Here is a 72,089-nt window from a genome sequence, read left to right on the forward strand (position 1 = left end):
TGAGTAGCTGTGTGCTGACCTGGCACTGGTTGAAACCTCTGCACTGAAAATTCTTGGCACTTTTCAGCCTGGGAATCTTCTGGTCTGTGGGCAGTGAAAACTCGTTTGGAAATGTGGTGAGCACTCACCCTCTGTGCTGTTCTTGCTGGGAGCTGCACTCCAGAGCTGTTCCTGTTGGGCCATCTTGGATCCTCTCCTCTCAGTATTGTATTTTAAATCCTCTCCAGATGAGTCTCAGTATAGCCAGGGTTTGAAAATCACTACTTATCCCAAGGGAGTGAGAATGAGGGTAACTGCAGAGCTGTGCTGGGCCACACAGGAGGCTTGGGATCAGGAAGATGCCTCACGCCTCACCATGCTGGCCACCGGCTACTTCAGCTGAACAACGAGCTGCCCACATGCTCCTTGTGAACTGATGTAAGTAATTTTTTGCAGGTTTTGCCTAATGAAAGACAGCTGTGCAGAAATGATCTTTTTCTAATCAGCTAACCTAATTGAGATCTTTGAGTCGACAAAAATGTGGCTGGTCCCACAACATGGTGTTTCCCTAAGAGTTCCATCTCTTCAGAGACTATGGTCATTCCTTCTCTTGTCCTCAGAGGAGCACATACCTCTCTCTCTTCTAGGGTCCCCAGAGAAGCAAATTACAAACAGCTTTGTTTATCAGCCCTTATTCCAGACAAGGATGTAAAGCTAGACTCCAGTTCAGAGTAAGAGAGACTAGTAGGTCTCATTTGGTACCCTTGGAAGGCAATGTATTAACAACATGACATGGAACAGAGTACAGACAAAGGAAGCTCAACTCTGCTGCCATCTCTTTCCAGTGAGCATCTACAAGCATTTGAAAGAAGGTTCGGCTGGTCACAGTGGCTCATACCTGTAATCTCAGCACTTTGGGAGGCCAAGGCAGGAAGATCATGAGGTTAGGAGACCCAGACCATCCTGGCCAACTTGGTGAAACCCCATCTCTACTAAAATACAAAACCTTAGCCAGGAGTAGCAGTGTGCCCTGTAATCCCAGCTACTGGGGAGGCTAATGCAGAGGAATCACTTGAACCCAGGAGGCAGAGATTGCAGTAAGCCAAGATGGTGCCACTGCACTCCAGCCAGGTGATAGAACAAGATTGCATCTCAAAAAAAAAAAAGAAGAAAGAAGGCTCTCTTTCCTCTCGGTAACCTGTCATGTGGCTAATTATCAGATTACCTCTTATATGGGAGATATCTATGACATTTTCTTCCCCCTTTCTGTCAACCCTACTAGCACATGAACATGGTAAGGCCAAATTGTTTTTCACATGATCTGAAGAAATGCCATGCTCCAAATTTGTCTCCTAATATTATTTGTATCCCATACAAAAAAGCCAAAGTCTTTCAAAAACAAAGGGAAATAAAACCAGCCAATGACGGACTGATTGCCTCTCCTAGAATTCTTCCCAAGCAAGGAACCAAACAAGTACTGAATTGAAACTAAACTAAAATTCAGAAACCATAAATTCCTTAGACCAATGATGTCTATGGTAACTCAAGTAACTACTCAGAAAGCCAGGTATCTCCCTGGCCAAGAAAATCTCCTTTAAATGTGTCTATGATTTCTGTAGATCCAGAGTTACCACCAGAGGCACCTTCAAATCTAAGATTTGCAGTTGAGGGGAAAGAGAAAGAGTTGGAAGACCGAGATGGCCTTTCCCACATTTAACCAAGGCACCTTTTATACATGAACCTTTGCTTTAAAAATACCATCATCTGCACACAGCTTGGGGAGAAAACCAGAAATCCAAGCAAATACCAAGGATATTCATTAAAATAACTAGCAGACAAATTATAGCCCCTTTGCAAATAAGACAAATGCCTGAGATTTTGTGGACCACCCATTTACGTCCACCAATTTATGCTGAAATGCATTTTTTGAGCAATGTCTCACTTTCCCCGTAGCATAAAACCTTTTGGCTCATTTTAAACTGTTTTATGAACTTCTGAAAGCTCCATTTATAAAGAACCTCTTTATATGTTATTGCTCTACTATATCTTATTATGACCACACTGTGGACTTGGTACTAGAGACTGTCAAAAAATATATATGCCTGTGTCTTCTCTTAAAATTTGCGAAGTTGAGCTGGGTGAGTTTGAGCGAACTTAACTGTGAAGACTATTGGCTTTAAAAAATAATACTGATTACAGCAGTAAATTGTCAAACTTGTGAGCCAATTAAAGTCAATAAAATGAAAAATGCAGTGAGATCCTTATGCTATCATTTAGCTTGGGACCAGCAAAACTTGTCCAAATATGATATGTGTTCTGAGAAAGCCATTTGCTTTGTGAATATATTTATCTTTCAATCTGTTCCACTTTTCTTCCATTCTCCCTGAAGTTAAAGAGAGGGGAGAAACACACGTAAGTGACACCTTTCACAGTTTGGATTGGATATGTGCTTTCCCTATGCCTTCTTCATAGACTGAGGGTCTAGATAGTCGGAGAGAATAGGTAAAGGAACAGAAAACCACTGCATGCCATGTGAGCAAACACTGAACGAAACTGGTGCCAGTGGCCTGTGGTGACCACTCCTGTGGCTCTGATCAGTTTCTAGGTGATGGCTTCAGCTCTGATCAGTTTCGAGGTGATGGCTTCAGCTCTGATCAGTTTCGAGGTGATGGCTTCAGCTCTGATCAGTTTCGAGGTGATGGCTTCAGCTCTGATCAGTTTCTAGGTGATGGCTTCAGCTCTGATCAGTTTCGAGATGATGGCTTCAGCTTTGATCAGTTTCGAGGTGATGGCTTCAGCTCTGATCAGTTTCGAGGTGATGGCTTCAGCTCTGATCAGTTTCGAGGTGATGGCTTCAGCTCTGATCAGTTTCTAGGTGATGGCTTCAGCTCTGATCAGTTTCTAGGTGATGGCTTCAGCTCTGATCAGTTTCTAGGTGATGGCTTCAGCTCTCTGCTCTTGTTGACGTTGGCTTATCCCTTCTGCTTATCCCCTTTCATCCCACTCCTTTCCTGTGCAAACGCTTTGGTTGTTAAAGGTCTATGTAGGTTTTGTAGGGATGTGTAGTGATAGAATGAACTAAACTAGTGAGCTTTGGGGATGATACATCAACAAAGTACAAAGCAAAGAGAACCAGCAGAGTCTATTTCAGCATCAGGAAGGGAACTATCGAGCCAAGCCATGTCCTGAAGAGCAATGCTCTTTCTCTTTGTTTCAATGAAATATCATTGAAGATACCTTCCAACAGTCAGTTTCCTGACACCTTAAACTTATTAATCCAAGGGCTTCTTAAGGCTCATCTTTACATTCAAACACTGTGATTTTATTTTTTCAATGACCGACTTCTTTCTGTTCTTTATTCGAATTGTTTTTCTTCTGTATTACCTGACCTGAACATATCAACCATTTAAAACGCTCTTGTGTAAACTAAGGTGTTAATCATGTGAGGGGTGGTGTCTTACTGTAAATTTAGGTAATCCTGGAGTTTCTAAATGATAATGCTTGACATTTGAACAGCGGGTTTCAGTTTGTAAAGACTGTCACACTGAATGTGTTATTTCCTTCTCACCACAACACTATGAAATAGACAAAAAGACCACCAGGGAAACTGAGTCTCAGGTATGTTTGTCCAAGATCCACCAGCTTCCTGGTGCCATTCCTGCTTTGCCAGTCTGCCAGCATCGGAAGGCAGGATTGTCTGACAATTCATTCGCTGCTGTTTATTGACACATTCCTGCAGGATCTTTATTGTGCTCTCCCTGAACCTAAAAAACTCCTCTTTTGGGTAATGAACAAAAATTTGCTAAGATAAAAAATCAAATTAAGATTGAATTTATTTTAAACACACACACACACACACAGACACACACACGTTGGAGTCAGTTATTTGTGAAATAACACCATTCACCAGTGTTGTATCTACAGCCTTATCAGAAAGTCATTGTCTCTAAAACAAAAGGCAAATCCATAGAAACAGAGGGACATGGTGGTTGCCAGAGGACGGGGAGCAGGCAGATTAGGGAGAAAGATACAAAACTTTTTAGAGGAGGAACTAATTCAAGAGCTCTACTGTGCAATGTGGGACTATAGTTACTAGCAATATATTATATGCTTGAAAATTGGTAAGAGTCGATTTTAAGTGTTCTCTCCCCAAAAAAATAAGTATGTGAGGCAATACATATCTTAACTAACTTGATTTAGCCAGTCCACAATGTATGCAGATATCAAAACATTAAATTGTATACCTTAAATTTATATAATGTTTTATTGGCAATTAAAAGTTGGTTGGTTTAAAAAAAAAAAGTCACTGTCCCTCTAAAAATTCACAGGGAGCTCACTGCATACTTTTTGCTAGCAGTATTTCTAACCATTCCCATTGTTACTAGTAGAATGCACAGAACCTCTGTTTGTTTTTGAGATGGCATCTCACTCTGTAGCCCCGGTTGGAGTGCAGTGGTGCAATTTCGGCTCACTGCAACCTCTGCCTCCCGGGTCCTGGTTCAAGCAATTCCCCTACCTCAGCCTCCGAAGTAGCTGGGATTACAGACACAAGCCACTATGCCCAGCTAATTTTTGTATTTTTTAGTAGAGACGGGGTTTCACTATATTGGCTAGTCTGGTCTTGAACTCCTGCCCTTGTGATCTGCCCGCCTTGGCCTCTCAAAGTGCTGGGATTACAGGCATGAGCCACTGCACCTGGCCACAGTATCTCTTTATAATAATTGTGTTCTAAGTTCACTGAAAAGCAAAGTTTCCTATAGAGAATTAAAATTTAGGAGAAACAAATTTGACCGTGCTCCCTGTTTGTCTTACCTGCTACCTTTCACCAAGTCTGTCCAGGGATGGGGAGGTGCAAGGTCAGCTCAGCAACCCGTGGTGTGGACAGATACATGTCATATCCCTGTCAGCACCCAAAGGGACCATGTCAGGATGAAACCGCAATCCTCACCACAGTCTGGGCTAGTGGGATGAACCTCTATATGGATAAATCAGAGCTCCAACTCTCCAAAAGGGCAGCTGCTGAAATACAGGATAGGAAGATATGAATTTGCAGGAGGAACAGAAAAAAAATCTGGCATTTCAAATCTAGGGTAAGTGCATAGTGAGAGGGGGTTCCCTGCAGGCCAGTATAGCCATAGCCTTCCTGAATGAAAGTCCTACAGCATCTTGAACAAGGAAAGGGAGAGTTTATTTCTAATGTGACATGACCAAACTACAGCTGAGGACTCGCTGCCCTTTGAGGTCCTCATTTTAGGAGCAATACGGAGATGACAGGAGGCTTTCAGAAGAAAGTAAGCAAGTTAGGCGCCATTCAGACCGTGCCAGGCACATCAAGAATTAAATAAATATCTGTTGGATGACTGAATGCATTACAAACAAACATGAGAAATTCTAGAAGGAATTGGACCTCCTTTCCTAGCAAGGCGAGACTTGGGGAAACTCACAAAAGACATAGTGTGCTCAGGTCCTTTGAGATACTGATGTCTAGACAGAAACAGCGTGTGGGGATTTTATTTGGGGAAGTCTCTTTTGCCCCCCCCCCATCTTGGAAAAGGGTCTTGTACAGGCCTCTTACTACCTTCCATATTTCCCTGACTCTGGACATGTTCACCTGATGTCCCATCACCTGGACCTCAACATAGCATTTCCCAAGCGCTGCCCCCACTATATTCTTATGGCAGACACAGTGAATTTATAACCTGGGTGGTCTGAGTTTGGAACACAAAAAGACCCAACTCTAAAATAAAATTGTTGGTAATTTACTTCTTTGTATCAACATTTCCTGCTTCTAGTATATGTGTAATGTGAACATAATAATAATAATTTTTTGCAAACTTTGTCCAAAAGGAATTTTCCAGAGATGTATAACTTTACACATCTCCACACAATGCCAAGGGCTGACAGCCACAGCTTGAAAAGCACAAAAATTAGGAAATTCAGTTCTTGATCTTCCCCCTTTCTCTAAACCCGGCGTCTCTGGTCTGAGACCCTTCAAGCCGTCTTTGCCTCCATCCTCCCTTTTCTTTCCAGCCCACTTCTGAATCCAGGCTTTGACTCTACTGCACCTCTTGTCTTGAGGCCATTTCTGCCCATTTTTTCTCATTAACCATATATCCTGTCTCTAAACCAAATATCCTCTAAATGCTTCCCAGCACTACACAACATTCTTCTCCACCCAATTACTCCACTTTAGTGAAGCAATGGAATTCTCTCTTTGAATTCAGCCTGTGACTCACTCTGATAATCATTTACCAAAGCCTGCACCTATCAAATTTATGTCAAGATAAACAATGATTTTCGATAATTATCATGTGAGTAATAAGATTTGGAGCCCAAAATTTCCTTTGAAAACTTTTTCTTGACTCTAAAATATTCAGATCCGTTGTTTTTGTGCGTGTGCAGCATGTGCTGGGTGCTAGCCACGATGAGTGATCCTACGATGAACAAGACCGAGCCCACAGTAGACTAAGTACCAAAAAACATGCATGTGAATAACCCCAAGATTTAAAATACGCTTTAGGAGAGGAGCAAACATCAGACCAAGAGGGCTCTGCGAGGGCCCTCCTTTCTGGCCTCGAGGATGAAGGTGATTCTGTGATGGATGTCACGGATCCAATATGCTTAGAGGGGGACCAACGTGGGAAGATACAGGTTAGGCAAGAGAGCCAGGGTAACCTGCAGCACTCAAGTGTCAAAGCCTGTTTGTCGAGTAGTGAGTTCTATAGTCCCGCTGTGCTCAACACAGAACACCAAGAACAATGGGAGCGACAAGGCTGGGAGGAAGGCTTGGGCAAATTCCCCAAGGGCCTCACAGTTGTCTTCAGACAGAAGGAAACCAGTGGCCAGCACTGTCTCATTCCCAGCCCAGGGGATCTGCCCAGACCGTGAGCAGGATGCGCCCCTCTCCTCCCGGCGCACCGTTAGATTGTCAACACTTTCTCGAAGTCACCTTGCACTGTGGAGTCTTTTCTGCCTGCGTCAACACAGATGCCACTGCAGCGAGCAACGGGCATGTGGCTAAGCAGCCTAGGCTCGAATCCCAGCCCCATCACCTCCTTCCTAGCTGCCTGCCTTGAGCAAGTTCATCTCGAAGCCTCAGTTTCCTTGAGGTGATGGGGTTGATAACCAAAGCTTCCATCTAGAGTCGTGAGTCTTAAAAGAGATTGTTGTGATCACTTAAAAGAAATGGAAGGTATTGTTTTCAGAGGTGATGCTAAAAAGGTTTTACAACCAGATTAGCATAGGCATTGATGGATCGAAATGAACACCAGCCATAGGCAGCCAAGCACATCCTGCTTGAAAGTCAGCCTCGGCTGTCACTGTTACCGTCATCTTCATCATTATTGTCAGCACCTACCCATGCAGTGCTGTCTTTCTTTATCTCTTGAAATTCCCAGTAAAGGGCTCTTGCAGTTTACAGTTACATTATACAGGGAATCGGGAAATTTAGAGGCACGTGCGGTCTGATCGCGTCTTCCATAGCTTGGATTTTCTAAAACCTTAGGATCATGTTTGGGAACATTGATCAATCAGTTTGGGTTGAAAGAGATTCTACTCCCTCAAATGCCCTCAGTTTTTCTATATTTGCCCATATCAAGATCACCAAATTTGCCAAAAAGGAAAAAAGTTCAAAAAGAGCATGAAAGTGACTGTAAAAGTGAAAAAAAAAAAAGATGTCTACTTCTGGACATCAGCTGTTAGAAACAAAAGAATCAATGCTCATAAATGTAGGCAAATAAGTGATTGTCACGACTTGGTCTGAAATGGCAAACTGCCAGCATATCCTGGATGGCAAGTGCCATGTGCTATTCTGCAATTTGTGGGAATGAGGATGACAAAACATGCTTAAAACATGCCTACAAGATGGTTGTATAAAAAACAGCAAATTAATGAATACAATGTTCAGGATGATGTGATTGACATAAAAATAATATACATGCATACATTCACATGCAAACACACATGCATACATGCTTATATGCATGCATCCCTGCATATACATGTGCATACACACATTCATGCACGCATACATTTATATAAGAAAAAAGGCCAGGCGCAGTGGCTCGCACCTGTAATCTCAACACTTTGGGAGGCTGAGGTGGGTGGATCATCTGAGATCAGGAGTTTGAGACCAGCCTGGCCAACGTGGTGAAAACCTGTCTCTACTAAAAATACAAAAATTAGTCAGCATGGTGGCACATGCCTGTAATCCCAGCTACTCAGGACAGTGAGGCAGGAGAATCACTTGAACCCAATAGGCAGAGGTTGCAGTGAGCTGAGATTGCGCCACTGCACTCCAGCCTGGGAGACAAAGAGAGACTGTGTCTCAATGCCTCATCAGGGGTAGACTTAGAAAGCGGGATGGGAACATTTAAAATTGGACTTTAGACTTTTCAGCAGTGTTTGGATTTTTACCAGGAGCACGTATTACGTCTGAAGTTCCAATGACTGACTTTTTAAACAAAGCCAGGAACCTATAATGCACAACAGGAGTGCTACTCATTCTTGACTAGTATGCCATTCAGCTGTATACCACCCTGAAGATATGGCCTCTTGAGATCAAAGAGTAGTGGCTGAATAATGTCTATATTTCAAGTATCGTGATGGGGTGGGGGTGAAGTGGGTGGAGCAGCTGGAGTCTCATCCTCATGCCTAGATGAAGAGGCCCCCAGAATTCCAGTCCTGAGATGACCCCCGTGTCCTTGATGGAGTTATCCAGCTGACTGGGGAGCCTGGAGGTACAGCTGCACATCTTAAAGAGAAGTCTCCTCTAAAAGTTGACAGAGAGCCAGTGATGAGGACTGTCACCCTGCCTGGTAACAGGAACTTACGTCATTGCAGTGGGTGAGCCATTCTATTTAGATTCACAACTGAGTCATGATTGGAAACAGTTGGCTGCATAATTATGAAGTTTGGGTTTCTGAATGATGAATTAGAGACAGTGGCTTCATTTTATGCAAGTCCTACTTAAGGCCCCATTGCCTGAAATAGAGCCCTTTTAAAATGAATCACACTGTACACTAGAGACTGGAAAAACAGATTATATTGAAAGTGAATCCAAAAAATTCATTCTTTTTCCTCAGCCTCAACTAGCCAAAATGTTAAAACTTGTATTCATATGAGGCTCTCATAGTACTCTTGGTCTAAACCCAAAACAGGCTACAAACCATGTTATAACTCCCTTTTTCATTAATTAAATTCTTTGCAAGTGTAAGGAAAGACTTCTGACATTTTACAGATTCACAAAACTAAACATGACTTTCAGAGGACATGGTATCCCCTCATTCCAATGTCCACGCAATCTTCAAGCACTTACAGCCCTGAAACAAAGTCAGGTAACCCTTCCTTCCTTCCTTCCTTCCTTCCTTCCTTCCTTCCTTCCTTCCCTCCTTCCTTCCTTCCTTCCTTCCTTCCTTCCTTCCTTCCTTCCTTTCTTCCTTCCCTCCTTCCTTCCTTCCTTCCTCCCTCCCTCCCTCTCTCCCTCCCTCCCTTCTTCCCTTCTTTCCTTCTTCCCTCCGTCCCTCCCTTCCTTCCCTTCCTCCCTCTTTCTTTCTTTTCCTTTTTCCTTCTTTATTCTTTCCGTCTTCTTTTCTTTTGCTTTCTTCCTTCCCCTCCTCCATTACTTCCTTCTTTCTTTTTCTTTCTTGTTCTCCCTCCCTTCCTTTCTCTCCCTCCCTTCCTCCCTTCTTTCTTTCCTTGCTTTTTTCCCTCTCTTTCTTTTTCTTTCTCTCTTCTTTTCTTTCCTTCTTTCTCTCTTTATTTCATATTTTCCTTCTTCCTTTCTTTTAAAAATTTTTTATTGTGGTAAAATACACATAAAAGTTACCATCCTAACCCATCTTAAGTGTGAAGTAGTGTCGAGTGTACTCACATTGCTGGGCAACCAATCCCAGCACCCTCCCATCTTAGATCTGAAACTCGATACCATTAAACACAGCTCCCTATTCCCCTCGCCCGTAGTCCCGGCAGCCACAACTTTCCTTTCTGTTTCTATGACTTTGACCACTCTAGAGACTTCATACAGGCAGAATCGTCTAGCCATTTTCTTTTTGTGACAGGCTCATTTCATCTAATATCACGTCCTCAAAGTTCATCCACATTGTAGCATGGATCAGAAATTTCTTTCTTTTTAAGGCTAAATAAAAAAAAGTTATTGTAGTATATTGCCTTCAAGGTATTATATATATTTTTACTAGTTTATTCCCTGAGCCCTAATAACGTTTTAAAAGAAAGCAAATATCATAACTAGCAATAACAAAATCAACTAAGGAAATGCCCACGATCACTGCTTTCTACCACGTGAGAATACCTGAAGTACGCAAATGATCACTGCTTTCTGCCACATGAGGACACATAGAAGTCATTGTCTGTGCAGAATGGGCCCTCCCCAGACCCTGAATCTCTTGGTGCCTTGATCTTGGACTCCAGGACTAAAAACGGACACCAAAACCTGGGTTTTGTTATCTTCTCTGGAATCATCAGGAATATCCCAAGTTTGAAGTCTGGTTTACGTTATTTACATCCAATAGTACCCAATATTAAATGCATTTAATAAAGAGATCTTCCAAACAGGTTTTGTACGGGCTACAAGGCCTTTTTATTTTGCGCTTGGGTGCAAACGGGCCGAATCCAACAAAGGACAGGCGAAGGGAGTAGGGGTGGGAATTGGCTTTATAGGTTGGGGCAATTATTTGGGGGTCAGGGGTGTTACAGAGTAAGATTATAATAGTGGGAGTAAGGGCAAGGAGTAAACATTGCCGTAAGTTCAGTTACCATGGCCGGTGGGGTAAGGCTTAAGAGTAGTTAAGATGGTAGGGTGGGGTGAAGAGTATCCACAGAGCAAGCACAGTTAAGATGGCAGGGTAGGGTGAGGAGTATTCACATTATCATAATAACAGTTAAGATTGTCCGGGGGAAGCTCCGCTGGGGGATCAGGGATAATAGCGGAACGCGGGAGGAGGGTGGGGGGCTGTCAGCCGAGGCAGGCGGGACTTCAGACGTCCTGGGTCCAGGCTTGCACACGGAGGCCTGACAGTTCATTTCCATCACTTTGGTTTGAGATACATCCATGGACGCCTGGAAGAGGAGAGAAGGGCCCTTTTAAGTTTAGCCATTTCCAACCATTTTTTAATGTGCTTTATTTTGATTTAGTAAATACATTAAATTTCTGCCATGTGTTAGAAACTTTTATGTTATTTCAGTGAATCATGGTTATGAGAGAGAGAGAGAGAGAGATTGATGCTCAGTGAGTCTCCCTCCCCAGTTAACGCCATCCGTAAATTGAGAATCTTTGCTAGGAAGTCTCTCAATAACGGTGAGAGAGTCAAATAAAATATAAGTTGACACTAAAGAAAAGCTGGAAATTTGTCAAAAGATGACTTTCATTAAGGCGATGCACTTATTTGAGTGATCTGTGGTGTGGCCTGGGCAATGAAAGTTTTTCAGGTCCCGCAGGGGGGTCCACTGCGCGCGGCGGGGGGTGGGGTGAGGGTGTGTGTGCCTTTTTTATGGCCTGTTGCAATGTAAAGCCAAGCTGGGGAGGAATGCAGTGGGTGGGTGAACTGTTCACGCCAAGGCAGCCAGCACTGGGCCCTGGATCTCATCCCTCTCGCTGCTCCTGGGCTGCGACTCCAGCCCCGTTCTCTTCTGACTTCATCAGTTTCTCTACTAGATCATTCCCTTCACTGTCATTCAAACAGGCTGCCATTTCTCTGAAAAAGAACACTTTTCTTAATCCACTCTGGTCCCTAACTTCTTTCTCATTTCTCTGCTTCTCTTGATGGGAAAATTCATTAACCGAATTATCTGCTCTTGTCTCCAAGTCCTCTCTCACTGCAAGAAGGCTTTCTTTCACCTCTCCAGAGAAGCTGCCCTTAGCCAATAGCGAATGGTCTTTCTCGGTCCTTGATGATTTGCCCTCTCAGCACTGCGTTATCTCTGTGCTTCCTGAAACGCTTCTGCCGCTTGGTGTCCTGGTGACCAATCCTCCTGGCTTTCCTCTCCTGGTAGGCTCCTCCTCCTTAGTTTGCTGTGCGCGCTCCTGACATCTCCACAGCTCTGGTCCAGCCCTACGGGCTCTCTGCTGTTCCTCAAGCATGAGACACAACCCTGGCTCCGGGGCTTTGCACCGCTTATCTCCTGTGCCTAGAGCTCTCTTCCTCTAGGCTTCCAGCCCCACTCCCCAAAGGTCCTCCCTCCGCTTCCCCTCCCACCCCGGGGCTCTCCATATTCTTCACCTGCATCGACAGTGCCTCAAGCACTTACCTCTGTTGATTCGCTTGCGCTCTAGAAACTGGGCTCCACATGGGTAAGCCGTTATTTTGTTCATTCTTTGCTGTCCTCAGTACCTGCAAAGTACCTGCACACAGTAGGTGCTTAATAGTTGTTGTTCATACACATCTTAGAAGAAAAATTCTGTCGAAAATTGATCAACAGAGTTTATTATGTATTTATTTTAATGATTAGTATGTAATGTTTGCTAAGATTAAATACTAATCTTAGTAATATAAACTTTCTCAAAAGATTTTCATTCCATTTTCAAGATACACATTTCTTTCTTTTTTTTAACTACAAAACTTTTGTGATCATTTAGACAGTCACATTAAGTAGCTTACTGGCCAGCACTCTTTACCCTGAGGTAGCAAGACTATGTATATACATACATATATATACATATATACATACATATATACATACATATATATACATATATACATACATATATACATACATATATACACACATACATATATACATGCATATATACATACAAATATATACATACATATATACATGCATATATACATACAAATATATACATACATATATACATACATATATACATACAAATATATACATACATATACATATATACATACATATACACATACAAATATATACATATATACATATATACATACACATATACATACAAATATATACATACATATATACATACATATACATACATATATACATACATATACATGTATATGGAGAGACAGAGCTCAGAAATATATTAAAATGCTGTATGTAAACTGCATTTTCATTTAATACTATATCTCAGGCATCTCCCTGTGTCTATAGACCTGATTTTGCATCATCATTTCAATGATTGCCATTGTCATTGCTATTAATGTAATCTAGCTACCTGTAGATAGACCTTAATAGTAATGACAATGGCAGTGTGAAAATTGACAGCGTACTTATTATATGTCAGGTGTTTAGTTAAACACTCAGCGTACACGGCTTCATTTAATTCCTACAACAACTCTAAGAGGTGTGGTTAATTATTCTGTTGCAGTTATGAGAAGGCTAAGGCTTAGAAAGTCATTGGGCTGAGTCAGACCCAGGCTCATCTGGTTTCTGGTGGGCACTCTGCTATATCACCCGCTGTTGCCCACTCATTTATTCCTGTCTCTATTTGCCTGGTGACGAATTTCTAGAAATAGAGTTTCTGGGTCAAAAGTTATACACAACTTGACTTTTGAAATATATGCAAATTTACCTTCAAAAATGTGTCATGATTCATTATTGCTTATTTCTCACAATCCTGCCATCCCTGGGTATCTCATTATTGCCTTAATATGCATTTTAATTACAGATGGTGTTAAATTTCTTCTTTTATAAATTGCTTGTTTGTGAGCTGGTTTTTCTATTGAGGTATGTCTTTTTCCTATAGCTATAGAAACTCCTATGTCTGGACTATTAATTCTTATACAATTTTTTCTGGTTTATTTTTCTTTATATGTATAGATTTTGTCATTGAATGAAAGATTTGCATTTTGGTGTAGTCAAATCTTTCCTTGTGCCCAATATCATAGATATAATCACCAAGAAGTTTATTCATTTTAATTTTATTTTTTAATTAAAATATTTAATTACCCTAAATTTCATATGTGTACATTGTGAGGTAAGAATTCGAATCTGTTTTTTTCTAAGTTATTAGCCAAAAACCCTATACATTTATAAGATATATCTTTTTCCCAATGATTTGAGATGCCACCTTTTTAATTTATATTATACTTGAGGTTTTTTCTAGAGTCACCACTTCAATGACCCAATTTTTTTTTTAATTAGAGATGGGGCATCTCACTATACTGCTTTGTTGCCCAGGCTGGCCTCAAACACCTGGGTGCAAGCAATCCTCTGTCCTCAGCCTCCCGAGCAGCTGTGACTACAGGTAAAAGCCACCATGCTTGGTTTCAGTGGCCAGTCTCGTCTTCTTGCACGAGCACTGTTTTAAGTGTGTAATAAAACAGTTTAGTATCTGGTAGTACTTGTTTCAAACTCTTTCCTGTTTCTTTAACAATCGTCGCTATTTTTCCATGTATGTATTTTTTTCTGATATACTTAGGAAAAGTTTATGAAAAGTATAACAGAAAAAAATATGTTTATGGACAAGTAGCCATGATTCTTTAAGATAAGTTTTAAAATCTTAAATTTTCAATTTAGAGTTTTTGCACCTATGGAAAATGTATCACTTTTTACTTCCTCAAGTCTTCGTTTATAGTCTTTAAAGTTTTTGTTCTCTTCACAGAAATTCTATACCACATTTGCTAATTTTATTTCTAAGCCTTTTATCACTGTGATTGTGAATGGGATCTTTTATTTTCATTATACTTTCTGCATATGTATTGTTGGTATCGTAAAATGTTGATTGCCAAGAGCAAGAGTCTGGGGAGGGTGTGAAGCCATGAGGGCTTGTGTGCACTTCTGCTTGGAACATGAATTCAGAGCTGTAGACTCTTGTCTAGAAAAGAGAAGATACAGGATTTTCCTCAGTCCCTGGTATGTGCTCTAGATCCCTGGGACCTGGAGAAACACTTGTGACAAAGAAATACAGACGTGAATGCTCATGACAGTGAACAATGAGATAAACAGAACTCTATTCATGCACTATAGTAATTCATAGTAAGGCAATGATGTGCTAGAGCCCCACGCACCTACTCAGGTGAGCCCCACGCACCTACTCAGGTGAATCCCACAAATTCAGCGCTGATGGAAACAGGTAACCCTCACAGTAGAATGCCGTTTCTATGAGACAGCAACCAAACAGCCAATGAAATTTAAGAAGACATACATTTTTAAAATTTATATTTATTATTTTTCTGAGATAGGGTCTCGCTCCCTCACCCAGGCTGGAATGCAGTGGCATGATCTTAGCTCACTGCAGACCTGAACTTCTAGGCTCAAGTGATCCTCTGGCCTCAGCCTCCCAGATATGTGCCATCACTTCTGGCTAATTTTGTATTTTTTTATTTTTATTTTTGTAGAGACAGGGTCTTGCTATGTTGCCAAGTGTATTAGTGTGTTACATGCTACTGATAAAGACATACCTGAGATTGGGTAATTTATAAAGAAAAAGAGGTTTAATGGATTTACAGTTTCACATGGCTGGGTAGGCCTCACAATAATGGAAGAAGGCAAAAGTCCCATCTCAGATGGGAACAGGCAAGAAGGAACGAGAGCTAAGCAAGAGGGGTTTCCCCTTATAAAACTATCAGCTCTCATAAGACTTGTTCACTAACACGAGAACAGTATGGGGGAAACTGCCCCCATGATTCAATTATCTCCCACCAGGTCCCTCTTCCAACATGTGGGAATTACGGAAGCTACAATTCAAAATGAGATTTGGGTAGAGATACAGCCCAACCATATCACCAAGGATGGTCTCAAACTTTTGGCCTCAAGCAATCCTACCACCTTAGCCTCCCAAAATGCTGGGATTACAGGTGCGAGCCACCATGCCCAGCCCGTATTTTAAAATGTATTGAAAAGTAGCATGGAAATGATCAACATCAAATTCACAATAAGGATTACCTCTAAGGGAAGAGTGTGATCCGGAGAGGAACATGCAGGGTTTCAACTGCACTGGCAATATTTAATTTCCTAAACTGGATAGTGGCTCCACAAGTGTTTATATGGTTTTCTTATTTTGTTCTGTATGTCTGAATATTTTATACTAATTTGCAAGTAAAACATTATTGCTTTTTGTATGCTTATATTGTAACCAGATGGCTTACTTAGTTTTTCTGTCATTTCTAAGAGTTTTTCCACTGGCTTTTGTTGGGTTTTCCTGATAGTAAACATATTATCTGGAAATATAAGCTGTCTTTGTCTTACCAGGGTATAGCACGCTGATTCTGATTTTTCCCTAATTTTATTCTAGCATTTCCATTACAACGTTAGATGATGCTAAGAAAAGTTCTCTATTCTCATGTTGCACCATTAAACATGACATTGGCTACTGTTTCAATGCAGTGATAAGACATACATGACTTAGAGATGTGGAATATGATGTGTGCATACATGTGACAGACACATAACATGAATGTATTGTGGTTTTTATCTCATATCTCACTACAAGGCATCTTTCTATCTATTTTAATAAGAATTGTTAGCCATGTATATGTGTTAAATATTATCATCTTTGATATATAAAGACAATTGTAATTTTTTATCATTTTATCTATTAAAATAGCATACTATAGTAATAGATTTTTTTCATGTTAAACCATCCTTACATTCCTGGAAACTGACCTTTGATTGTTACTTTTAAAAATACATACCTATTTATCTGCTAACACTGTATTAAAGACATTTGCTTTAATGTTTTAAGGTGGATTGGATTGGATTTCCCATTTGTGTTTGCCCTGTTGTCAAGAGGGTTAAGCTGACATCAGGTTAGAAGAGGAAATCTTACTTCTTTCTGCTCTGGAACAGTTTACAGGGCCTAGGGTTTATCAGTTCCCTGAAGAAATTAAAGAACTTTCTAAGGAGATCATGGATTTTAAGATGAGAGATATAGGGTCCTTTTTGACAGTTTTCTCCATTTCTACACCTCTATGATTTTCTTTTCATCTTTAATAATGAAATCCAAAGACAGCCTGTCTTACAACTACTGCAGTTACAATGTCTCCCAGCCTTACTTCTTTCTGCTGCTGCAGGCAGAACGATTCTTGTGTAGACTGAAGACATATTTGACTACTACCTATACAATCTATGTTTATTTGTGAGAGCTGTGTTTTTTCTTTTTTCAGACTTCCCTTTGCAAAGAAAACAAAGTCATTTCCTTCCATCTTTCCTCATATTATTATCCAAGTTAAAGAGCTGAATAGGAGATATTGCCAATGTTTTATCCACATTATGACAACCTCAGTATGGCTCACATTACATTTTCAGCCAGCTACAAAACATTAGAGTGACTAGCTGCCCTTCTTACTAAGAAAGGAAAACAAACAAAAAGATTTGGAGGAACAAAAATGAAGTAAAAATAGTGTTCTTTGCAGCAGGATTTTAAGAGGGCAATCATAATAAACCTTGTATTTCTTTCTTAATGTTGACAGGTTCCTGCCATGAGGTAGACAGTAGAGGTCAACTAAGATTATTGGTTGGAAAAGTGTTGGGCAAGAGTGAAAAATCCAATATCTGTCTTAGCGTCAGGGTCAAAGTCAACCTCTAGAAAATTCTAAACAATGACATTCTGTGCAATAGCAGGAAAATATTGTTGTAAATAACTTACAACTTTTTAAAGTAGCCTCATGTTGTTTTGCAATGGATTCAGCACAGCCTTCATTCACAGTCATTACAATGGCTGTTATTATTTTGTAAACGTTCCCAGACAATATTCATTAAAAATCCTTATCTGATAATTTTCATTATTCCAAGAAATGATAAGACCCAAGCCTTACGTAATTAGAGGTTCATTATTCTTTTTCAGTATGTATTGCTGCAATACTAACTGCAAACCTCTTTACGCCCATTTTAACATTGGATGTGCTCACGATTGCACTGGCTTCCCCTACCAACTTTGCTATGATCCGGTTTTGGGAGATTAGTTTTTATCTAACTAGTTCTGTGGACCGGCCCCATGACTTCAGCACACACCAAGGATGGCAGGAGGTTTGCCGCCCTCTTTGAAACTGGGATTATTCTCCTGTTCCACTTTAAGGGTCGCTTCTTCCACGAGTCGTTTCCCTGATGGGGAAAACAGGGCTTTGCAGGCCAATCACCTGGAGAAGCTTGGTTCTTCCATTTACTTCGACCACACTTGGCAAATCGAGGTCTGAACTTCATTCTTAAGTCCACGATTAGCAATTGAGGTTCAGAAAAGCAACGCCTATCAGATCAGATTAAATTAACTAACCATGAATGTCCTTGGTTTCATGGTTTGGTATACACATAATTTATAAATATGCTAGACCATAATCCTAAGCAATTTATCCTTAGTTTTGTCTGGATTTAAATAGCTTTATGAGAAAAAAAATTTATGCCAACTTTGGAGGGTCAAAATATTTTTATAGGGTCCATATGTCTCCAATTTGAGAACACATTTCATGTCTAGCTCACTCACTTGGGTACTCACAATGCCTTTCCTGCTCCAAAGCCCAGTGGAACTGTTTTCCCTCTGATAAACTTTGACCCCAGAATAATGGAGAAGAACACAGCACTCACACTCCAGGGTAGAAGGCCAAGGTTTTCAGCTCCAGGTGTCCTCGCTGACACTCTCCACACTTTTCTTTGATTTGATTCACTCCTTCTCACCGTGTGTGTGTCCATCTCATTATCGAAATGTTTGCCTCTGTAAGGACAGAGGCTCCACCCCTCTTGCCTATCCACACCCTCTGGGGAGAGCACACTGAGCTTTGTGCATACTAGGTGCCCAGTGAATGTCTTTTAACCAAGGACAAAGACCCCCTGCACTGTTACATCTGTTCACGTGTTTCACAGTATCTTGGGGGATGAAACTGAGTTCTCTGATGCAACTACAGCAGCTCTAGCAAGCACCCCTCTCATCTGTACATGAATACCTGCAAGCACAGAGAGCTCACTGTAAGGCAGGCAGCACACTTTTGGCTGGTTAGTTAATCTCTTCTGAGACTCTATTGGAGAAGTTGCCATTCTGTGCCATTTGGTCCAATTCTGCTTTCTAGTATGAATCAATCTGAACCTGTTCTGCACAGGAACTCAAAGAGACATATATATTAGGTGTTTTTAGTTTCCTTTGTTCTGTGAGGAAACTGAGACCCAGAGGACTTAGCAGATTTGCCTAAGGTCATTCTAGTGAGGATGGAAGCAGAAACGGTTTCAGATGTTTTACAGGTGAATTTCACCACCTGGATTGAAAGCTACTGGAAGACATGACCCATGTCTCAAATCCAATTGCACCTCCCTTACCTCTTGGCCTAGTGTATAGTAGAGGTCACAATAAATGCTGCTTCAATGGATGCATAAGTGCATAAACTAATGTAACTGGGATGCACAAATAAAGGCTAAATACCCAGATACTGTACCTTACACTTATCAGAGACTGCAGCAATTAGCATATGCTGCTTTGTGGATTAAAGCCACAGGTGATTCATGAGACTGTTTGGAAATGATATTGGACTCTGGAGAGAATCTTGCCAAAAATGGAACACCACAATATGCTTTGAAAGAGGCAGAAATTGGTATCTTGGCTCATGAGGCATACAACATGGGAACAGCTGAACCACCACTTGGTTCTATGCTGGCATTTTCCTAATTCTCTAAAATATGTAGTAAGAGGCCCCAAAGGAGAGGGTGAGATCTGCTTGCTTAGACTCAGAGCACAGACTCCCCTACCCCTCAGCTCCTAGGAGGTCAGATGAGCAATCACTAAAATGAAGGAAGACAACCTCTGTAACTTACTCTGGTAAAGAGAAGAGAGAGCCCAAAAGAGCAGATGCATCTCCATCTGGGCAAGGGGCAGCTCCGCCTTGTCCTGGGCAGGTGGCTACAATGGCATAGCAACAAGGTCAAAAGAAGGGCTGGTGCCAGCAGCAGCAGAGGCCAGGTGCCCAGACAGTGTTTGCACTTGGTCAAGATGATGACAATGGGTAGGCGAGGTGCCTGCAAGAGCACCCATGTCACCCCTAGTCAAAGCCAAGACTTGTCTATGGCCACGGGGGCTCTTAGTGTGATGATTCCCCAAAGCAGAACAGAAAGGGGCTCAAGGAAAGAGACATGGCAACATTTGCTGGGGGAGTGGAGGCTGATGCTCAACCTGTGGAAGACTGAGGAAAAGGAGAAATCTACAACAACCGCAGAAATGCTTTCTCTGCAGGAGGCACCTTGCAGAAGAGCTGGTATGGACCACAGGCAAAGCACATTGAGCCATGGTCCTGATGTAGGTAGCAGCTGGCCTGGCAGCCAAGAGAGGTTCCGAAACATCACAGAAATCCCTGAGGCTTCCCAGGTATCTTTGGAGAGCAGAATTTGTTGTCCTGCAACTGAGCAGGATGAGGGTTCAAGAGATTGTAATTTGGAAAATTGATGTGGCCTTGTGAGACTTTACCTGGAGGAAAATTTGTACCATCCACTAGACTGTCAGATGGAACATATCCAGTGTCTGCAGAACTGAGTGGACCTGCACTTCCCCAGGCTGCTAAGACCTGGGGGGTAAGACCTAGACCTAGAAGTTCCTGAACCAACTATGTGCCAGAGTAACTATGTGGATTCGGAATCATTGCGAGGTGACAGAAATTCAGGATCGTCAGAGAGAATTCGTGCTTCACGCACGTCACTGACCTTATTCAACACAACCTGCCTGTCTCTCGGGAGGGAGACTTTGAATCCCATGTGCAATGGTCAAATAAAGAGCGCGCGAGTTTCTCCTTTTCTAGTCCGCTAAATGGAACTACTTCAATTCCTAAGTGGCCCACTTCATCTGAAATAGTCTTAGAAACGTCTACAAGTCAATTTGAGTGAGTTTATCCCTCTAGTAGATGAAGAAATAGATGATCGTTTGATTTTTTCCTTCTCTCCCTTGATTTCCAGAGCAGTATCACACAGATAATGTTGCTAACTGATTAACGTACATTTAAAGTATGTTGAATCAAATGGCTGATGCACATCCCTAATAATCAGTTAATCAATTGCCTGGTTTTTCTTTTGCCTCGTTTAGCTTATCAACACCTCCCACTACTGACCAGCAGGTCTCATAGTGTGGTCCTGTGCAGCAAGAAGACACCAAACAAGCAGATGTCTCAAATAGAACAGTCAGCTTTCATTAGAATTGATAACTTTTTCTTAGCCTGATCTTCTTTTAAAGAGGTTTCTTTCATTTTTCTTTGTTTAAGAATAAAATGTGGCTGGGCGCAGTGGCTCACGCCTCTAATCCCAGCACTTTGGGAGGCCAAGGCGGGCGGATCCTGAGGTCAAGAGATTGAGACCATCCTGGCCAACATGGTGAAACCCCGTCTCTACTAAAAAATGCAAAAATTAGCTGGGTATGGTGGCATGTGCCTGTAGTCCCAGCTACTTGGGAGACTGAGGCAGGAGAATTGCTTGAACCTGGGAGGTGGAGATTGCAGTGAGCCGAGGTTGCACCACGGCACTCCAGCCTGGTGCCAGGTGACAGAGCGAGACTGTCTCCAAAAAAAAAAAAAGAATGTGCTATTGAACTAAAACAGGGCACTGTTAACAGTCACATCTGAGAATCTTGGACTCACAGAATCCAGAACTCATCATGCCCTGCTTCTCCTGTCCCTTTTATTCAATTAAATCTTACTCTTAACTTCCTCTCTGCAAAGACTCCTTTTATCTTGCTCATTTAAAAAAAAAAAAAAAAATCTCATTAGCACATTTTGGTCTTTTCCTAAGAACGTGACTGAGTGTTAGCCATAGTAAAAGGAATTCTGTAATCAGCCACGGTCTTTTAATAGCCTTCTGAGTTTGTAGAAGCAGTGAGATCATCAAAGCAATCCTTGACCCCAGGAAGAAGACCACACCCAACATGAGCAGAGTCAGAGAGCTGAGTCCAGTGGGTAAGTTTTCCTGAGTTATAAACAAATCAACGAGTCATCGTTAAAGAAGAAAAAATCTGAATGTTCTCCAGATTTCATTAGAAAAGAAATCATCACATACACTTTCATGGGCCTTCGTCTTGTTTTTCAATGTGCCACCAAAACGCACAGAGACAGCTGAGAAGTGTTATTTGCAAAGTCAACTTCGATGTGTAGCAGACGTGTGGGTTTGAGAAGGTGGAATCTCTGCAGCGGTCACCATTTTCAGGATCTCCTACGCTCTTCCATTTCCAGTCCATCACTTGTCACCCAAGGACTTCTACAATCTGTGGCTTCAGAGAAAACCCTCCATGTGTTGAGAATGTGTTTCAGTCTGGTTTTGAAGAGAAGGTTGGGCCTGAGAAAGGCCTTAGCTGTGGGCAGGACCCTGGCATGCTGCAGCCCAGTGTCTGAGCATCTCCAGTCCTTGCTTCCCGAGCCACCTCCACTTCTCTAGAACTCACTGATAGTGGCCACATCATGGGTGGAACATCTGATGGGTGGGGAGGAGTGACTTCGTTTTCTTTTTAAAGACTTTATGTGTGCAAAAAGTCTATGACAGTATACTTTAGTAAACCAAAGAGTGAGTGAGGCGGATCTCAGTCGGCTTAGAGGTTTATTTTGCCAGTGTTGATGTTGCCCCTGAGAAAAAGAAACACAGGTCATGGTAGGATCTGTGTCCTGTGCTTTTTCCAAAAAAAAAGGGTTTTGAGAATTTCAATTTTGAAAGGGAAAAGAGCAAGAAGGAGGGGAAGAAAAAAGAAAAAAAGAAGAAGGTAGAGTGGGCAATGAGGCAAATGGTTCCATTTTTGTGAGGCTCTGACTAACACTCCATGAATCTACATTCTGTATTTGGAAAGAAAGGGAGTAGAGTGAAAAGTCAATTATGCATGCTCAATAAATCTACATTTTACATAAGAGAAAGTAAACGTGAAATTACAGCTATCTGTTTGGGGACAAAAGGAAGGCAACTTTTGCATGACTCAGTTCCCAAGCTTACCCTTTCCTTTGGCATAGTGAGGTTGGGAGCCCAAGATTCTATTTTCCTTTCACACTTTCCTAGCATGTAAGTTTTATTTAACATAGGAAGTAAAGCCCAATTTTATTGTAAACAAATATTTTAAAGGACTCTGTTTATCTGTTGCTATATAAGAAATATTTGGTTGCTGCAAAATAAAATTTTTAAAAACAAAAAAATTTTATAACTGAAGTGAAGTGCTCCCCTTAATCACCTCTTCCCAATCTCAAGCCCCAGAGAAAACCATTGCCAACTGGATAATGGACTTTAAATGAACAGAGTGAAATTGTCTTAAATTGAGACTTTGAGTAATTTGGGGAATTTAAAAAAAGGCATTGAGCTGCAGTTGTTAATTTGCCACCATTCTTGTCTGTGTCTTGCTTTCATGTCTAATGCAAGAGGGTTGCTTAGTATCGTAGGATCAGTTCACATTTCAGGTGCATGGCTCGGCCATGGTTTTGCTGGATCCTACACACATTCTGGACTCATCCACCTTTGTACTTTGACTGATTCCTGTATACTACCCAGCCCAGACCACACCTGTACGCTGTGTAGACATATCTCCCTGGATGTGCCACAAGCATCTCAGACACATCTCAAAATCGAAACAGTCATCAGCTCCTGCTGCCATCTATGGTTCCTCGTACCTCTGTCTGTCCAAGTTCTGACCAGAAAACCAGACATCATCCTAGGCTTCACCCTCCCTGACACGGGCCCCACACCGTTCTTCACGCAGCCCTGTGGAGTTTCCTCTCCAAACCTCTTTCAAGTCCATGCTATCTTCCGCTGAATCAATTCATAGCCTCATCTATTCTCAACAGATTGCAGCTGGCTTGCCAACTCTGCGTCTCCACAAAGACCTCTCCAGTCAGCTGTCTTCCCCGCATGTCCAGTGTCATCCCCTCTTCTTTGCCAGGGATAACTGAACTAGATTCCCAGTTGGCTTCTCCGCTTCCAGTCTTTCTTTAAAAGACAGAAGGTTTAATTCTACTTATTGTTTTGGTCTCAGATAAATGCCATTTCCTTAAAAAGGCCTTGCCCTCATCACCCATTGAAATGAAGCACCCTGCCATACTTGTTTACAGAATCATGGGATTCCATTCATTCCGCAGATCATAAATATGTATTTACTTTGGTGTCTATTTATTTAAACTCAACTCTCCCACAAACTTGTAAACTGTTTTGGTCACAGCTATATCCCCAGCACCTAGCCTGTCTCCTGGCACAGAGTAGGCATTCAAAAAATATTTCTTAAATGAATATGTGAGCAAATGGTGTTTTTGAATAGTTCTCTCTCTTGCCCCTTGTTACTCTTACTTCACTCTCATGCTAGAGAGATCTAAGTCGTAAGTATGATCTTGTCAGTCTGCTGCTTAAAGGTTTTAGCAAGGGAATTGCAAGAATCCATTCAAACTCTCCTGCTCTCTGCTGCTTCCCAACTCTAGTACCTCCTGCATTAATCCCCAAGATACCGTGAGCAAAACCCCACATAAAATGGACAACTGGTAGGATCCAGAATAGACAGGAGAGGAAGTCATTTAATGACAAAGTGACTACAAGAATGGTAAAACCACATAGAGAAGGGAATGCAATTTAAAATAAAATAATAAAACCATGCCACGGGTTCTCTATCCATTTATCCTCTAAACAACTACTGCTTCTAGAGTGGAGCCTGGTCTTTGTGGCCCTGTGTCTCCTGCCCTTCTTCAAAGTCCCACTCACTGTGTTCTGCTCTAGGAAGCCTCCCTGGATTTTTTAAACATTGGACCTTGGTGCTGCTTCGACCTAGATCAAATGTGAGGGTTTTTAAAAAATTTATTTATTTAAGCAGCTGTCTCTCCCACTAGTTTGTATATTCCTTGAGGACAAGCACCAGGACAGTCATTTTCATATTCCAGCACTTTCCATTGCACCTATAGAATAGTAGGTGCTCAATTAAATGTGATTAAAAGGGTGATATTTGCAAGAATTGGCATTCTGAATAGCAAGGGTAACAGTGGTCAGGGCGGACCCATCATGGAGACGATGGCTGTGAACGCAGGTCACCCACAGGGTGTGCGACAGCTGGGTGCCATCCTGGGCCTGATGCATGAATGAATGAACAAGTGGGTGAAAACTGAGCACCCTCCCTTCCTGCGTGCATCTTCTCGACTTCTCCCAAGGACAAAGAGCAGCAGGTGAAGGAGCAAGGCTCCCTCTCTCCAGCATCCCTTACTGTGGCTGTTCCTGAAAGTTCCTGCCAGCCTGGCAGTCGGCACAGGGCCCGAAGCAGCCCTGTCTGCACGCCTGTTGAAGCTGTAATCACAGCATGTGGTGCCATTTGTCTTGAGTGGGTTTCCCTTGAAACGCATTCATGTCCCATGCAGAGTTAACACAGTTCAGCAGCACGGGTGATTTATTGTTTAGGGAATAATTATCAGAACTTCTTGTCAATGCCGCTCTATTTTGCTGAGGGGGAAAAAAAAAAAGATGTATTTTGAACAAAACAAGTCCAGGACACAGTACCTGTAGGGAATTAGCTGATGAATGAGAGAATGAAGGCACAGTGCCGGCCCTAGTGGGGGATGTAATCCTCACCAGATGAAGTCAAACCAGCCTGCCTCTAAACAAACATGACTCTCCACTGTGGGCACAGCATGCTTTGGGCTGGATCAGCAGTTTTAGATGCTTTCCTTCCCTGCACAGGCTTAGTGGAAACTGGAGCCTGAGTAGCATTTTACCTTTTTCTCTTTCTTCATTTTTCTCAGCGTGACTGACAGTTTTGCTGTAAATATTCCATTGACCCTGAAACAACATGAGTTTAAACTGCACGAGTACTTATATGTGACTATTTTTCAATAAAAGTTGTAGCAAGTGTGCCTGCCTCTCTTGCCCTCCCCTTCCACCTCCTCCACCTCTGGCCCCGGAGACTCTACGTGAAGATGATAAGGATCAAGACCCTTACGATGATCCACTTCCACTTAATACGTAGCAAATATTTTCTTAATAACATTTTCTCTTCTCTAGCTTATTCTCTTGTAAGAACGCAGTATATGATACATATAACGTGGAAAACATGTAATAGATGACTGTGTTATCAATGAAGCTTCCAATCAATAGGAGGCTATAGTAGTTAGTTAAGTTTTGGGGAAGTCAAAAGCTATACATGGCTTTTATATTGTAGGGATCAGTGCCCCAAACCCCAGCATCATTTATAAGTAAACTGTACCATCCTACCCCATCTCCAAAAGAGAGTCATTTCTAATCTCCAGGCCTGACTCTCTCCAACACCCCAGTCCCATAGTCTTTCAAAGGAATACCCATTATGAGAACTGCAGCTTCTCTGAGACGAAGGCCATCACCTTGCTGTATAGATAGTGCCCTCCTGAAATTTATTCTTTCTGTGTATGCTTTCACCCTTCTTACCGACACCCAGTCATTAAATGCCTTCCTCTCCCTCCTCTGTTGCATCCCACCAGTTGTCCGTTCCATATTGGGTCTGTCCCGCAGACCCTAGCCAACCGACGGATGAAAGGAGCACTCAGACACAGGTACGCAGTGTAAGAGCAGCTAGCGGACTGCCCGCTCTCCTGGCCAGAGAGGCAGCCCCGAGAAGCTGGAGCTGCTTACTTTCACTCAGTGCAGGCACAATGCTGAGAGCCTGGAGCAAACGCAGTCTGCGGATAATTAACATGTATTGTTCCCCCTTCCAGGGAGCCCTCAAGTGGGGGTGAGCAAAAATCAGTTCCTGGTCGACCTTAGTAAACAAGCCTGTTTAGGATAAATTCCCCTACACTCCCTTGTACCTACTCTTTGTCCTCTGCCTCAGGGTTAGAGAGCAGCTGCCGTCAGCTGATCTCCCCCAAGCTTGGCAGAGCCTTCTGACCTTTCAGAAGCCTCGCTCCTTTCCCTGCAGTTTCTCCTACCGCTCTGACCCATCTTCCACCTCTGCATCCCTTTGACTTTAGATCCGCTGCAGCTTCCACGGCTTCAGCCCTTACTTCTACCTGCTCGGATTTTATCAGTAGCCTTCTACCTGGTTTCCAATACCCAGTCTCCTCCACTGATCCCCACCTCCAAACTGACTCCATATTACTCTTCCTAAGACACAGCATTTGTCAAATCACATCTCTGCTCCAAACTGTCCATGTCTGGTCATCACCTATACCATGCACTTCCCAAACTTGCCTGGGGTATTTGTCTTGACTGACTGACTGGTTGAATTTTTCAAAGGAGAATCCTGGAGATCTGGTTCAATAAGCCTGGAATAGTGCCTGCGATGGTTAATATTGAGTGTCAACTTGATTGGATTGAAAGATGCAAAGCATTGTTCCTGGGTGTGTCTGTGAGGGTGCCGCCAAAGGAGATGAACATTTGAGTTAGTGGACTGGGAGAGGAAGACCCACCCTCAATCTGGGTGGGCACCATTTTTTTTTTTTGACACAAAGTCTCATTCTGTCACCCAGGATGAAGTGCAGTGGCACAATCTCAGCTCACCGCAACCTCCGCCTCCCAGGTTCAAGCCATTCTCCTGCCTCAGCCTCCAGAGTAGCTGGGATGACAGGTGCACACCACCAAACCTGGCTAATTTTTGTTTTTTGGTAGAGATGGGGTTTCACTGCATTGGCCAGGCTGGCCTCAAACTCCTGACCTCAAGTGATCCGCCCACCTCAGCCTCCCAAAGGACTGGCATTACAGGCATGAGCCACTGCACCTGGCCTGAGTGGGCACCATCAAAGCAGCTGCCAGTGTGGCCGGAACAAAGCAGGCAGAAGAAAGTAGAGTGAGCAGACTGGCTGAGTCTTCAGTCTTCATCTTTCTCTCATGCTGAGTGCTTCCTGCCCTTGAACATCAGACTCCAAGGGTGCCTAAGAAGTTTTAAAAATGTCTTGTTTTAGTATTTTTTGGCAAGTGATTCTTAAGATCAGCAAGTCTGGGTCACATCAATGAAACATCTTGGCGAGCCCCATGGAGATGCTCCCTGACTTGGCTGCAGCTCCCCTGCCTCCTTCTCCCCACAACGTGCAGCATGGTTTGACGAGGTCAGGACAGATGCCTTGCTCATGTGGGGCTAAACGTACACCTCTCCATGTCCCCCCTTCTGGGCAGCTCATCCCTTTCTTCCTATTGAAATCACACTCAGCCAGGCACGGTGGCTCACACTTGTAATCCCAACACTTGCGGAGGCCAAGGCGGGTGGATAACCTGAGGTCAGGAGTTCAAGACCAGCCTAGTCAACATCATGAAACCCCGTCTCTACTAAAAATACAAAAATTAGCTGGGTGTGGTGGCACGCACCTGTAACCCCAGCTATTCAGGAGGCTGAGGCAGGGGAACCATTCGAACCTGGGAGGTGGAGGTTGCAGTGAGCAGAGATAGCACCACTGCACTCCAGCCTGGGCAACAAGAGCGAAACTCTGTCTCAAAAAAAAAAAAAAAAGAAAAGAAAGGAAAAGAAAAGAAAAGAAAAGAAAAGAAAAGAAATCACACTCATCCTTTACAGACGGGAGCCCAGCCCACTGCTACACAAAGCCTTCCCCAGTCTGTCTGTGTCCTGACTCCCCTTTCCTCTTCCGTCTGCTTGTCCTCTTGGACTTCAGTCCATTCAGAGAGCTCTGATTTAGCATTTGCCGTTTTCCCATCTTGTTCTGGTTTTCCTTTCACTCAGCATCTCCCCAACTAGATTTTTGATTCTCTGCAAATAGGACCCAGGTCTCAGGCCTCCTTGTGCCCCCACAGGATGTAGCTCTTACACTGTGATAATTAGCTAAGGGGATCACTGCTCACATTCCCAACTAAAGCAACACTGTTTCTTCTCCTTGAAACTTTGCACCTGTTGATGAAAAGGTGCTACTGTTTCTGTTGAGTTGTGAGTCATCCATTCATTCAACAGTTATTTGAGAGAGGGTTATGTGTCAGGCCACTTGCTAGGTGCTGTAGATAACAGGAGTGAATTAAACCAGTCCCTGAAATCAATGTAATGTTCATTCCAGCCCAAAGAAATGAACAATATACCAATAGCTAGCAAGCAGCTCTGCACCGTGACAGATGGTGGTGACAAGTGATATATTTGCTATTTGTTATAGGTCACATCGGAGACACCAAGTCTAAAAACATGAATTTAAAAGGGAAATTCTATAATAAACTCAAGAGATTTCTAATAGCCCAAATAATACAGAGCCCAGGGAGCTGGATGGGGGTACAGTCCAGAGTTAACATCTGAGTATTTGAGCTTCCGCAATGCAATCCGATGCCTGAATTACAAGATGGGATTTGATCCACTTGGCAAGAGGAAAACAAGATGTATTAGAGACCGACAGCAGACAAACTGTAACTTGTGAGATCTGCTTAAAACTATGGGCATTTTGCATCTAATGTTATCTTCACGGCACTCCACGGACACACTCATGTAAGCTGGGCATTATTGCTCCTAGTTTACAGATCAGCAGCGTGGGATGCAGAAGACTGAGGCACACACCTGTGCTCACACAGAACATGAGAGCAGAGTGGACGCTGGGCTGCCAACCCCTGGTGTCCTGTCCCAAAGCCTTTTCCCACAAGACCATAGAAAGTAGCTGCTTGATAAAATGGGGTGCAGGGTCTCTAAAATGCTAAACATAACAAACGCAACTATCAGTCTTAGGTATCTGTGCTCAGCACTGTTAGAAGAGTTCACATGCATTACATTCCTTATGCTTCCCATTGTGTAATCCCAGAGCAGTGGATTCTACCTCACCCCCATTCCACAGATCAGCAAACTGAGGCACCAAGACGTTATGTGTAACTCAGCGTCCTTGTAAGTTGTAGGGCTGGACTTTGAAACTAACTGAGTTGGCTCCTGGTGTCAACATCCAGATCAGTCCTAGACATCTCAACTGGGCGTTCTATCCATCCTACGCTTCCCAGCACCAATTCTCAGGATGGGGCTGGGAACTGAGTGACCTGCATCAATGACCCTGACAACCTGAAACCAAACCCTTGGGCCAGTGTGACTCCCTGCCTTGGCCTGAGGGAGAGATCCTGAGGGCCTCCGGGTCACGGTTCCTGGACACTTATGAGGGCAATGTTTGGGAAGGTTGCTGCCACCCGGTAAGAGGAAAGAGGACGTTCTTTGGAGCTAAGCTCTTAGGGCTTAGGGATAATTTTTTCCATTTATTTTGCTTCTCTAGCTGAGGACTTATAAGGTATGTATTCTAATTGCATTCTTAATGTTGATGTGATGGGCAAGCTGAGACGATCCTCCCTGAACCCTGACAGTATTCTTCCATCATCCAATTCTGTTTTCTGAGGGAGCCCCAGGCTGAGCTGGGTGCTTGTTATCCAGAGTCTATTACCAGACACCCCTGCCTGACAGCATGCTGCTGTTCCTGTAATGCAAACACAAAGACAGCAAGAAACGCAGCATTCTTCTTGGCTAAAATAATAAATAAATAAAAAGCTAGCATGTGGGAAATGTGGAGAATCGAGTTAAGAAGGGAGAGTACCATATATGTTATATAGAATACGAACAGGCTGGCCACCTGGAAACACAGATACGGCCACCGGAGAGGATGCATTCTGCCTCTGCCCTGTCAGGGAGACACGGCTTCAGAGACTTGTCTCACTACTCGTTTTGTGCTAGGAGGTGAAGTCTGTAAAAATATATTCTGTTCTGTATCATTTTGTGATCATCATGTCTGGGCTATTTCCAGGTGCCAGGTGGAAACTGAGAGACAGAGACAGAGAGAGAGCATTGTAATTCTCACACACAGGGATTTCCCAGGCATTTCTACGGTTTATGGAGAAGAAGAAACTGAAACGTAGAGATCAGTCATCTCGGGGGTGTCACCAGGTTAGGAGAGAATGAAGAGAAGGTGCAAATTAAAGTACTATGCGCATAGAATGGCTAGTTAGGCTAGTTGGGAGATGTTTTGGGGTGGGGTGGGGGAAGCCAGCATCAGTCAGCCATGCGTGGCTGCATCATTGTTGCATTAAATCATCCAGTACACAAAGCCAAGTGGAAAACACTAAGCTGGTTTATCATCATCATCATTATTATTAATGATAATTTTCCAAGTTATTCCTAAAGGAGTGTCTCTCCACCCCGATTTCCGTCCAGGATGAATCAGTACCTAAAATGTGTCCTATCCCACACCCAGCAGATACCAAAATTCTTTGAGTTTCCACTTCATGATACTATAGGTCATTGAGGGGAGGGAGATACACACACACACACACACACACACACACACACACGGAGAGAGAGAGAGAGAGAGAGCGAGAAATGATATCGCAATGTCCCCACTCTGTTGCTATCTATACGCCACAGATGAGTCTCCTAATCAGCATTGGCTTGAGACAGAGCCAAGCTTTTCCAGCCTGTCCATGTGTCCCACCTACACTGCTTAGACCATCATGCTGAGATCTGTAATGACCCCACTCTGGAAGATCCTCCCAGGTTTTGAACTGGCACAGGAACTTCTGTTTTCTAGGAAGGGTACTGCTGAGTCAGCTAGCACAGGCTCTGGGATTGGCTGACTTAACTGGAGCTCGTTATCTCCCTGTTCTGCTAGATCTGAGTCCCCAGACCTGACTAGTAACCAGGACCAGCCAAGCACAGGGTAAAATATGGGCTCCCAAGCTCTGCCTCCCAGACCTAGATCATCAGGTCCTCTGGGTGGGGCTCAGGTGTTGACATTTTAAATGAGCTCTCTGGGCGATTCCTCGTGCAGTCCAGACTGGCATGCATTGGCAAGGTGGGGGGCATTGTGCTAAGGGAATTCTCTTTGGGAAGGTTTTAATGACAGGTGCCAAGACAGGACTGCAGGCAGGAGTTGATGGAAGGACCCAACAGGGCTCCAATTAGTTATAGGACAATCATGGAGGAGATCTGGGGACACCAATGCTGGCAGCGGGGATTTGGGGCACCAAAATTATGAATAAAGGGCTCAAAAAACAGGCAACACCTACTCTGTGGTTCTGCCTAGGAACAGTCTGATGCTATGGATGGCCTTGCCGTGTTGACCAACATACGGAGAGGAACATATTTTTCCCAACAATCCCACCTTAATGGACGGCAGACATAAACCCATGTTCGTGTACAAGCAAGGCAGGCTGACTTGCCCTTTCCTGAACCCATCTCTAAGGCACCCTATCCCAGCCTTTCTGCCTTCATTTCTTGAGCAGTTAAAGTTGGATCAGAACCAAATCCATGCACAATGATGGAACATCTTAGTGAAAACATTAGCTTGGTGCACAATTGCTTGAGCGTCCTCCTCCCTGTCAGCCCTGATTTCACAATGTAGTTGTATGAACGGCTGGGTTCTTGGCCTCTGGGTCCCTGACAAACCAAATAATAGCCTAAGTAACAGCCCTGGTTCCCAGAGTTGCCAGAGGCAGCTCCAGCCAACCTCAATTCAGCTTTTCTGGCTCCATGACAAGGCTGTGGGTAGATCCCATGCACCCAGGTCCCAGAACACCTGCGCCTCATGCTGTCTTGAGACGGCAGCAGTAGCCTTTTGCCCAATGTCTTCTACCAACAGGCTCTTTGTCCAACATTTTATATGCGTGATTCTCATTGTGATCACAGACCTATTCTGAATACATACATACATACATATATATGTGTATATATATATACATGTATATATATATACGTGATATATATATGTATATATGTGTATATATATACATATATATATTTATATAACTTCATAGTTAAGAAAAGTGAATTTCAGAGAAACTCAGAGTGGCTTCTTCCAAATATACAGCCAGTAAGTGGGTTTTAGGTGTTTCAGTATTTTAGTAAACTGGGCTACTTTTAAGTACTAAGAAGTAAATGCATTTGTTGTAAAACAATTATTTTTATATTTTTGATTCATAAATGAATGCTGAATCATTTGGTTTTTTGCTCAAGATCAATGACTCAATTATTCAATTAAGAAAAACAGTAACAACAACAAAACGATAACCAAATTGCAAGTCTAAATGGGTCTCTGCCACAGTAAGCCAGGGTACGCAACTGTGTCGGGGGCTAATAAAGTTACCGTTCCAAGAACAAATCTTCTTCTGGTTTTTATAATTACAAAAAAATTGGATAAAAAATGATAGTATGAAGATTGGTAGAGTCACCCTGCACTGGATTCATCTTCTATACCTGATGAAAGCAAAGCAAATAAAGATCAAATAACATACTCTTCTAGAAACGACAACAAAATATGTAACTCCTGGACTAGTCAGCCGGAGCTACCATAACAAAATAACCAAAGATTGGATGACTTAAACAACAGAAATGTATCTTCACACAGGTCTAGAGACTGGAAGTCCAAGATCAAGGTGGCAGCAGGGTTGGTTTCCCCTGAGGCCTCTCTCTTTGGCTTGCAGATGACTGCCTTCTCCCTGTGTCCACCCAGCATGGCCTTTTCTTTGTGTGCACACCCCTGGAGTCTCTTCATCTTCTTACAAGACATGAGTCATATTGGGCAGATATCCCATCCTTATGACCCCATTTAACCTTAATTACCCTTTAGAGTCCCTGTCCCCAAATGCGGTGACATTGGAAGTTAGAGCTTCAACATACGAATTTTGGAGGAGGCAGAATTCAGCCCATAGCAGCTCCTCAGCAATCAGAGTGCAGTTTCTGAGAAAAGAGTATTCAATCACAGATCTTTAAAATGATCAAATAAGAAATATAATTATTTGAATTATTCTGGAGTAAGAAAGAACTATTTGGAATTAACTTAGAATTAGTCCACTGCTATGTCTTTGACTCACTGCATATAGATTAAGAAAGATATTTTTCAGTAGCTGGAAGAATTTGCCCTCAAAAAGCTCATAAATGAACTGTTGAGATAATTTTATACTTCTATATGGCATTTTAAAAGAAAGATGACATCATATTTTATAATGGCAAATCAAAATTCATGGTTACTTAAATTAGTTTCACTTTGGGTCAACAGTTACTTTTTGACTAATGTTTTATTTGTATTCATTTAATCTGCTGAGAATTTGTGGCAATGATCACATATTTTAATATATATAGTTTTACTAATTTACATTTTACTTGGCATTTCTGAATATGTTTGTAAATTGTTATATTTGCAATGTTACTGAGTGTGCAATGTCATTGGCTTGCTTTTCCTTTTTTGAGACGGAGTCTCATTTCGTCACCAGGCTGGAGTGCTGGAGTACAGTGGTGCGATCTCGGCTCGCTGCACCCTCTCTCTCCCAGGTTCAAAGGATTCTCCTGCCTCAGCCTCCCGAGGAGCTGGGACTACAGGCACATGCCACCACACTCAGCTAATTTTTGTATTTTTAGTAGAGATGGGGTTTCACCATGTTGGCCAGGATGGTCTCGATCTCTTGACCTCGTGATCTGCCCACCTCAGCCTCCCAAAGTGCTGGGATTACAGGCATGAGCCATCCTGCCCAGCTTGGCTTTCTAGCCAGTTGGAGACATGTTGGGATGTTGTCTTTCTGCTCCCTGCAGCGATCCCTGGGAGCTGCCTCTGACTCCAGTCCAATCCATCTTTCCCAGTCTGCCCTGTTCCTGCCATGAGATGAAATTTCTGTGCCCTAAACTCAACACACTGCTTTACCTGGCCTTCAGATGGGGCTTCATCTGTGTGTTCCTACAGCCTTGAACACTCAGCCCCTCCCCTGCTTGACTCCCCATCGTAGCTCTCATCCCTCTGTGGATATCAGGTCCATGAGAGCAGCCACAACATCTGTTCCATTCTGCCTCATTCACCACTGTATCCAGGCAACAGGGGCTCCATGAGCATTGGAGGAAGACTAGTGGCATTTTTCTGTGTAACTCCCAAGGCCAACTTCTGGGTGTCAACCTCTTCTCTGGCTCCAGGCCCTTGGCTGCTGTGCTTTTGTTTTTGAACTGTGTCTACCTGGTCTGTTCACTTCTCTGAATCATGCCCTTGAGCCTTGTCTCTCTTTCTGGAAGGCCCATCAACGTTTGTTCTCCCCAGGCTCTGGGGTTCAGGCTCCACTGGGCCTGACTTCAGTGAGGGTGGTGTTTCTGGGCCAGTTCTCAGCATCACTTCACGTCTCCTGGACAGACACCAGCCCCTTTCTCTTCTTGTTTCTGATTAGGTGCATAACTAAGTTCCTGTTCTGAACTGAATGGCCCACCCCACCTCTGTGTAAGAATGAATGAGTAAGAATGAATGATGAAAAGGAAGCCCCAGGAAGGCTCAACCCTTACTGACTCAGGTGATCAGCCCCCTCTTCTTTGGCTTTCTGGCCAAGAGCTTCTTATTGCATACTTGAGAACAATCTGTTCCATGCTCAGAGAATGGGTTTTCCTAATTTCATGAAAGAATGATGGGAGGGCAGCATGCGAGGTTTCTGGACCCTGACAGTGCTCTGTTTCTTGATCTGAGTGCTTAATACACAGGATGTTCAGTTTGGGAAAATTCGAGAGCTATGAGTACTTATGATATGGTTTGGTTGTGTCTTCACCCAAATCTTATCTTGAATTTTAACTCCCATAATCCCTACATGTCATGGGAGGAAGCTGGTGGGTGGTAATTAAATCATGAGGGTGGGTCTTTTCCATGCTGTTCTCGTGCTTGTGAGTCTCATAAGATCTGATGGTTTTAAAAACAGGAGTTTTCCTGCACAAGCTCTCTCTCTTTTACCTGCTGCCATCCATGTAAGATGTGACTTGCTCCACCTTGCCTTCTGCCATGATTGTGAGGCCTCCCCAGCCCTGTGAAACTGTCAGTCCAATAAACCTTTTACTTTTGTAAATTGCCCAGTCTCTGGTATGTCTTTATCAGCAGCATGAAAACAGACTAATACAATTTGTGATTTATATGATTTTAATATGTCACTCTCCAATACAAATCTTCTTCCCTACATAAAAACCCACACTAAGAAGGAACACTGAAGACAATTTCAAAAATGTCACCCCCTCCACCAAAAAATTACTGTAATAGCACCTTTCCCAGTCTTCACTTTTGTGTACTTCATTCCAGATTCTGTGGGTATGCATTTCTATTTCATGCAGATCTTTTTTGCATCCTGCTTTTCCCACTTAGCATTATGTAATAAGCAATTTCTCATTCAGTCAGTTTCTATAATTTTAATTTTAATGGTTTCATATTTTAACCACTATTAAATAAAATTTATGAGAACCTTTTGATATGGACTGAGCTTCTACGCTAGGGCCCAGCCTACCTAACCAAAATGGACTCACTTAACGCTAAAGTTCCACATCACCAAACCAAAACTAAGTCGTTTATCTGACCTTCCAAGAAATCAGGACAGAGATGGTGGCCAAATCCACAAACAGTCCAGTGCTAGGCAGCGTGATAAGGAAGCCTCCTCTACTTTACCCCTTACAAGTAAAGTAGCCTGGTGTTTCCCAATCCTCTTTTTAGATTATGCCATTTCCTTGTTCCTACTCAACCTACTTTATGAAAACCCACTGTTTGGCCATGCCCAATGGAGTGCCTCTCCATTTAGATGAGAAGCTGCCCAATTCATGAGTTGCTAACAAAAGCTGATTAAAATTTTAAAGTAAATGTATTGAAATTGTGGGTTTCTTTTTCTTTTCTTTTTTTTTTTTTTGAGATGGAGTCTTGCTCTGTTGCCAGGCTGGAGCACAGTGGCGCAGTCTCGGCTCACTGCAACCTCCGCCTCCCGGGTCCAAGCGATTCTTCCACCTCAGCCTCCTGAGTAGCTGGGACTACAGGTGCATGCCAAAAGCCCAGCTGATTTTTGTATTTTTAGTGGAGATGGTGTTTCACCATGTTGGTCAGGATGGTCTCCATCTCTTGACCTCGTGATCCACCCACCTCAGCCTCCCAAAGTGCTGGGATTACAGGCATGAGCCATCGTGCCCAGCCTGAAATTGTGTTTTTTAACTCCACTGTGTGGTATATGAAACATGAAAACCCTTTAGCAGTTCTCAGCCAGAAAGGACTGCTATCCCCTGAGACTGGCCCAAGAGGGTCTAAGAAGAAGGCTAGGCATTTGGGGAGGCTCCTTCCTCCTAGTCTAGCCCATGGGAACAAAATGAAAAACTACATAACTATTGAAGCATGGGGTTTTCTTGGTGAAAAACAGATTTTTGTATGAAGCAGTATCTAACATTTGATGCACTTGGATTTCAACCTCTCATCAGGCACTTAGTGGCAAATGATCCTGGTGAATAATTTTGCTGCTTTGAGACTCAGATTCCCATTCTTTGAAAGGAGAAGAATGCCCACCTCACAGGAGAACTAAATGTGCTCACACACAAAGTGTCTAGAATATAGTAGGTACTCAGAAACTCTTAGGTAAATGGTGGGAGAGGCAGATGATCATTAGACTCCTCTTCAAACACACTTAACACACAGGTTTTGTGTCAGATAGACCCAAATTCCAGTGCCCACACACCATACCTCTTACTAAGAGTTCCATCCAGCTCAATTACTAGCTAAGAGAACTCAGGCAAGCAATCTTAGCTCTCTCTGCCACATTTTGGGATAATAATACCTAATAATGGGGTTGTGAGAATTAATCTATGCGTCTAAAGTGCTGGGACATAGTAGCCACTTGATAATCAAACACATTATTGTTTATAATGTTTGTGTTATATACATTATAAATCTCACATGTCATGTTATAGTGTTTGCTTTAAATTATTCATGTTTATTTTTATTTGAAAATCTGTAATTTGGGAGATACACTTTGTCTAGTAGCAGTGTGAACTTTGTCTTCAAGTTCACACTGCTATTAGACTGTAACATCCCTTAGGGCTGGGAGGACCATGCCTAGCCTGTACTTTGCACAGTGTACACACTCAAGTATGTGTTGAATTCAGTTGCACTTACCTGGAAGTTATGATTGTCTTAACTTCCTGATTAACTGACTCTTTATCATTATAAAGTGTCTGATATGGTTTAGCTGTGTTCCCACCGAAACCTCACCTTGAATTGTAACAATTCCCATTTGTCAATGGCAGGACAAGGTGGAGGTAATTGAATCATGGGGCAGTTGACTCCATGCTGTTCTTGGGGTAGTGAATAAGTCTCATCAGATAGGATGGTTTTATAAATAGGAGTTCTCCTGCACAGGCTCCCTTGCCTGCCACCATGTAAGATGTGACTTTGCTCCTCATTTATCTTCCACCACGATTGTAAGCCCTCTCCAGCCATGTGGAACTGTGACTCAATTAAACCTCTTTCCTTTATAAATTACACAGTCTTAGGTATATCTTTATTAACAATGTAAGATCAGATTAACACAGTGTCCCTCTTTGTCTCTGGTAATATTTTTTGTTCCGATGTTCTTTGTGTAATATTAATTTGTGCAGACAAGATGTTGGAAACCAGATCTCAGCTTCCTTCTGGCTGTGTGACATTGAGAAAGTTGCCTAAACAATCTGTGTTTTCTCATAAGCAAAGTGAAGTGAGGATAATAATAAGATCTATATCACACATGTAACCATCATCATCACAGCAATGGATGTTTTTAGAAAAAGAACTAAATAGAATATCCCAAGTCCTAACACAGCACCTGACACATGGTACTCTCTCAGAAAATCTTTTTTGAGTTAAAGAGGGAAGAGAGAAGACTTGAGGAATAATAGGAAGTCCCGTTCCAGCACTGAGAGGGCATGAAATCAACTGTACACAGATCATGTGTTTTTTAGGAATTAGCAATTCAAGCATCCCTTTGCTGAAGCAGGCCTCTCGGGCTCTCTTTTCTGAGTGCCTGTCACCAGCTCTCTAAAGCTCTTAAGGTGGAGAGGGCTCTTTGAGTCTGATGTTTTGAGTCATCAAGGTGTTTCATTCGAAGCTGCCATCCACTTGTCAAAAGAAAAAAAAAAGGAGGAAGGAAGCAGTTGCCCTACTCCAACCAGAAATCGTTTCCTGTAGACAACAGAGGAGCCAGTTCACATGTCAACCCCTTCCCTCTCTCTGATTCCTCCAACGCAAACTGCTGCAAGGTGCTTCTTCCTAAAGCCTAGCCCCAAACAAGATACCTTCTAGCTTAAAAACGGTACTTTTTTTTTTTTTTATTGTGTGGCAAATTTTATAAGAAAAGTTTAGACTTTGTGTTCAAAACCCTCCCAAATCTGGCTCGTATCCATCTCTCTGGCCTTACCGCAAATCTCCAATGTGACCTCTGCACGCTGGCCAACTCCATTTCTTCCTGATCCTGGATCACTTTCTGGTGAGTTCTCACCTCTATGTCTTTGATTATACTTTTTTCTCTACTTCACCCATCTACCTTTGTTAAAAGTCTACGCATTCTTCAATTACTATCTATGCTGTGGAGATCTCACCCACCCTCCCTAAGGGCTGTGTTTCTCATTCGTTTTAATCCAATTAACTTTTTTCTTGGTGGGGTTGGGGGGACAGAGTTTTGTTCCTGTTCTCCAGGCTGGAGTGCAATGGCACAATATCAGCTCACTGCAACCTCTGCCTCCTGGGTTTAAGTGATTCTCCTGCCTCAGCCTCCCAAAGTAGCTAGGATTATAGGCATGCACCACCACACCCGGCTAATTTTTGTGTTTTTAGTAGAGATGGGGTTTCACCATATTGGTCAGACTGGTCTCAAACTCCTGACCTCAGGTGATCCACCCACCTCAGCCTCCCAAAGTGCTGAATTACAGGTGTGAGCCACTGCATTTGGCCTAATTAACTCTTAATTATTCCTTTCATTTGATACCTAACTGTAGTGGTTATTTTTGATTAATGTTTGTCTTCAAGTTCACACCGCTACTAGAATATAACATCCCTTAGGGCCAGGAGGGCCATACCTAGCCTGTACTTTGAACAGTGTACACGCTCAAGTATTTGCTGAATTCAGTTGTACTTACCTGGAACCAAAAGCCAGTCGAAGGATTCTTTAAGTGGTTCCCTCAGTTTTAGAATCCAATTCAAATATTCATTCAGCAATCATTTTCTGCACATTTATTAAGGGGCAAGAACAAATGTTTTCTACTACCCTTGACAAGATTTCTTTTTTTCTTTTTTTCTTTTTTGGCAGGATCTCACTCTGGCACTCAGGCTGGATTGCAGTGGTGCAATCTTGGCTCACTGCAACTTCTGCCTCCCAGGTTCAAGCAATTCTCCTGTTTCAGCCTCCTGAGTAGCTGGGATTATAAGCACAAGCCATCATGCCGGGCTAATTTTTTTATTTTTAGTACAGACGGGGTTTCACTATATTGGTCAGGCTGGTCTCAAACTTCTGACCTCAGGTGGTCCTCCCACCTCAGCCTCAAGGTGCTGGGATTAACTGCGATGGACTTCTTGACAAGATTTCAAGGTGACATTAGCAAAACAAATGTAGAGACCTGACTGAGAAGTCAATCAGACGAATACAGGATGTGGGGAGCCCACAGGGAACCATCCATGCGAGAAGGTCTAAGGGAACTAGGAATGCATATTCCATCTTGCTACCAGGACAGCTCATACCACCTTGGTACAAGCTCACAGAAACAGGGACCGGATCCAAAGCTACCATCACATTGTTAATGCATTAAATCATTGTCTATTCCTGCGTGAGTGCCCCAATGGGCCTGCCTCATTTATCTCTACTAATGTCAGCAATGTTAACAGTGATTACACCTCTCACTGGCAGAACTCAGCATTCAGGAAATCTCAGAGTTACATCTTCTAGGAACTTTAATAAGGATCCTCAGCAAAGCGAGACTTACATGGGTTACTTTCTACTAAGGCCTGGATCTGAAAGTTGGACCTTTCTACTTGACAAAAGCCACAAACCGGAATCAACCCCACTGTGAAGATTTTCTAACTTAGCTAGGGATAGGAATGCACATGTATGAAATTAGCAGGTTGTAACTGGCAATAATTTACCAAAATTACAACTGATTATGAAGCTACCTTATACTGGAAAAGCTAAAGAAGCACTTGCCTTCGTGAAAGATCTACTGTTTTACTATTTGTTTAGTAGATTCCATCATCCAAAAGAAGGAGGTATGTGAGGAGTGGGAGTGTGTGTGCATTGGTGTGTTGAATGAATATTCTTTAGAATTCCACTGTAATCTATTGATTTTTTTAACTATTTATCTTTGCACTTTCAGTAGTTACTCTAGGGATTAGAATATACATCTTTGTCTTTTCACAGCCTACTTAGTTATTGTCTTTAAATTTTACTTTAAGTTCTGGGATACATGTGCAGAATGTGCAGGTTTGTCACATAGGTATATATGTACTGTGCCATGGTGGTTTGCTGCACCTATCAACCCATCATCTAGGTTTTAAGACCCACATGCATTAGGTATTTGTCTTAATGCTTTTCTTCCTCTCCCCCTCTACCCCTGCTCAGGTTCTGGTGTGTGATGTTTGCCTCCCTGTGTCCGCATGTTCTCATTGTTCAGCTCCCACTTTTGAGTAGGAACATGCGGTATTGGGTTTTCTGTTACTGTGTTAGTTTGCTGAGAATGATTGTTTCTAGCTACATCCATGTCCCTGCAAAGGATATGAACTCATCCTTTTTTATGGCCGTATAGTATCCCATGGTGTATATGTGCCACATTTTCTTTATCCAGTCTATCATTGATGGACATTTGGGTTGCTTCCCAAGTGTTCGCCCTGGTAAACAGTGCACAGCCTACTTCTTTCTAATGTACTACCTCGTATAACATGATGAAACTTGTAGCCTTCCTGGTCACTTGATTTCTGTCTTCCATCCTATATGCTGTAGCTATCATATCCTATTCCATTTACACACATTAAAATTCCACATGTCATGGTATAATGTTTGCTTTAAATTAGTCATGTGTATTTTACTTGAAGATGTGTGATTTGGGACATATACATCAATGAGTATTTTAACTTCCTGATTAATTGACCCTTTATCCTCATAAAGTGTCCCTCCAGATCCCTGCTAACATTTTTCATTGCGATGTGTATTATCTGATATTAATTTTTACACTGTATGCATGGTACATCTTTTAACACCTATTTACTTGGTATATCTTTCAATCTATCGATATCTGTGTATTAAAAGCACATTGTGCTTTCTTGAGTTGGGCCTTGCTTTTTTATCCAGCCATACTGTCTCTGCCTCTTAGAGAGTTTAGTCCATTTACCTCTGATGGCCTCTTACATTTACATTTGAAAGATAAAGTGGGATTCGGATCTACTATGTTACTATTTGCTTTCTGTTCATCCCATCTCTTTTTGGTTTCTCTGCGTCTCCTTTTCTATTTCCATTGGGGTTAACTGAATTCTTATTAGAAGTTGCTGTTTATGATGCTAGATGACTCCCCGGTTGTACCTCTCTCCTGCCCTTCTCTGGTGTCCTGGTTCTCACCATCCTTTAGCCATTCCCACCCGGTGGTTCCCATCTCCCCATCCCTCTCCACCCCCTTGGCCCATCCCCCATTCCTCTCTACCCCCTCAGCCCTCCTTCCTCGCACGGGCATTTCCCTTTGGCTTAGACAAATGCGTGCACTTCCCTGCCTGCAAAAGAAGGCAAAGGAGCACTTTCGGAGAGATGCAGCAGACGTCCATTTATGGCTGAGGCGGTGTTCCCAGAATACGTACAGCGGTACCAAGGACCAAGCAGGTAAGGTCATGGCAGCTACACTCATTAATTTTTTTTTTTCGTGATGACTTTTGTGCCATTTTTTAAACACTCATTAATTTTAGCGATAGTTATAAATATGGAGAATCATGCATATTTCACCATCCAAGTGATAATTACTCTTATTTTGTCATCTCAAGAGCAAACGAACTCTAGTAAACAGACTGAGAAGAGAAACTTTGGAAAGTGACATCAAGCAATCAGACACAGAAAAACACGACTCCAATGTTTGGAGATTTCTAACTGATCACTGGTTGAGCCCTTTCTGTGGTTACTTGAAGGTGCTACTTGAGCAGCCCAGGTGGCGTTAGTAATGCGCAGGGTCACAGCTTTGAGAACTCAGAGATACTTGAGAAAAATTCCGGAAGGTAAAGAGAATGCCTCCAGAGCACAGCTCCCAGCATCGCCGCGGGATCTGCCTTGCGGTGAGCAACTGTGCTCCTGGCCTCGGTCCTCAGCCCTGGCGGCACATTACAGCCACCGAGGGCACTTGAGAAGAAAATGCTGATAGCAGGGCATGTCCTCAAAGCCATTCAGGATCCTTGGGCCAGGCTCGGACAGTGTTTTTTTTTTTTTTTTTTTGTTTTTTTTGTTTTTTTTTTGAGATGGAGTCTCTCACTGTCACCCAGGCAGTGGTGCGATCTCGGCTCACTGCAACCTCCGCCTCCTGGGTTCAAGTGATTCTCCTGCCTCAGCCCCCCAAGTAGCTGGATTACAGGCATGCGCCACCATGCCCAGTTAATTTTTTTGTATTTTTAGTAGAGACATGATTTCACCATGTTGGCTAGGATGGTCTCGATCTCTCAACCCGCCCGCCTCGGCCTCCCAAAGTGCAGCAATTACAGGAGTGAGCCACCGCACCCAGCCAGAGAGTGGATTTTTTGAGGCTCCCCAGGTAATTCTAACACGCAGTCAGAGTAGGCAACCAGCAAGTCTGTTCGTCTGGATATCAGCAGAGGCTGAAGCACCCCGGAGTCCATCTTTCTCCTGATGTCCTGCCCTCTCTTCTTCCTCTTTCTGCATTCACCCCAACTCTCACTCTGGAAACTTCCACTCAAGGAACCCAGAAGAGAATGTCTTCACCTGGGGACAATTCCGCATCACCACCACAGGAGACATTCGGCAATGTCTGAAAACAGTTTTGGTTGTCACCACATGGGGAAACAGAGCTACTGATATCTAATGTGTAGAAGCCAGGGGTGCCACTAAACATCCAGTAATGCACAGGTCACCCCCAAAACCAAATGTTAATAGTGGCAAGAGGGAGAAACCATGGTCTACAGGGAGGAAAGGTGTGCTGCAGTGACCTCAGGTCAGTGACATCTCATCCCGGACACCACTGGGGAACAAGCCCCCGTCAAAGGCACCTGTGACCACTGGACCCTCTATGAAGAATTTTCTCATATTCCACTTTGGGTAATTCATCTGCTCTTAACAAAATCAGCCAGATATGAGGAAGGGTTAAAACCATCGAAAAGTAAAATTCTCCAGAGATCAAGGATGACAAAAAGAAAAAAAAATAAAGGAGAGTAAATTTTGTTTGCAAAGTCCGTAAACTCAGCAGGTGCACTGTGGCTATGCACAACTATTAGCCCGTGAAAAATTAATTCTAGTTTTCATTCAGTAGAAACTGACATTAAAAAAAAAAAAGACTCAATTTGGAGCAGCGCCGTCGTGGCCAATGCCGCTGGCTATCTGGGGGAAGGCACTGTCAATCACCGAGTCTGTGAAGCAGAAAAACAGTAATTCTGGAGCGCTTGCAAATCACCCAAACAGCCACCTGTTTTCAGGTCTTTCTTCCATTTCAAAGCATTCAAGAACCAGGTAGACGGAGAGGACTCCTCTGAAAATTTGAAAATAAAAGGTTTTTTGGTTCCCTTCAGACCAAAAGAGAGAAAATAAGGCAGTAGCCACAAAGCAAATGCGGTGTGCATTTCCCTCACCCCATGCCTGATGAAGGGAATAGTCAGACGAGCCAATCTCAGTGGAGAAGGAAAAAAATGAGCTGGGCACACTGGATTTGAAGGCTGTAAGTGATGGGTGTCAGAATCAGAGAAGAGAGTTCTGATTCCTCAACAAATAAAAATGCCTGCCTTTAGAGAGAATGCTGAGCTCTGTTAATACAGTCTGACACTGATGCAATGAAGACCGAGCCTTTAAGTCATAACAACCACAGACATCCAGTTCCCTCGGGAAGCTTGGCTATGAGTGGGGAAGAACTCCAGTTTCACGGCGGCCCCTCCTCGTCACACAAGAGCCAGCAGGAGCTGGGAAATGTTTTATGAGGAGCATGGCTGTTAAGGTGTCACCTCCTCAGTTAGAATGGGAGCCTTTTCCTATTAAGAAAATTCTAAAGCAGAGTCAAAAACTATCCCCAGCACTTTTCTTTTCACATTACAGCAGGCATCTAAGGAAGAATGATCAGTTAGAAATCTCCAAACGTTGGAGTTGCTTTTTTGTGTTCGATTGCTTGATGTCACTTTCCAAGGTTTCTCTTTTCAGTCTGTTTACCAGAGTTCATTTGCTCTTGAGATGACAAAAGAAGAGTAATTGAGTATCAGCATGATGGTGAAATATGCATGATTCTCCATGTTTATAACCATCCAAAAGCTGAAATTAATAAGTGTAGCTGCCATGACTTTAGCTGTTTGGTCCTTGGCACCACTGTACTTATTCTGGGTATTCTCTATTTCAGAAGAAGCAGGACCCAGCACACCAGGATTCTTTTCTTCTTGTTTTTATTTAATTATGTAATTGACAGATAAAAATTGTATCTATTTATGGTGTATTTTGATATATGCATACATTGTGGCATGGCTAAATTAAGCTAATTAGCATATGCATTGCCTCATACTTATTTCTTTGTAGTGAAAACACTTAAAACCTATTCTGTTAGAAATTTTCAAGTATGCAATACATTTTTTAACTGTAGTCACCATGATGTACACTAGATCTCTTTGATTTATTCCTCCTGTCTACCTGAAGTTTTGTATTATTTGACCAACATCTCCCCACTTCTTCCCCACCCTGCCACGAGTGCTAGTAACCACCATTCTACTCCCTGTTTCTTTTATATATATATATATTTAATGGCGTTTTAGGTTTTGGGGTACATGTGAGGAGCATGCAGGATCGTTGCACAGGTACACACATGGCAGTGTGGTTTGCTGCCTTCCTCCCCATCACCTGTATCTGGCATTTCTCCCCATGCTATCTCTCCCCACCTCCCCACCCCCGACCCTCCCCCATTTCCCCCCAACAGACCCCAGCGTGTAGTGCTCCCCTCACTGTGTCCATGCATTCTTATTGTTCAACACCTGCCTATGAGTGAGAACATGCGGTGTTTGAGTTTCTGTTCTTGTGTCAGTTTGCTGTCTACTCCCTGTTTCTAAGAGTTCATCTTCTTTAGATTCCACATCATATAAGTGAGATCATGTAGTCGGTGTCTCTCTGTGTCTGGCTTATTGCACTTAACGTAATGTCCTCCAGGCTCATCCATGTTGTAAACCACAGAATTTCCTTCCTTTTATGGTTGAATAGTATTCCATGGTGTATGTACACCATGTTTCTTTATCCATTCATCCACTGATGAATACCTCTGTTGACTCCCTGTCTTGGCAATTTTTAGTAATGCTTCAATGCCCATGGCAGAAGTCTCGGATTCTTCATCTAAAATCAGACTGAACATTACTCTCTTGGATCTCCCTCGGTCGAGAAAACAAGTGACAGAGCTGTCCTGAGGAAAGGCTGGACCATCCAACATAACATGCAGCATGAGATTGGCAGCCACACTCCTTAGATGGTTTTCTGGAATTGTCCCTTGACTCTGTGGCCTTGGAATAGAATGAGGTCAGTCTGCTCCAAATGAAGATGAAACCCAGGATCAGGCACATACAGAGTTTTAAACAAACATTTCTTCCATGGATGAATGGAAGGAGTTGGGGATGCAAGGATAAATGAAAAAACACATAAATGAATTGACAAATGGATGCCTTAAAGAATGGCAAGATGGGCTGGGCATGTTGGTTCACGCCTGTATTCCCAGCACTTTGGGAGCCCTAGGTAGGTGAATCACGAGGTCAAGAGATGGAGACCATCCTGGCCAGCATGGTGAAACCCCCTCTCTACTAAAATACACAAAATAGCTGGGCGTGGTGGTGTGCGCCTACAGTCCAGCTACTTGGGAGGCTGAAGCAGAAGCGCTTGAACCAGGGAGGCAGAGATTGCAGTGAGCTGAGATCATGCCACTGCACTCCAGCCTGGTGCCTGCTGAGAGAGCAAGACTCTGTTTCAAAAAAAAAAAAAAAAAAAAGAATGGCAAGATGGCTAAATAGATGGATGGAGATAGGTAAGACGCAGAGTTGGGGACATCACATGGTTACACTGAGAAGATAGGAGAGCTTAATTCTGTCTAGCAGAAGTCTATACAGATGTGGAAGACTTCAGGATAAAGCCTTTAAATCTTATCAGAAGGAGATAACTGAGCAGAAAGGTTTGGAGATTTTAGAGGTGAGGGACCTATGAGAAAAAAAAAATTCAAGGTGGTGGCAAAGAACGCGAGAGAATAGCAGGAAATGAGCATTTGTTCAGGAAAAGATGATTTATAAGCTATTTTCATCACACCTTGAATGAATTCTGTTTCTTTATCCCTGAACACAACTGTATTGTAATTGCAAGTGTATCCCACTGGATTTTGCATTTTCTTCCAGATTCTTTGTGTGACTCCTCTACCATTCCAAAATTGGGCTAGTGATGTTTTCTTGTCACAGGGGAATTTTGATTTTGCCCTACTGGTGAGGGGAGGTCCTGCAGGACTTTAAAGCAGGGGTGACATTGAGAACTAGCAGCAGCCACTGTGGGAAGACCGGCACATGCAGCAGCACAAAGCAGTGACCCTGGAGAGCAAGGCGTTTATCCAGGCCCCAACACTCGGCTTCCAAGAGTAGCCAAGGGAAGGCCCGCACGGCAGGTGGTGTGGGGACGCAGGATGGGAGCGTAGCCCACAAGGGTGTCCTCCATCACACCAGTGTAGTGACAGCACAGAGCAAGATTTGACACCTGCAGACAGGTTCCAATCCCAGCTTCTCCACTTCCTGACTGTTATTGAACTTAAATAGTTATTTAAGAGAAATTGTTATGGCACATATTAATAATGGTAAGGCAGGCTTTGTTCAAGGGGACCCTACAGTGGGGTTTTGCAGTAGGAGAGAGAGATGGCACTCAACTCTGAAGTCAGCAAGGGCAAGTGAGCATTTGCAGGCACGGAGCAAAGTGAGGCTCGGTGGGTAAAAATTACTAAGGGGAAACATCAAAGCAGAAGGATTCTTGTTAGACCAACTCAATAGGATTCTTGCTAAAGGCAGGCCAGGATGGGGGATGAGGAATTGGGAGATTTTCACTAAAGCGACCCACCAGAATTCTTGCTAAAATTGGAATGAAAAGGCCAAGGCTAGAACGCAAGGTCGGGGTATTTGAGGGCTCAGAGGAGCCTGACTGGAGCTGGGTGACGTGGAGTCTGTGACATAAGGTACGTATCTTCTTCAAGCCTGTCCTCCTAACCAATTAATGGGAATAATATCAACTTTGTAAGATTGCTGTACAAATTAAAAAGGGAAGATGCTTGTGAAGAGAGTGCTCGTCACGTGAGAAGTGCTGAAGAGATTGTTTCCGTGCCTCTCCTTCCTGTGTCTCTCTTGGAAAGAAACATGGTTTCGTCAGGATTGGTCTGCTCTTGCCTTCAGCTTGTTCCATGGGAGAAATATCCCCCATATTTATTAGGTAGTAAGAACCACATAAATATTCCCTCCTTCCACATGAACGCTAAAACTATAAGCAAAGAGTAAAATAGTAAAACTGTCTTTAGCCACGCAGCTTCTTGCTTACATTGACACCACCTACTCCAGCACTCTATGTTAACATGACTTGACTTCTCCAGGGAATTCTTGCTGAGGAAGACTTGCTTTATCATTTGGTTTTAACAACTTCTTGAACTGTCTATTATCTGAACAATAGACTTCTCAGCTGGCCCTCATCAGGCTAGTAAGCCATCTCTTGGAAAAACAGATCTCTCTGCTGGGTTTACGACACATCTATTTACTCCTCTAGTCTGCCTTGAAACTCTTGCCTCGCTGTGCCCACCATGCCTGAACTATGCCATCACAAATTTTGCCTGATCCCAATCAGCATCTCCCTTCCCTGCATTCGAAGAACTACCTTAAACTAACCGTAAAAACGTTACAAATAATCTGCCCTTGCCCCGCAGCCCCTACCCCACCTTTTGGAGCCAGCACTGAAACTGTCAATACAGCGATCTTGCTACTGCGCTAAGCAACTGTGATGGTTAATATTAGGTGTCAATGTCATTGGATTGAAGGCTGCGAAGATGGCTGGCAAAATGTTGTTTTGGGGTGTGTCTGTGAGGGTGCTGCCAGAGGAGATTAACCTTTGAGTCAGTGGAGTGGGAGAGGCAGACCTTCCCTCAGTGTGGGCGGCACCATCCAATCGGCGGCCAGTGTGGCTGGAACAAAGCAGGGGGATGTCTTTCTCCCGCACTGGATGCTTTCTGCCTTTGGACATCAGACTCCAGGGTCTTCGGCCTTTGGACTCTGGGACTTACACCAGTGGTCTGCCAGGGGCTCTCAGGCCTTCGGCCGCAGACTGAAGGCTGCATTATTGGCTTCCCTGCTCTTGAGGAATTGGGACTCGGACTGAGCCACTTCTGGCTTCACTGCTCCTCAGCTTGCAGACGGCTTATTGTGGGACTTCACCTTGTGATTGTGTGAGTCAATTCTGCTTAATAAACTCCCTTTCCTATACACATGTATCCTATTAGTTCTGTCCCTGGAGACAGAACCCTGACTAATACAACAACATACTGTGTTTTGTTTGATCACTAGGTTGATAAGATGGCCCTTTTAGGAGTTGACATCCTCATCCATACAGGGATGGTTGCTATGAGTAACCCAGGTTTCTCTGGTCTCTAACTTCAGAAGTGAATGAAGGTCACCGCACCATAATCCTGCCTTTCCTTCTTTAATGAAGGATTGTTATCAGATACCTCCTTTGCCTGATTTATAACTAAAGGCTGTAAATAACCAGAGCTGTCTCAAAATCATCTGAGACTAATACATTTCCATCATGCATATTCGGCACTATTTGGGGGAGTTTGTGTTGTAAGGATGGGTATGTGGCATTTGTTCCCTTAGTCCAGGCTAAGACTTGGGCTCTGAGCCAGGACCAGGGAGGGGGTCCCAAGCCTGAGACCGCATGAAAAACTGGGAGCTGGGAACCCAGTGCTCCCAGACCCAAGGCAATACTTCATCTTTCAGTTTTAGGAGCAGGCAGCCCCCTCCGAGGGCTCACTTTCCCACTGACATACTCACACTTCCTCTTGGCTGAGCTGCCCTCAGCAGCTCCTGATATGCTAAGCACCCTCTCTGGGCAGATGGAGAAGCTATGCACAGTCTAGGACCGCTGTGGGGTGAAACATCTCTCTACTCAGGGAACACGGAGGGGTATTTAAGGTTCAGGCTGTGATGCCGTGAGTCTTGAGCTGTTATTATCAGAAATGCATTATGCCGTCTAATTCTATTTCCATTCATCTCTGCCTGGGACCTAAGGAATATTCAGGAGGAAATGATTAATGAGTTCCTTGGGATGTTCCCAGAGCGAACAGCAAACCCATCATCTGGTGACTACGAATGATGCGTGTTGCCCCAAAAACCGACCAGGGGCTTTATTTTTATACTGCACACTTGTTAGAAATCAGTAAATCAGAGACGACTGAGTTGGCAACATTTCAAGTCTGGAGAAATGGTTTTAAAAGGGAAACAGACTACAGATCGCCTCCCTCCATCCTGCCAGAAACCTCGGGGAAGTTAAGTGGAGAACATCTGTCAAGACCCAGGACGAAAACCCCAAATCATCCATCTAGAGGAAGTGACAAAAATCCCCCAAACACTGGAATGTCTTTCCATATTTGTCTCACTTTACCTACAACTCAACAGCTTTTTCCGGCACGCCAGCCAGCACGCAGTTAATCACGACATTACATTGAAGGCGCATTACACCAATCTTGGATCGATTTAAAGGCTGTCCCATCCACAGGTGTGCCTGTTTATCGATGCAGATGACACATCTTTGAGCAGTCTGGAGATGGCGGTGTCTGGGCCGATCCATCCTATTCCCACAGATTCCTTGGCGGCAGGCAGGCTTGCTCTCAGGTGGAAGGAGAATGTCGGGATTGCTTCCATTTTCCACTAAAATGAAAGTTCTGACTCAGAACTGAGTTGCCTTCTCACCTAAGTGATGCCACCTTCTGCCCCATGTAAGAGCTGGCATCTTTGTGAGTCACACACTGGGAAACACGAACTGAGGGTTTAGGGCAATTCTCAATAAGCCAACACCATATGAACACCAGGCATTTGTGACATGTGGGGCACCATCTGAATTCCCTACTGGGAGAAGGTCCTTCCTCTGCACCTCAGCACCCTAAAGCACATCGCTCCCCACTGCCCCCACTCTCTGACCACGCTTTCCTTCATCCTGGATGAAATATTTATTGAGCAACCGCTTTGAGTAAGAGAGGAGCTTTGACCTCCTGCAGAGGTGGGCTCCCAGCTTGAGAGACAAGACAAGCACCTGCGAAATATTTAATAACGGTACAAAGGCCAGAGCAAGCGATTCAGAAATAACAACAGCCATAGGGTTCTGAGGAGAGAAAGCTCAATAAGGGCTGACATGATGGGGAGAGGCTTTCTAGAAGACATCAGACTGGGGACTAACTTTATGTAGACCAAAAACAGGGGAGAGGCCCTGCTGGGAGAGGCACCCAGAATGAGCAAAGGTGAAAATGAATAGATGGGGTTTTGAAGACCACTTGGAGAAACATCGAGGTTATCTTGAGCCAGGAAGAAATAAGCTGGTGTGTGATAAGAGAGGAACGCTGGAGAAACTGGTCAATGCCCTGGCGGAGCCCCTGACTTCAGCAGGCCCGCCCCTCAGTGCTCTCCAGCCGAAGCTCTCCAGAGGAGGCATCCTCCCCCAAAGCTGTCACTGGCTTATTTCCTCCTAAGACCTGAAAGACAGATAGGGAAGCTAATTAGCACGAACTGAAGTACTTTACCTTACTGAAGGGAACAAGTTAAAACACTCAAAATACTCTTTGGGCATATTCTGATCAAAACAACGTTATCCAGAGGATATAAATTTGCTTCAAGGCACGCAGATGCAAGAAAGGTCAGAATTCTTTATTTTTCCTAAATCAAATTACATCTAGTGAAACAGCATAGAGAGTACAGAAAAAGACCCACAGGTGTACATTCACTTGATTTATGATGAAGGCGGCCCCACAGAGTGGTGTGGAAAAGAAGTTCCCTCCAATAAATGGTGCTGAGTCAATTCAATAGTCATATTTTAAAAAGTGAGTCTTATTCCCTCACAACATGCACAATAATTAATTCCAAGTGGTTTATATTCCTAGAAGATCATATAGGAGAGAATTTGTATAAGAGTAAGAGAGTGAATGGGAACTCAGAGAGAAATAATATTTTCAGTCCATATATCTGTGTCCTAGGCAGTTCAGGCTGTTATAACACCATACCGTAGACTGGGTGGTTTATAAACAACAGAGATTTATCTCTCACAGTTCTTCTGGAGGCTGAGAAGCTTAAGGTCAAGGCCCTGGAAGAGTCATGTCTGCTGAAGGTCCACTTCCTGGTGCATAGATTGTCTTCTCAATGTATCTTCACGTGGCAAGAGCAGGCAGAACTCTCTGGGTTGCCTCTAATAAGGGCACTGATCCCATTTATGAGGGTGCCCACCCTCATGATCCAATTTCCTCCCAAAGTCCCCTACTACTAATTCTATCACATTGGGAGTTAGGATTTCAACATATGAATTTGGGGGAGACACAAACATTTGTCCATTGCAATCCGATAAAATATTTGTATCCAGAATATGACAAGAACTCCTTCAGGTCACTAAGAACCTGGTAGGCAACCCAACAGAACAACAGGAAAAAGATGTGAACAGACAACTCATTAAGAAGACAACCAGATGGGCAATAAACACATGAAGAGTCATTAAACTCATTAGTGAATTAAAAAAACTGCAAATTAAAACCAGAGTGAACTATTACACATCCATCAGAATGGCTAATGTGGAAAAGACTGACAATATCATGTGTTGGCAAGAAGGTAGAGCAACTGGACTCTCATACAGGGCCGGAGGGTGAGAACATTTATACAAAGACCTTTGAAAAGCATTTGGTAGGGTCTTGTAAAGCTGACCATACAAAAGCTCCATGACCCAGCCACTCTACTTTTGGTACTTACCCAAGAGAAATGAAAATGTATGTTCATACAAAGATTTTTAATAAATGCAGCAGCTTTATTCATAGTAGCCCAAAACTGGAAACAATAAAATGCCTATCACCAAGGGCAAAAGGAAGCAAATTATAGTATATTTATACAATGAACAATGTTCAGCAATAAACTAACAATAGGTAGGGAAAGAAATACACATACAAGGATGTAAATTACCCTGTAGTGGCAAAGAAAGTCCTAAAAATAATTCAAATGTTTACTGTTAAAAAGGAGTGTTTAAATGAATCATGGTAGACTCATTCAATGAAATTTCATATAATGGGTTAAAAAAGAGAGATAAAACTGGATGTGCTGATAAGGAAAAAATGCCAAGATAAAGTAATTGAGAAGGTCTCTTCCAATTGTGTTAAAAATGTATGTTTTATATGTGGAAACTTTCAGAAGGATACACAGAAAACAAGTAACTATGGCAAGCTCTGGTGTAGGATGTGGGACTGGAACGGGGTGAGCAGCTGTCAGGTTTGTCCAGGACTGAGGGACCTCCTGCAACGTGGGGCCTTCAGTTGTAAAGCCAGAGCAGTTCCCATCCACAGCACGCCTTCAGGAGTGAAAGGCCACTCGCTTTTCATTGCCCATCATTGTACTGCTTGATTTCTCTTTTTTAACCACATGCATATTATTTTCTTAGTTTAAGAAATTGAAATAAAACATAAAACTATTCTAGAATTACTTGCGTGGTTTTTTGTTTTGTTTTGTTTTGTTTTGTTTTTTTGAGACTGAGTCTCGCCCTGTTGCCCAGGCTGGAGGGCAGTGGCACAATCTCGGCTCACTGCAACCTCCGCCTCCCAGGTTCAAGCGATTCATGTACCTCAGCCTCCTGAGTAGCTGGGACTACAGGCATCCACCACCATGACCGGCTAATTTTTGAGTTTTTAGTAGCGATGGGGTTTCATCATGTTGGGCAGGCTGGTCTCGAACTCCTGACCTCAAGTGATCCCCCTGCCTTGGCCTCCCAAAGTGCTTGGATTACAAGTGTGAGCCACCATGCCTGACCTAGAATTACTTGTTTTTAATAAGGACATGGTCAAATTTAACAGTTTGTATTTTAAGATGTGGTCAGCTGAATAAAAGCCCCTGAAGACGGCCAAGTCGCTATCCCTGGAACTGTGAATATGACCTGCTAAGGCAAAAGGTACTGCGGGGACAGAGGCAGAGGTTGGGGTGATGCTCTTGGTGGGTGGAGGACAGCTACAAACCAAGGAACCAAGGCAGCCATGACAAGCAGGAACAAGCGAAGAAACGAATCTTCCCTAGAGGGAATCTTCCCCAGAAGGGCGTGTGGTTCAACCAGCACCTTGATTTCAGCCCAGTGATTTCAGACTTCTGGTCTCCAGAGCTGTACGAGAATACATTTGTGTTATTTTATGCCACCAGCTTTGTGGCAATTGGTTATAGCATTCATAGAGAACTCACACAGAGAGATTTTCAAACACTGGAAAGGAAATGTCCACTCTTCCTACACATGAATATGTTGGCAAAGCCTTGCCACAGAGAGAATCCAGGGAGCAGCTTCACATAAACCAACTCACCGAGGTCAGCCTACAGCAAGATCATCCCGCCCGCGTGATCATGATGGGAATTTATTTGCCTGGCCCATTACCTTCCACACTGACATTTACTGGACCCTGGATAGAAAGTTTCAGGATTCAAGGACTGAATACTGTGGCTGAATACAATTTCTATGCTCAGGAAACAATCCAAAGCAGGTTCATAAATCAATACATACACGCTAGGACTCAAGATCATACTTGGCCAGTGTGTGACAGGGAAGATAATTACTAAATGTGAGTCTTAATGAGGCTATTTTTAAGTATCAACTACAATCACCTCTGTGTTCAAACAGAGTTCTCCTTGGTTTCTTATCATTTTTACTGTACATTCATGGGAAATAAGTGGTAAAACTCTTTACTGTGTGAAATAAGCAGTTTCATATCCCTGAAATCACTCTGAATTTGATAGAATCAATCATTTTGAATATTTATAGTTGTCCGATTGATGGTATTTACCTTAATGGATCTTTTGCCCTAACAAAAAATTATAGAGAGACACAGTACCTACATACATTTATTCAAAAGACTTTCTCAGGCACAATGAGGTAACACATAAGCACTACAGGATTTTCAAATGGTCTTCCTTTCACAATATCAGGTGTTGACCTCCGTTTTGAAAAAAAATTGATTCTAGGAAAAGATGCTTTAAAAGCCAGACTTTCTAGTGATGCATTTTTGTCATTCTCTTGGTGATTAATTCATGCATCTTCTCTCCCTTTCCTCGTTATTTTAGCATTTGGAGATGTCTCCCTGTGGAATGAGGACGTGTGAGTTTTTAGGACATTCGCTTTCAAAAAGGCTCTGGGTTTTATAACAGGGAAGCCAAGAAGTATGTGTAAAATGGGATTAAAGAGAGAGAAATTTGCCAAGAATTCACTGCACCAATAATTCTCTTATGACATCTGCAACAAGGATGGGAAAGTGCATGTGTTAACGGTGTTTGTGTAAGAAATTCAATTTCAACGCAGCTTCCAAAACCACCGGCGTGTCGCACATCGAACAAAGCTCCTCTTCCTAGATCCTTTCATCTTTCTGGGTCTTTACTGTTCTTGCCAACTCAAAAAAGCAAGACTCGCCCTAACTTTCTGAACAGGACCACATAAACTGCATTTTCACATACCAGTTTCTGACTGCAGACAAGGTGGCATATAAAATCATGGAAAAAAGAGACAAAACAGCAAAAGTCTATTCTGGCTGCGTGAGGACCGTGAAGACTGTTTGCCTACCATGCTCCAATAAGCCCTTCTTGACTCTATTTCTGATGAAATATAGAGGGTTATACAAAAAAGAAGAGTGACGAGGAGAAGAAGGAAGAGTGGGGAGAAGCAAAGAAGGAACTGGAGGGCAAAGGAAGCTGTGTTGGTATTAAAATCGTTGCTGCTGACCAGGCGCGCAGTGACTCCACTTGTAATCCCAGCACTTTGGGAGGCCCAGGTGGGTGGATCACAAGGTCAGGAGTTCAAGACCAGCCTGGCCAACACAGTGAAACCCCATCTCTACTAAAAAAAAAAAAAAAAAAAAAAAAAAAAAAAAATGAACTGGGCATGGTGGCAGGCACCTGTAATCCCAGCTACTTGGGAGGCTGAGGCAGGAGAATCCCTTGAACCTGGGAGGCGGAGGTCACAATTAGCCAAAATTATGCCACTGCACTCAAGCCTGGGCAACAGAGCTGGACTCCATCTTGAGAAAAAAAAATAGTTGCTGCTAATGTTGATTCTCACCTTCTGATATACTTTAGCTAGACGTGGTCAAGGGGGATTCTCATGTATCTGAAGGGGTCCCCACACCCTGACTCTCTTGTTGGTCAACCCCATACCCTGCACCCACCCACACCCACACGTACTGTTTTTTCTCCACAACAAACTTAAGGAAACTATTGTAATAGCTCTTGCTCTTCCAAGGCTGCATTTTTAAAAAAATCTCATTTTTGCTGAAGCTTTCTCTCTCCTTTCCTGTTCCCAGCCCTTGCTTTGTTTATTCAAGTTTGTCCAGCAAGAATAACAACGCTGAGCTTTTATTAACTCTTGGTATGTGCAGTCACCATTCAAGGGTATTACCTTTTTCCTTTCTATTACCCAGCACAGGAGGCATAATTATTGCCTTTTTGCACCTCAGAACACTGAGATCCATGGGATTCTGGTTGCTCAAAGTCAGAGCTGGCCATTGAACCTGCTCTCTCCTGGAAGTGTGAGCCTGTAACTCTCTTGCCTCCCAGGAGATGAGAAGTGGCACAGAACGGCTTTTATGGAGGAAGAGTGTATAGGGTTGCACTACCAATTGATTTCTTTTAATTTTATAGTTGTTTTACAAGCTCTTTCCTGAATTCAGACTGAACCTCACACAAATATAAGGCGCCAGTCAAGTTTAAGGTAGCGAGGAAGGAAGGCAGGAGGGAGGGAGGAAGGAAGGGTTTAGGATAATGTTATTTTAAACCTAGAAGAAAATTCTACAAATAGCCAAAGTGTCTATCCACCTTTCCCTAAAACAGATCATAATTCTGATGACTCGTTCTCCAAATTAGCAGAATAAAAAGAGAATTGCCCTGCTGCAGGTTTTTCCATTGGCTTTACATCTCGGAAGCAAACGCTGTCAGATTGTCAGAGGATCTATTCTTTACAGCTTATTGAGCCTGGGGCAAAGAAACTCCTCTAGGGAGAGCATTAAATCAAGCTGGGGCCAGCCTGCGCCACGCTCCTTAGTGGCCAGGAGGCTACGCACATTGTGGAAGACTCCACAGAGAGACGAGGGCTCGGGCCGATTCTCCCTCCTGCTCTCTAGGGGCCCGTGCCAGAAAGATAAAATAACTGTCTCAGATGAGAAGTTTCTGCTTTACTACTTTTTTTTCCCCTCCTGTATTCACAGAATGGCAAAAGCTGCTTTGAAGCAACTGTTTTTCATTGGGTTTAGCTCTGCGATAGTAAGCAATGCGCTAAGAGATGAAGCCCCAGGAAGGCTCCAGTGAGCCAAATAAAAGCTATGAATCCGGGGGAGTGGAGGCAGGGCGTTTGTCATCAGATTTCAGTGACCTACGTCCGTCCGCCCGCCTCCCCAGGTAGCAGGTGCGCTCACCACGGAGAAGGTTATAAAGGGCTGACAACAGCGGGAGGAGGAGAAACTATTCCCAAGGCCTGCTGGGAAAGGCAGTTGTAAATGGGAAACAGTAACTACTAACAGGACAAAGCACTTAGAGTTTCCAAAGCGTTTTCACTGGCCGCATCCATTCATTTGATCTTATATTTACAATTTCCAAACGCACAACTCCCATGGCCCTTCTGGGAGTTCCTGTCCTGAAATGCACCCTCTGAGGCTGGGTTCTCCCAGGAGGCCCTGAGCCGGGATCCAGGCCCCAGGGATTTCCTGAGGATATTCTCCCACAGGGACAGGAAAGGGTGGGCAGAGCCACGTAGGGAGGAGAAGGCAGTAACAGTGCAGTTTCAGGGTGGTCGCAGACTCAGCGTCATCCCAAGGGGGCTCTGGAGTGTGGGTTGCACCTCGGGTTCTGTCCCACTCTTAGCAAGGGAGATGACTGGGTTTTGAACCACGGGCCGCTCTTACGGGAGGCGAGGGTGACTTGAACATCCAGGCCCTCCCATCTCCTGCACGGGAGTTGAGATTGGTTCACAGAGCCGGAAAAGGGCCCTGGAGAGGCCCCAAGGCCCTCGCTCTCTGCGCTTGCTCCACACACCTTGGCTGTCCTCCCTCACAGCACTCCCCTGTGAACCTGACGAACTCCTGCTCATCCTTCAGAGCCCCGTCCAGGTGTTAGTGACACAGTCTGTGATCGTCAGTAACCCAAGCGCAAAACCTCTTCTTTTATGCTTTTCCTTTGCCTGGAATATCCTTCTAAGAGCTGCACTTGTCGTTAAAATTCTAATGACTCCTTCCCCAAGAGCCGTAGTGTTCCTGGTGGAGGGTGTCCAGGTTCTTGGCATCTTGAGCAAATAATCGATTGAAACACACAAACAAAGCAAGGAAAGAATGAAGCAACTAAAGCAGAGATGTGTTGGGAATGAAAGTCCACTCCACAGTGGGAGCAGGCCTGAGTACAGGGCCTCAAGAGCCTGGTTATAGAATTTTCTGGAGTTTAAATACCTTCCAGAAGTTTCCAATGGTTACTTGGTGTATGCACTATGTAAATGAAGAGGATGAAGTAAAGTTACAAAGTCATTTACTTAGTGTAATCCTTTGTAAATAAAGAGGATATGTCCTGTCACAGCTGAGGTGTTTCCACTTGATTCAGTTCTAGGAAGTCCTTAGGTTCCCTACCTGGAGAGCCTCTTCTCCCAGTAAGTTTGATCGCAAGGAACAGACATTCTTCTATTATTTTTATTGTAGTTTTATTATATAACTACTATATTAGAGTTGTACACATTTGGGGAGCACCTGTGATATTCTGATACCTGTACACAGTGTGTAATGATCAAGTCAGGGTAATTGAGACAGTCATCACTTCAGACATTTACCTTTTCTTTGTGTTGGGAACATTCCAGTTCTCTTCTAGCTCTTTTGAAATATACAATAAATTATTGTCAACTACAATTTCTCTACTATCAAATACTACAACTTACTCCTTCTATCTAATTGTATTTTTGAACCCATTGACCAACCTCTCCCAGGGAACAGATATTAATGCTTCTCTCTAAGACCTTAATTATTCCCAGGGAGGCAATGGGGGAAGCCAGCCCACTGGTTGTGATTTACTAATGTGGTGCTAAATGGCTCCCAGCAATAGCAAAGTTTGATTGCCAAGTCGATCTTCGGAAGGGACCCTTGGGAACAAATCCCTAAGAAAGGTTGATGTCACATGCTAAGCAGATCCGTCCAGAGCACAATGCATGGTATATCAAGAGTTTTATAAAGACAGGGGCTCAAAAACTCAAGCTTTTAAATTTTCCTAGGTAATTATGTAGTGATCATATCCATATCCATTGTGAGGTTGCTCTTGCCATGTTGGGATTTTCTAAGGAATCTAGTCTCCAAGATTAAAGCAATGTCATGAGCAAGAAGTTTCTCTCACTTTCACCCCACATTTAGGTGTACATTTCACTGATGTTCCAAGTATAGAAACACACTCAGCAAATAATTCTGATCTTTGAAGAAGTTCTCTATTCAACTTTATCAGTCAAGCTCACAGATGCATTTTACCAGGCCAATCGGGGATAAAAAAGGAGATCAATTCTGCTGCTGAGAGAGAACCTAGGTCAATTTTATAGATTCACACTCACATGAAACCCACACAAGAGCAAAATTCAAGACATTGGTTAAAAGAAAAATCATACCAAGTATCAAAAGAAGTTAAATTGCTGTATATTTACAGTTCGATAAATTGAAAACATCCTACGTCTTTACCAAAATTAATTTCTTTGGCATCCTACAGAAGCATCCGTGGGCTTCCACTGCATTGTACTTTAAAACATCTTACACAACAGTGTTCCTATGCAAAGAAAGTAAACACTTGCAACCAAAATTTCTATTTTTGCTCATCAAGATTTCAATCGATTTTACCTGAACAAGCTGTTTCGTTCAATTCACACTGATTAACCTTAGTCTATCACTGAAAACTTTGTGGTTCTGGGATACCAGTTTTAATTGTCTTCATAATGTACTGGGAAGGTCACTGGGGAAATTGAACACAAAAGGTTTTCTGTACGATGTGCTGACTACAGAAAGAGCCTAAGCAGCGTGTACAGCAATCTCAGTCGCAAACCGGCCTTCTTCTTCTTTCTCTTTTCTGTTAGAGTGTGTTTCTCACCATTTTCTTTTCTTGTCAATATTTATGTAGATGTCAACTATATTTTTGCCTCTCTGTGAGTACTGCTTTTCTCTAAGGCGCTCCCATGAAGACAAAATTTCAGTCGAAATTGATATATTTTTATCCTCCCTCAGTGGCAAGCACGGGTCTTGCATGCAAAATTTATGGGAGAGCCAGAAACTCAGAAATCAAAACAAAAAATGTCTTAATGTAATGTTTTTAAAAATAAAAATGAATGTTAAAAAAAGAGCTCATGATTAATAAAATATCCAAATTGTGGTCAGGCATGGTGGCTCCCACCTGTAATCCCAGCACTTTGGGAGGCCACGGCAGGTGGATCACCTGAGGTCAAGAGTTTGAGACCAGCCTGACCAACATGGTGAAACCCTGTCTCTACTAAAAACACAAAAATTTAACCAAGTATGGTAGCAGATGCCTGTAATCCTAGCTACTTGGGAGGCTGAGGCAGGAGAATTGCTTGAACGAGGGAGGTGGAGGTTGCAGTGAGCTGAGATTGTGCCATTGCACTCCAGCCTGGGTAACAAGAGGGAAACTTCGTCTAAAAAAAAATCCAAATTGTAATTATTCAGCCCCAGTAGGGGCTCTGTGGTGGGCTTCAGTAGTCCTTAGTGCTCCTGGGAACGTGATAGAATTGCTGGCTCCCTCATGGACATTAGTGGGGCCATGTGACTAGTTCTGATCAACACATGCCAAACAGAAGTCATGAATGTCACCTCCGAGCAGGAGCATGTGGCTGCCAGTTCAAGACCCTCTTACCCCTTTCTCTTTTTCTCTCATTCACAGCAACTGGCAAATTTCCAGACCAGCAACATTGTATTGGCCAGGGCCTGCACACCTAGGGTGGGCAGAAACTCCCTGCAAAGCCACCATGGGCACAGAACCTGAGTGAGGAATGAGCCATTGCTGTTTCAAGCCACCTAGTTTCTGGGGAGTATCTGTTACAGTAGCTGGGCCTCTGCTGACTGATACACACACTGGGCAAGGTTCACACTGTGGAAATCCTTGGTTTCTCAAGTGAAAGAAACAAAGCCGTCCGTCCCAGCATCCAGTCTTACAGCTGGAACTCCTTGCCTAGAAAGAGCAAGCTGCTGCTTCTCTCCTTCCAATTTCCTGTAGATTTTATCCTTAAGACTGAGAGCTTTGTAGATGGACGGAGATTTTAAAAGCTTGTTTCGGCAGGGTGCAATGGTTCGTGCCTGTAATCCCAGCACTTTGGGAGGCCAAGGTGGGTGGATCACTTGAGGTCAGGAGTTCAAGATCAGCCTGACCAATATAGTGAAACCCCATCTCTACTAAAACTACAAAAATTAGCCGGGTGTGGTTGAGGGTGGGGAGTGCCTGTAATCCCAGCTACTTGAGAGGCTGAGGCAGGAGGATCAGGGGCAGAGAATGCAGTGAGCCAAGATTTCGCCACTTCACTCCAGCCTGGGTGAAAGAGCAAAACTCCGTTAAAAAACAACAACAACAAAAAAAACAGAAACAAAAAGCTTGTTTCTCCTCTTACAAGCACCTCGGACGTGAGACAGCTCATGAGCAAAAACCTTAGTTGCCAACCTATAAAATGAAGTTCAAAATACCTCCCACACAGGGAATTAATGGAATTAAATGAGATAACACAGAAAAACACCTGGAACACACCCGATAATTAATACATTTTAATCTAGTTGCAGTTAAGCTGTGCCCAAGGTGTTCATTTTAAAGCAGATGACATCACTCCCAATTTAGGAGGCCCAGGACCAGGAGACAGCACTTTAGCAGTGCCCCCTAGTGGTTATATGGAGAACTACCTTAAGAAGCCCCGGGTTCTTCCTTTCCCCATGGTCATTGCTACCAGGCTGACCCAGTGGCCTCCGTGGTTGTTGTATGGATACATTTACTTTCTTTGCTGAGATGGGCTTGGGAGAAGAATCACTAGCAATTCAGTTTGCAACAATATAGAAAAGTGGAGGAGAAAACCAATGTGGCTTTGAAAAGAAAGTCCTGGAATGCTAATATCCCTTACCAGTTTTAATGCATTTAGAGTAAGGTGGATGTCATGCTTTGGTCCAAATGTTTGTGTCCCCCAAAATTAATATGCTGAAATCTTCACCCTCAAGGTAATGGTATTAAAAGGTGGGGACTTTGGGAGGTGATTGGGAGCCCGCATGAATGGGATTAATCCCCTTGTAAAAGAGGCTTGATGGAGATCCCTCAGTCCTTCCGCCATGTGGAATGCGTGGGACACAGAAAGAAGGTACCATCTATAAACGAGCAAGCAGGCCCTACACAGGCATTGAATCTGCCAGCGCTTTGATCTTGGACTTTTTCAGCCTCTGAAACTGGAAGAAGTTTTGTTACTTAAAAGCAACCCCCTCTATATTTTGTTATAGCAGCCTGAACAGACTAAGACATATAAATATGCCCAAGACTAGCAAAACTTATGGGTTCAAAAAAAAAAAGGTTATGGCTGGGCATAGTGACTCAGGCCTGTAATCTAAGCATTTTGGTAGGCCAAGGTGGGTGGATCACTTGAGGCCAGGAGTTCAAGAGCAGCCTTGCCAACATGGTGAAACCTGGTCTCCACTAAGAATACAAAAATTAGCTGGGCATGGTGGTGCACACCTGTATTCCCCGCTACTTGGGAGGCTGAGGCACGAGAATCGCTTGAACCTGGGTGGCAGAGGTTGCAGTGAGCCAAGATGGTGCCACTGAACTCTGGCCTGGGCAACAGAGCAACTCTGTCTCCGAAAACCAAACACACAACAATGCTATTCTCATGAAGAAATTCATAAAACCAATAGGTTGGTACCTAGTTATTTGGAGTGTCATGCTAACACTAAATTATCATTTTTCCATATTGAATCAAAGAAAATGAACGTTTCAGTGAATCTGAGCAATGAAGGGACAGCCCAGGAGCTGCAGACTTTCCTTTGTAGATATCACTCAAATCTCATCCTAATGTGGGTAATCCAACTCCTGCCTTCATTCAAACAACCACACTTGAATTTCCACATCTCGCTGGATTCACCATGATAATCAGACACCAAGAGGGTACTGGGCAGCAAACTGGGATGAGAAGGTGGTGGGACAGGAGTTAGCTACGATTAGACCAGAAACAGCCACCCAAAAGACAGAGAAAATGTGACTGAAGAACAGAAGAAAGCCTTCATTTCATGTCAACAGGTTGACGACATCACATTCTATTGGCCATTTCAGTCATGATTAACTGCAAAAAGTTACTCTCCATGAGCTTAGATGCTGTTGGAAGCAGATGCTTGGTGCCACAAAGAAAAATCAGCACTGAGACAAAGGATCTCTCAGCAAGGCAATTTTACTTTCTGCAGAAAGGGTGTTCTTGTTATCTATCTTGCTATGAGAATACAACGAACAAAGGAAAAGTAGACATGTTTATATTTCATGCATTTGGGGTCATCTTTTCTGGTGTGTCTGATTTCCGTTGGCTGGAGTCAGACTTCACAATCTAAAACTGAACTTGATTGGCTAATAACCTAAGACTTTCTTGAGTAGGTAAAGACAATGGAGAATAAAACAAACAAAAAAAAGTCTAAATAAGGAAGGGACAGGAACTTCCTTGCAAAAGGACTTAGAAAAGTAATAGCAGAAATATCTTGGTTAAAGTACAAGGACATAGAATGTACTACGCGCCTGTGAGTACATCTAACAGCTACATAGGATAGGGCTTAACAAAGAGTTATTAGCAAAAAGCAAGAAGGCCTTGAAGAACGTTTTTAAAATGAACTGTTATTTCTAACACTTACGATGTATTCTTTAACAAGAAAGGAAACTTTGAAGAAGAACTTTTCTACTTCCCACAGATGCCCTACTTAGAGGCTGTCCTCACAGCTTACAACTCAGGAGTGCAGGGTTCAGGGACATTTGGGAAATCTTCTAAGGTCTAAGCCTTACCGGAACTACATCCCCGAAGAGAGAAAGAGGTATAGGAGGAAGGGCAATGGCCTCAGGTAGTCTGGAGGTGTCCGCAGGGAGCTAAGACAGCAGCCAAGGCTGGCTTCCAGAGACAGGGACAGGAGTGGTCTCCCACCCACACCACCAAGAGTCAGCTTAGGGCCGCGAACTTAAGCCAGAAGAATTATGAGGTCAACAATGTTACTTTTATGGAACAGGGTGGATATCAGGAAGGTCTGCAAATGAAGCCAGAGATCACAAACTGGTAGAAGACAAAACTAAACTCTGTTCCAAATGGAAGAGCATGACCATAAAATCTACCACCCCACCTGTGCTTCAGGAGAAAGGTGCTTTGGAGAAGCTCCACTGAACCCTCATTCAAGAGCATCTGTGGCAGAGGCTGCAGTGCTGTCCCCGTGACCCATCCTCCAATCCTTCCCCACAGAGGAAATGGGCCAGAAAAATGGCATCTCTCCGTCTCCCTTTCAGGTACATCCCGCCATTGCGTTACGTATTTATTCCTGGGGCTGCCGTAATAATGCAGTCACCTAAAACAACCAGATTTCATCATCTCACAGTTCTGGAGCCTAGAAGTGCAAGATCAAGGTGATGGCAGGGCTGTGCTGCCTGTGAAACCTGTCAGGAAAGCCTTCCTTGACACCTGCTAGCCTTCTGCGGTTTGCAGACAGTCGCTGGGTCCCCTGGCTTGCCGTTGCATGGTTCCAGTCTCAGCCTCCCTTCTCAAGTGGGGTTCTTCCTCTGTGGCTCTGTCCTCACTTGCCATCTTCTTACAAGGACACCAGTTGTATTGCACTAGGAGCCCACCTGACACCAGAATGATGTCATCTTAACTAACTACATCTACAATGACCGCATTTCCAAAAAAGGTCCCATTCTGAGATCCTGGGGGTTTTGAACTCAACATATCTTTTTTTGCTGGGGTCAGGGGGACACTTTTTAATCCATAACAAGACAGAAGCAGAAGTTGTTAGTGGAGCTTCTGGAAAAGTTCTTTAAGTAGAACTGCCTCTGCTTATGGATGTACCCTGCTTCCCCCATGCACCCTCCTCCTTTCTGTGGCCCTGAAAATAAATACCACCTGGGACAGAAGTGTGACTACTGATCCCCAGCAGCTATCTTGCTACCATGAGGCAAACTTGGGAGGGGAAAACACAAGCTAAGAATACAGAGAGAGAGAGAGAGAGAGAGAGAGAGAGAGAGAGAGAGATGGAGAGAAGTGGAAATAGCTGAATCTCTGATGATTGTGGAGTTTCCATACCACTTTTTTAAAAAAAAATTCCATCTTGATTACATCATTGTTATTTGGGTTTTCCATTATTCACAGCTGAGTTGAATCCTAAGAACTCATGCATCTCCCTCCACAAAGTCAGCACCCACGGGAAAAAAAGACCAGAGCAGTGGATGTGAGCGATGGGCAGGACAGCTGCCCGGCTCTCTGCCTGGCACATCGGTAAGCCGCCACCACACAGTTGCAGGTAACCAGAGCACCAGAGCCTGGTGGCAGCCCAACAGTGGTGACAGCAAAATGAGAGGCACAGAGGGTGTTCCCCACAGACAGGCCCAGTGCTGCGTGCAGCAGGAGCCGTACCAGCCACTGTTATTTCAGGTTCTCAGTCATAGCTAAATCGACACCATACTATGGGAAAGGAGAGACAGCAGATCTTAATGACAGTTTTTTCCTCTCTGGGGCTCTGGTGCAGGGATTGTCCAATGTCTCCATAGAGTCCAAGCAGCAAATGTTTTAGGCTTCCAGAACCTGAGAGTCTCTGCCGCACCTGCTCAGCTCTGCCGCCCTCCTCCAAGGGCAGCCACAGGCAGTGTGAAATGAGCGGCCACAGTGGTTGCTATGATTCAAATGTGTCTCCTCCAAATTTCAGGTGTTACCAGTGTGATGGAATTCAGAGGTGAGGCATTTCAGAGATGATTAGGCTATGGGGGCTCCTCCCGCTTAGGTGAGATTAAGACCCTCACCAAAGAAGCTTCCAGCAGCATTTGGCCAGCTTGCACTTCTGCAAGGAGAGCAGCTGAGGACACAGCCTTTGTTCCTTTCACTCTTCCGTCTTGCAACATGGGAGACTCAATGAGAAGTCCATCACCAGCTGCCAGAGCAGGCGCGTTCCTCGTGGACTCCCCAGCCTCCAGAACGGTGAGAAGTAAATTTCTATTCTTTGTAAGTGACCTAGTCCCAGTTATTTTGTTCTTGCAGCACACATGAATGGACTAAAATAGTTGTGTTCCAACAAAACTTGACTCACAAAAACAGGCAGTGCTCTGGATCTGACCTACGGGCCGCAATTCGCTGACCTCGGCTGCAGGGCAATCCTCTCATTCGTCGGCACTGGTGTCGATTCAGGGCACTGAAGATAACACCGATTTCTTGCCTGTTCTCTGACTAACCTGTAATAAAACTCTTCTTTAAGAAGTTGGTGGCAGTGGAGCCGGCCCTAGGGCATGGGTCAGAGCAAGCTTCAACACAACCTGCTTCATCCTGGTGACCTGCCTACCCCCGTCCGCATTTTAAATCTTGCCTTGGGCACTTTATATATCAGATGCTATTATTAGAGCGAAAACATGATCAGAAATCTGCTACATCTAGTTTTTGTGATTTTTTAGCCTTATTCAAGCCAATCAAAAGCAACTATGAAACTTTGAAACCTTGTGAAAATATCAGCTCATGGCTCCACTAGAGGCATGCATATTCAACAGCATGGGCTGGGGGCTAGCCAACAGTGACCCACAGCTTGAATCTGGCCCATTCCCCAATGGCATTACGTTGTACACTACATTGGCAGAGTGGGGTAGCTGCAGCAGAGACCATACGGCCAGCAAAACCCAAAATACGTACTTTCTGACCCTTTACAGAAGCAGCTTGCTGTACCGTGGCCTAGGCAATTATCAGGCTGGGAGCCAGCCTTGCCGGCAATGCCAGCCCTGCTGTCCGTGCCCCCCGCCCTGGATCCCAGTCTGCAGACCCCTCATCTTCATTCACGTGCAAAACCATGGCCAGCCCCTCAATTCTCTTCCTCAGAGAGTCACCTACCTGTGCATCCAACCCTCAGGGACAGCCCACCAGCTATCCCCAGAGGACCCCCTAAATTAAAATTTTCCTTCTTGTACAACTTGGCATTGTGTATGCATCTGGGCATTTTCTGGAATAGTGCTTGCTCACTCTAAGAGCAGCAATGTATGACTGGGGACCTATTGAGACACACAAAGATGAAAAGTTCCTCTTGAGAGAGGCTATGGAGGAATTAGACTCCTGCTGCTTACACAGTAGCAGGGGACCCGTGTGGCGTGCTGACATGTGTTTTCTGTGCAGCTCAAGTGAGTTTCAGCACCTCCAGGATTTAGTGAGATGGCCCATCTGGGGTCTCTGTGATGAGAAGTGGAAGAGCTCTAGAAAAAGCACTCCCACTCACAGAAGAGGGACCAGGGAACAAAAGTAGGGTTTCTAGGTCGGGATGGAAGGGGAGCGTGATTTTGCATGAAGATGGTCTCTGTAACTCAGTGTCCTTGAACACAGCCCCCATAGCCGGGCGCACTGGCTCATGCCTGTAATCCCAGCACTTTGGGAGGCCGAGGCTGGCAGATCACAAGGTTAGGAGTTCAAGACCAGCCTGGCCAACATGGTGAAATCCCGTCTCTACTAAAAATACAAAAATTAGCTGGGTGTGGTGGTGGGCGCCTGCAGTCCTAGTTACTTGGGAGGCTGAGGCAAGAGAATCATTTGAGCCTGGGAGGCAGGGGTTACAGACAGCCATGATCATTTCTCTGCACTCCAGCCTGGACGACAGAGCAAGACTTCGTCTCAAAACAAAAACAAAAACAAAACATGGCCTCACTATGGACTCATACCTGAGTCCTGGCTGGAGGACTTCAGCAAAAAGCAAGTGAAATAGAAATGAGCTATTTTATCAGAGACTCTGTATGATGCTGAGAGCATAAGGCAGCAGCTCTTAAGGATTTCTGTTGAATGAAGAACGCCATCAACAAGGAAAGAGACAGCCCGCTCAGAGAAGATATTTCTTTTTTTTTTATTTTTGTATTTTTTATTTTATTTTATTTTTTATTGCATTTTAGGTTTTGGGGTACATGTGTAGAACATGCAAGATTGTTGCATAGGTACACACATGGAAGTGTGATTTAGATATTTCCATTGTATAAAACAAGGGATTTGTGTCTAGAATAAACAGAGCATCTAAAATTAATTTTTAAATTTTGCAAAAAGATAGTAGATGGTTTACAAAAGAAGAAATGCTAATCCCAACGTGCAGAGATGCTGAAAGTCACCAGCCATGAACAGAAAAGAACCAAATCGAAAAACCAGCATCAGAACGGCACACACGAGAAGGCAGGCCCCTCCCTGCTGCAGGAGAGGACCCGGAAGGATGGGGCCCTTGTGTGCTGTTGTCGGGCTGTGAGTGAGTCCTGGGACGCAATCTGCAGGACCCCGTGAAGCTAAGTGTGCACACACCTGTCCCTCAGACCCACTCCCAGGCCAGGGGCCATCTGGAGATTCTGTCACATGGGTCCAAGGGGCCATGCACAAGGATGCCCATTGTGGACATAGAGAAAGGCCATCTAAGTGCTCGTCACTAGAGAAGCGGCTGCATAGGACGAGGTAGCCCACTCTGGAATACGTATGGGCGGGAAGCCTCAGCAGGCTGGATGAATGGATGGTGCCAGGGACAGATCCCAGACAGACAGTGCTTTAGGGAAGCGTGTGAGTGCGCAGGCCGCCATTCCAGTAGGCGTCCACAGTCCATGGGGGGGCTGTTAAACACACACAGGCACAGGCACACACACAAGTCCACACATTCCACACAGATCCCATCTTCAGGCAAGTCCCCAGAGATACCGCCTGAGATAGGATTTGGGAGTGTATGATGCACTGAAGGGGGGCTTCTGGGAGAAGGGAGGTAAGCGAGGGATGCACACTAGGGCGGGGCTACAGCTCAGCGAGAACAAGGGTTTGGAGGACGTCTAGAAAGATCCCCTGGAGAATGCTGGGAAGATGGCCGCCTAAGAACAGCTCAGGACTTCAGCTCCCAGTGAAAGTGCAGAGGGTGAGTGGACACCGCATTTCCAGACGAACTCTTATTGCCCACAGACCAGGAGATACCCAGGCAGAGGGGTCGCCAGCGTCGCAGTCCCAGCCGGTGCGGCTGTTTTGGCCCCCGCGGGGCTGATTCCGCCCGCGCGGCTGCTGTGACCACTCCCTGTTGCTGCGGTTCTCCGTACAAAAGCCACTGGTCTGGGAGCCCTCTTAGCTGGCGAGCAGAGCCCTGAGACGGCAGAGTTGCCCATTCATCTGAAATAGCGAGTCAGGCCAGGAGATTCCTAGGCAAAAAATCCGCCAGGAGCCGGCGCCGCAGTTCGAGCCGACACCGTGAGTCACAGCACGGGAGATCCCGGCGCCTTTTCAACAAGCGACCAGAACGCGGGGTCGTTCAACTTAAAAGAAAAGACTCTGAGTCAGGGAGCCAGGTGACCAGGCTCGGTTGGTCCCACCCCTCCACCCCCAACAACAACCAAAACAAAAACAGTAATTGGAAACCCTCTGGGTTGAGCCCTTCAAACCAAGCACAGCTGAACCGGGACGGTCCGGCTCCGTGGGGGAGGGGCTTCCGCCATTACTGAGACTCTCCACCGCTACGGAGGCAGGCTGCCGTTGCCGAGGCAACCCGCCGTTGCCGAGGCAACCTGCCACAGCAGAGAGAGTCCGCCATAACAGAGGCGGGGCCACCATTGCCAAGACAGTTCTAACTACGCCCATGTAAAAAGGACTACAGGGAAGAGCTCAGGGCAGCTGGGCGGAGCCCACAGCAGCTCAGCAAAGCCCCTGCGGGCAGGCAGTGGCTAGGCATGCTGCTAGCTGGGTGGGTCAGACCTGAAAGAAAAATCAAAAAAGGCAGTAGTGCAATGGAAACTCATAAAGCTCCAACTCCCTGGGACAGAGACAGACAGCAGGTGGATAAACCCACAAAAATGGGAAGAAACCAGCACAAAAAGGATGAAAACTCCCAAAACCAGAACACCTCTCCTCCTAAAAGGGATCACAACTCCTCACCAGCAAGGGAACCAGACCGGATGGAGAAGGAGGGTGATGAAATGACAGAAGCAGACTTCAGAAGGTGGGTAGTAAGAAACTACAGTGAGCTAAAAGAACATGTTCTAACCGAACGCAAAGAAAATAGGAACCTTGAAAAAAGATTGGACGAACTGCTGACGAGAATGGACAGCCTAGAGAGGAGTATAAGTGAATTGATGGAGCTGAAAAACGCAACACGAGAACTTCGTGAAGCATGCACAAGCTTCAACAGCCGAATTGACCAAGCAGAAGAAAGGATATCAGAGGTCGAAGATCAACTCAATGAAATAAAAAGAGAAGGCAAGAACAGAGAAAAAAGCGCAAAAAGGAATGAACAAAATCTTCAAGAAATGTGGGACTATGTGAAAAGACCTAATCTACGTCTGATAGGTGTACCTGAATGTGATGAAGAGAATGAATCCAAGCTGGAAAATACTCTTCAGGATATTATCCAGGAAAACTTCCCCAACCTAGCAAGGCAGACCAATATTCAAATCCAGGAAATACAGAGAACACCACAAAGATATTCCTCAAGAAGAGCAACCCCAAGGCACATAATCATCAGATTCACCAGGGTTGAAATGAAAGAGAAAATGCTAAGGGCAGCCAGAGAGAAAGGTCGGGTTACCCACAAAGGGAAGCCCATTAGACTCACAGCAGATCTCTCAGCAGAAACCCTACAAGCTAGAAGAGATTGGGGGCCAATATTCAACATCCTTAAAGAAAAGAACTTTCAATCCAGAATCTCCTATCCAGCCAAACTAAGCTTCATAAGTGAAGGAAAAATAAAATCCTCTGTGAACAAGCAAGCACTCAGAGATTTCATCACCACCAAACCTGCTCTACAAGAACTCCTGAAAGAGGTTCTACACATATAAAGGAACAACCAGTACCAGCCACTCCAAAAACACACCAAATGGTAAAAGAGCATCAACACAATCAAGAATCTGCATCAACTAACCAACAAAACAGCCAGGTAGCATCAAAATGACAGCATCAAATTCACAGATAACAATACTATCCCTAAATGTCAATGGACTAAATGCCCCAATCAAAAGACACAGACTGGCAAATTGGATAAAAAGCCAAAACCCATCAGTGTGCTGTATCCAGGAAACCCATCTTACATGCAAGGATACACAAAGGCTCAAAATAAAGAGATGGAGGAAGATCTACCAAGCAAATGGAGAGCAAAAAAAGACAGGAGTTGCAATTCTCATCTCTGATAAAATAGACTTTAAAGCAACAAAGATCAAAAGAGACAAAGAAGGACATTACATAATGGTAAAAGGATCACTGCAACAAGAAGAGATAACGATCCTAAATATATATGCACCCAATACAGGAGCACCCAGATACCTAAGGCAAGTTCTTAATGACTTACAAAGAGACTTAGACTCCCACACAATAATAGTGGGAGACTTTAACACCCCATTGTCAATATTAGACAGATCAACCAGACAGAAAATCAACAAGGATATCCAGGACCTGAATACAGACCTGGAACAAGCAAACCTAATAGACATTTACAGAACTCTCCACCCCAAATCCACAGAATATACATTCTTCTCAGCACCACATCACACCTACTCTAAAATTGACCACATAATTGGCAATAAATCACTCCTCAGCAAATGCAAAAGAACAGAAATCATAACAAACAGTCTCTCAGACCACAGTGCAATCGAGTTAGAACTCAGAATGCAGAAACTAACTCAGAACCGCACAGTTTCATGGAAACTGAACAACTTGCTCTTGAATGTTGACTGGATAAACAATGAAATGAAGGCAGAAATAAAGATGTTCTTCGAAACCAATGAGAATGAAGACACAACATACCAGAATCTCTGGGACACATTTAAAGCAGTCTCTAGAGGAAAATATATAGCAATGAGTGCCCACATGAGAAGAAAGGAGAGATCAAAATTGACACCCTATCATCAAAATTGAAAGAGCTAGAGGAGCAAGATCAAAAAAACTCAAAACCTAGCAGAAGACAGGAAATAACTAAGATCAGAGCAGAACTGAAGGAAATAGAG

Source organism: Saimiri boliviensis, chromosome 1, assembly GCF_048565385.1.
Source record: "Saimiri boliviensis isolate mSaiBol1 chromosome 1, mSaiBol1.pri, whole genome shotgun sequence".
NCBI lineage: Eukaryota > Metazoa > Chordata > Mammalia > Primates > Cebidae > Saimiri > Saimiri boliviensis.